The sequence below is a fragment of the Pagrus pagrus genome, assembly GCF_965226575.1.
Source record: "Pagrus pagrus genome assembly, chromosome: 13".
In the NCBI taxonomy this organism is placed as follows: Eukaryota; Metazoa; Chordata; class Actinopteri; order Spariformes; family Sparidae; genus Pagrus; species Pagrus pagrus.
Window position 1 is genome coordinate 388982 of NC_140197.1, and position 72089 is coordinate 461070.

General features: G+C 43.1%; 3 protein-coding genes across 7 annotated transcripts in view; 1 reads left to right on the forward strand and 2 right to left on the reverse strand.

Moving 5' to 3' along the window:
- Positions 1–5528: 5528 nt before the first annotated feature.
- LOC311267750 (uncharacterized protein) lies at positions 5529–14796 on the forward strand (the record flags this gene model as incomplete). Its single annotated transcript, XM_084370980.1, has 7 exons — positions 5529–5544; positions 5670–5815; positions 9085–9165; positions 13788–13832; positions 13936–13998; positions 14081–14165; positions 14643–14796. The coding sequence occupies 7 exons, from the start codon at positions 5529–5531 to the stop codon at positions 14672–14674; spliced, it is 468 nt and encodes a 155-aa protein (XP_084227106.1). The 3' UTR covers positions 14675–14796.
- Positions 14797–28553: 13757 nt separating this feature from the next.
- Positions 28554–42142, reverse strand: LOC311267751 (apoptosis-stimulating of p53 protein 2-like; the record flags this gene model as incomplete). Its single annotated transcript, XM_084370981.1, has 13 exons — positions 28554–29865; positions 30832–31031; positions 31687–31853; positions 32042–32175; positions 32425–32562; positions 32914–33668; positions 33804–34200; positions 34396–34502; positions 34690–34812; positions 34923–35142; positions 40391–40555; positions 41107–41257; positions 41943–42142. 13 exons carry the CDS (start codon positions 42140–42142, stop codon positions 29716–29718), a joined length of 2907 nt encoding a protein of 968 aa, XP_084227107.1. The 3' UTR covers positions 28554–29715.
- A 7962-nt stretch (positions 42143–50104) lies between these two features.
- The window catches only part of LOC311267485 (uncharacterized protein), a 33368-nt gene continuing 11383 nt past the window's right edge, over positions 50105–72089 (reverse strand). Inside the window, exons 5-11 of one of the 5 annotated variants that reach the window (XM_084370573.1) lie at positions 71526–71720; positions 71310–71388; positions 71115–71180; positions 70915–70965; positions 63827–63897; positions 63384–63559; positions 50105–50764 (exon numbers count right to left, since the gene is read on the reverse strand). In XM_084370573.1, the coding sequence (XP_084226699.1) occupies positions 63857–63897; positions 70915–70965; positions 71115–71180; positions 71310–71388; positions 71526–71720 (432 nt within the window). In that variant the 3' untranslated portion in view covers positions 50105–50764; positions 63384–63559; positions 63827–63856. Of the gene's footprint in view, positions 50765–63383; positions 63560–63826; positions 63898–65945; positions 66220–66813; positions 67470–70914; positions 70966–71114; positions 71181–71309; positions 71389–71525; positions 71721–72089 lie in introns of those variants that run through there. The other 4 variants (XM_084370574.1, XM_084370571.1, XM_084370572.1 and 1 more) reach the window with 4 other exon arrangements.

The window sequence follows — 72089 nt, forward strand, 5'->3', positions numbered from 1 at the left end:
TAACCAACAGTTTTCACCTGCCAAAAACTGACTGAGGGACAAATACAGTTACTGAAAGGTGATTTCTGCTTCAATATGACTTGATCTCATTCTTGAGCTTCATAATATAAAGATCTGAGCTCACAGGACAGCTTGGAATTCTTTTAGTTCTCATTTTGCCCTGATCATTTCCAAACTTACAACGTGCAAAAATGGGGTTTGCTTTTGGCGTCACATAGGCTTGAAACCTGTCGTAGTACGTCTTCAGCAGTTTCCTTTCAGCCGTTGTAAGAGTCCATGTGTTGAATACGTCGCGGCCCTTCTCACCGATCCAAAGTAGCAAATAGCTGCACTTCTCCTCCTCTTCTTTAGCGTGTAGGGGGCTGGAAACATCAGCTCCACGTGCTGGTGAAACTTTCTCCAGGTATCGGGAAGGTTAGACGAATCCCAATCCATTCGTGGCGTGGGGACACCTGTCCTCTCCATCTTCCATCGGCAGGTCGATGCATACAGTTATTATCTGACACCATGTAGCTATTGTTCCCGTGTTATTGACAGTTAATTGTCTAAATAACCAGAACAGTCAGCGTTGATGTCACTGGGGCGACGTGTGCCTCCCTCTTTATTGTCTGTCTTTTTTTTTTTTTTAGAAATGTATTGTCTGTCTTACTACTGCAACACCCTGGCGCATCTCGCTTACGTCATCACAATGCACGGTGGTTACATGCCCAGAATACTACAGGAAATATACATAGATAAACATATATATACACATGTAAATATATATATAGCCATTTGAGCTGTCAAAGTGTCCAGCTGCACCCCCACAACGTCACTGGCCTTCCTGATCAGCTTGTTGAGTCTGTTGGCGTCTGCTACTCTCAGTCTGCTGCCCCAGCACACAACAGCAAACAGAACAGCACCGGCCACCACAGACTCATGAAACATCCTCAGCACAGTCCGGCAGATGTTAAAGGAGCGGAGCCTCCTCAGAAAATAGAGGCGGCTCTGTCCCTTCTTGTAGAGGACTTCAGTGTTCTTAGTCCAGTCCAGTTTATTGTCGATGAACACCCCCAGATATTTGTAGTGTTCAATGATGTCCACGTTATGCCCCAGGATGGAAACTGGGGTCACTGGTGTCCTGGTTCTCCTCAGATCCACCACCAGCTCTTTGGTCTTTGTTGTGTTGAGCTGCAGGTGGTTCAGCTCACACCATGTGACGAAGTTATCCACCACAGTCCTGTATTCAGCCTCCTCACCCTTGCTGATACATCCAACAACAGCAGAGTCATCAGAAAACTTCTGAAGATGGCACGACTCTGTCTGGTAGCTGAAGTCCGTGGTGTAAAGGGTGAAGAGGAAAGGAGAGAGGACAGTCCCTTGTGGGGCCCCGGTGTTGGTGACCACAGCATCTGACACACAGTGCCGCAAGCGCACGTACTGTGGTCGGCCAGTGAGGTAGTCCACAATCCAGGACACAAGGGGGGGATCCACCAGCATCGCCGTCAGCTTGTCACCCAGTACAGCAGGCCTGATGGTATTGAAAGCACTGGAGAAGTCAAAGAACGTGACCCTCACAGTGCTCCCCGGCTTGTCCAGGTGGGCGTAGACACGGTTCAGCATGTAGATAATGGCATCCTCGACTCCAATCCGGGGCTGCTAGGCGAACTGGAGGGGATCCAGGTGCGGCCTGACCACAGGCATGAGCTGCTCCAGGACGAGTCTCTCAAGGGTCTTCATGATATGTGACGTCAGAGCCACCGGTCGGTAGTCCGAGAAACCACTGGGCTGCGGCGTCTTTGGCACTGGAACGAGGCAGGACGTCTTCCATAACACAGGGACCCTCTGGAGGCTGAAGACCCGATGAAGCACTCCACAGAGCTGTTCGGCGCAGGCTCTGAGAACCCGTGGGCTGACACCATCAGGGCCTGCAGCCTTACCGGCGGGGAGTTTGCTCAGCTGTCTCCTAACATGACGATGTAAACAGTGCAGGTTGAGGAGGGGGAGAGTTGAGGAGGGCAGGTAGCATGGGAGCCAGAGGAGGTGTGAGGAGTGGGGGATGGGTGTGAGGGGCTCATAAAGTTGGATGGGGTGCTATCAGGAGGAGGAGGGGGGGTCAGAAGCTGTGGTGGCTGGAGACAGTCAACAGGAGAGCCAGCAGGGGCCAGGGCTGCAGTATCAAACCTATTGAAGAACAGATTTAACTCATTGGCCCTAGCCACACTACCACCAGCTCCACTGCTAGTTGGTCTAGTTGGCTAGTTGTTCTGAAACAGGTAATGCTCCTCACACCACTCCAGACCTCCCTCATGTTGAATCATGCCTCAAAGAGGAATAACAGCGTTGCACTTTACATTAAGTTTGTTTGTTTAGTTGGTTCTTATTTAATACATGCATCATATTTGTATGAGCCTTAAAATTATTTTGAGATGACTAATACATGGAGAAGGAAATGCAAACAGTTTCTCAGTTGTTTATGCAAGAATCTTTTGTTCCTAACACTGTTTCACTGTTTCTGAAGTTTGTGTGTGTGTGTGTGTGTGTGTGTGTGTGTGTGTGTGAGACAGAGAGAGAGAATGTGAAAGTTCTTATATTTGAGTCAGTTTTTTCAAAGACCTGAGGTTTAATAGAAGCATCAAGCAAATCATATACAGATGAAAATAATAATAATTTTAAAAAAAGCTTATTTTATGAGAACACTTCCTCCAAACAACATTAAAAACTGATACAAACTCTCCTCAAAGCACTGTCTATAAGGTAAAGTATAATATAGTAGTCATAAAGCAGTGTTTGCTTCAGAAAGCATGCAGCCTTAACTTAATCTTCTCTGAATCAAAATGTTTTGATTTAATTTTATTAAAATTATTTGATCTATTTTTCATCACTGATTGAAAATTCAAATAATCCTCTTTCACATCATGGCTTACCTGCCTTTATCATGTGTGGGTTTTTGAAAAGTAACTACAAAGAGCTGTTCAGTCCAGATTATCACCAGGCCTGTTGTAGCGGGGGGACTTTAATTAACGGTACACGAAGACGCTGTAGTGACGTAGCTTATTCACCTTCCCGGCAAAACTCGGGAAGCTTTTGCGCAGGTAAGATGGGTTGTGATGCTGTCTGTCTGTTGGTTAAGTTAGCGTAAGTTATTTTGTACTAAACTGTATATAAACGTAACAATATCATTGCTAACACACTGCTGAATGTTTACGTTTGTTTTGGTCGGCGAAAACCGCCGTTTAGAGATTTTACCCTCATGTGCATATTTAACGAGCTGCTGCGGGAGACTGAGCTCTGACAGCCTTGTGCACTGACCGTGTCCCTCGCTGCCCCCATAGGTAATTAAATGTGCAGATCCTGATTCCTAGTCTGAGTGGTGTTCTTCACTTTATAAGCACCATAAAAACCTTGTTTTCAGCTTCTTTGAGTGTTCAATTCTGATCTCAAAGCAGTCGATAATTGCAGTCACTCTAGGGTACTGGAAGAGAACCTCTGCTGGTACTGTGCTTCTGATACACTCTCTATCATGCCATTTAATCAAAAACGAAATTTTGGCGTACATCAAATCCAACCATCGGGAGAATACATCAAGGAAAGTGCTATGTGCCAGGTCAAATATTCCACACATCAAACCGGTTGAGGGGTTCTGCCGCAGTTTCACCAGAGTAATAAAGAGCTGGTCTTGAGTTGACAGCTTGGATGTTTTCTGTGACTTTACAAACTGTACCAGGTACTGATGAAGAGTGTCAAATACTGTCCATGACAGGCCTGTCATGAGTTTACATTTAGTGTCATTTTCTCTCACAGTGTTTACCGAAAATGTCAACGTCTCCAATTCTCTGATGGCTTCATCTCGCTCCTTCATGGCCTCATCTCTTTCTCTTCTTAAATTATAAATTTCTTCATTTAGTTGTTTTCTCTCTAAATCCTGAAGAGGTATGGGAGCTGCTGATGTTGGGGCTTCTGGTGCTGGGGCCTCTGATGTTGGGGATTCTGGTTGGGCAGACTGAACACCCTCACACTTCCTCCTTCTCTCCAGCCTCTGAAGTACTGACCTGGGAGACTTTGTCTTTCTATGTGTGCCTAGGGCAAGACAGTTCACAAACGAAATGAGAAGGAGATAGAAGGGGAGATAATGAAATCAATTTTAACTGCAGAAAGCTCAGAAGCTACCACCAGTGTTGTTAGCATAGCTGTGTTTTTGTATACTTGCTGAAGACTTTGGTAAGGCTGACATTTAAAATGTGTTATTACCTCGCTTTGGTTATTTTCCACAAGAGAGACTTTACCTGCGTGTCATTTAGTAAACTTTAAACGGCTTTACAAAACTTTCTGGATGCATTTAAAGCCGATAATCTCTCACATGAGGTGTAGCTCCCCGTGTTGCTTAGCTCCACAGAGACACATTCAAGATTTAAACCTGGGTTATTAACATTCACGACCCGGTGTTTTGTGTAGGTGGGGACAGGTTAGCTAGTTTAGCCGCTGCTAGCCGTGCACAGTTAATGAACGGTCAGGCGAGGTGGCACGCGGCGCTCCACAGCAGGGACAATAGTCACTGCAGGATGACGTTTATCAGGTTGTGTTCAACCCTGCAGGTCACCGCATGACTCATGAAATATGAAAGACATAACTGCTACTACATTATCAGGAGAGGCCCTTCTTTCAGCTGAGGTGATCAATATTTACAGCCTCCAGGGCTTCAACTTTACAGTTGAGTAAGGTTGAATCCACTGAAATAAAGTCATATATATAATGTGTGATGCAATAATATATAGAGTGTGAAAAACGTAGCCAGGATCCAGTCAATGCAAAAAAATCTCCTTCCGAGCCAAACTAGCGACACGGGAAAACTCAGTGTCCATCACATGAAGATCAGGATGGAGAGAAGGATGACAGGCAGAAGAAAAACTGTAAGAAAATACCTCTAATAATAATGAAACATTATTCTGATAATTGACATTCCCAACATGCAAACAGAAAGACAGATACATAAATAATTCTACCAGGCAGAATGTAATGCACATCACTGTGAAGGCAACAGAAAAGTTTTAAGTCTGCTTTTAAAAGTAATGAGTGTCTGAGCACACCCCCGATCTTCTGTCCTGAACTTAACCTCACTTCACAGCAAGAATACAAGTCAGATGAACTGAGAGGTCGGAGTGGTTTATGTCCTTTAGGCTTATCTGACTTATGATCAAACCTTGCCGTGTTTTTCCATCTGTAGCTGGGTTCATTTGGTCCACACCAAGTGAAAAAGTTCAAACTGACGGGTAACTCGTCCTGCGTCATTAGTTTATGCAAAACTTTAATGCTTCTATTTATGTCCTTTTGTGTCACAAAGACCTGATGAAGAAATGTTAAGATTTTAAGCATTATTAGTGTTATTAGACTGCAGATCTACTGCATGGTATGAATAATGACCAATAGGTAGCGACAGGATGAAAAGGCGTCGTCTTGTACTTTAATGATTCGTGGCTCACTGATAGACTCAATGAAGTGACAAAGTACACAGAGTAGGATACAAACAAATGGTTTAAGATGGTTAAACCATGGTTTGGATTGATAGTCAGAGTTTTAGAGACAAAGTGCTGATAATTATAACACACATTATGTCTGTTAAAATGGTCCAGGCTTTACAGATCGTAGACAAGAGTAAAAAATAAAATCCTTCTCACTTCACTCTGTTACAGACCTTCCAAGTCTTCTGTGTGAGGAACTGGCCATAGAAACAGAGGGAGAAGAGGAGGAGGAGGAGCAGTTGAAGCTGGAGAGTAGGCAGGGAGCGGAGGAGGCACAGGAGGTGCAGATGGAAGAGAACAAGATGAAGAACAATGAGGTAACATTTGCTGATATGCAAGAGAACAAAGACACACAGACACAAAGTTTAGAAGATGTCAGTGAGTGGTTTGAGGAGGAAAAGAGGTGAAAGTGGAGAGCTCAGAGGACAGCTGGGCTCTGTCAGAGTCTGTCTATCTGGGCTGTGGAGGGACTGGGCTGTACTGCCCTCAGCAGGGCCCACAGCCTCTCGAGGTGAGAATAGAGTGTCACTGTGTACCAGCCGCACACTGTAATCATATTGACATGACATATTTCAGTGTTTCCCCTAGGTTGACGGGTTTGGGGGGGGGGGGATGTACATGGATGTACTCTGTTCTGTGCTTGAACTAGCAGCGGCAGAGATACTCTCGCAACTACCATGGATTAAAGCAAAAAAAAATTCTTTTGACTGAAATGTTTTTTCAAGCTGTAGCCAAGTCATTTTCCCAATTTGTAATTTGTGAAACATGTTACAGGGCATTTTACTTGACACGTGCTAAAAAAAAAAAAGATAAGATGTACAGCCTCACCCCACACCATGTTCTCTAATGCAGACATCAAGTTTAAATATTTGAGCGTTTTACAGGAGGATGATCTGAACAGCTGTTCTATTCACACTTAAAATGTTTTTTGTCTTTTCAATGTAATTTTCAATCTATGAAATCAAACTGTGTCTTTATTTTTGCCAAGCTTCTCTCAAGTTTTACTCTTTCAAATAATCAACCATCTACAGAACTTTTCAGTACGCTATTTTTAGGGCCCGAGCAGGGAACCTGCAAGGACCCTATCTTATTATTAGGGCCCGAGCAGGGAACCTGCAAGGACCCTATTGTTTTTGTAGTATTTCTTATTAGGGCCCGAGCAGGGAACCTGCAAGGACCCTATTGTAACTGTAATGATTATTATTAGGGCCCGAGCAGGGAACCTGCGAGGTCCCTATTGTAATTGTAATGATTATTAGGGCCCGAGCAGAGAACCTGCAAGGACCCTATTGTTTTTGTAATGATTATTATTAGGGCCCGAGCAGGGAACCTGCAAGGACCCTATTGTTTTTGTTGTGTTTCTTATTTATTAGGGCCCGAGCAGGGAACCTGCAAGGACCCTATTGTAATTGTAATGATTATTATTAGGGCCCGAGCAGGGAACCTGCAAGGTCCCTATTGTAATTGTAATGATTATTAGGGCCCGAGCAGGGAACCTGCAAGGACCCTATTGTTTTTGTAGTGTTTCTTATTAGGGCCCGAGCAGGGAACCTGCAAGGACCCTATTGTAATTGTAATGATTATTATTAGGGCCCGAGCAGGGAACCTGCAAGGACCCTATTGTAATTGTAATGATTATTATTAGGGCCCGAGCAGGGAACCTGCGAGGTCCCTATTGGAATTGTAATGATTATTAGGGCCCGAGCAGGGAACCTGCAAGGACCCTATTGTTTTTGTAATGATTATTATTATTAGGGCCCGAGCAGGGAACCTGCAAGGACCCTATTGTTTTTGTAATGATTATTATTATTAGGGCCCGAGCAGGGAACCTGCAAGGACCCTATTGTTTTTATAATGATTATTATTATTAGGGCCCGAGCAGGGAACCTGCAAGGACCCTGTTGTAATTGTAATGATTATTATTATTAGGGCCCGAGCAGGGAACCTGCAAGGACCCTGTTGTAATTGTAGTGATTATTATTAGGGCCCGAGCAGGGAACCTGCAAGGACCCTATTGTTTTTGTAGTGTTTCTTATTTATTAGGGCCCGAGCAGGGAACCTGCGAGGTCCCTATTGTTTTTGTAATGATTATTATTAGGGCCCGAGCAGGGAACCTGCAAGGACCCTATCTTATTATTAGGGCCCGAGCAGGGAACCTGCAAGGACCCTATTGTTTTTGTAGTGTTTCTTATTAGGGCCCGAGCAGGGAACCTGCAAGGACCCTATTGTAACTGTAATGATTATTATTAGGGCCCGAGCAGGGAACCTGCGAGGTCCCTATTGTAATTGTAATGATTATTAGGGCCCGAGCAGAGAACCTGCAAGGACCCTATTGTTTTTGTAATGATTATTATTAGGGCCCGAGCAGGGAACCTGCAAGGACCCTATTGTTTTTGTTGTGTTTCTTATTTATTAGGGCCCGAGCAGGGAACCTGCAAGGTCCCTATTGTAATTGTAATGATTATTAGGGCCCGAGCAGGGAACCTGCAAGGACCCTATTGTTTTTGTAGTGTTTCTTATTAGGGCCCGAGCAGGGAACCTGCAAGGACCCTATTGTAATTGTAATGATTATTATTAGGGCCCGAGCAGGGAACCTGCAAGGACCCTATTGTAATTGTAATGATTATTATTAGGGCCCGAGCAGGGAACCTGCGAGGTCCCTATTGGAATTGTAATGATTATTAGGGCCCGAGCAGGGAACCTGCAAGGACCCTATTGTTTTTGTAATGATTATTATTATTAGGGCCCGAGCAGGGAACCTGCAAGGACCCTATTGTTTTTGTAATGATTATTATTATTAGGGCCCGAGCAGGGAACCTGCAAGGACCCTATTGTTTTTATAATGATTATTATTATTAGGGCCCGAGCAGGGAACCTGCAAGGACCCTGTTGTAATTGTAATGATTATTATTATTAGGGCCCGAGCAGGGAACCTGCAAGGACCCTGTTGTAATTGTAGTGATTATTATTAGGGCCCGAGCAGGGAACCTGCAAGGACCCTATTGTTTTTGTAGTGTTTCTTATTTATTAGGGCCCGAGCAGGGAACCTGCGAGGTCCCTATTGTTTTTGTAATGATTATTATTAGGGCCCGAGCAGGGAACCTGCAAGGACCCTATTGTAATTGTAATGATTATTAGGGCCCGAGCAGGGAACCTGCAAGGACCCTATTGTTTTTGTAGTGTTTCTTATTAGGGCCCGAGCAGGGAACCTGCGAGGACCCTATTGTAATTGTAATGATTATTATTAGGGCCCGAGCAGGGAACCTGCAAGGACCCTATTGTAATTGTAATGATTATTATTAGGGCCCGAGCAGGGAACCTGCGAGGTCCCTATTTTAATTGTAATGATTATTAGGGCCCGAGCAGGGAACCTGCAAGGACCCTATTGTAATTGTAATGATTATTATTAGGGCCCGAGCAGGGAACCTGCAAGGACCCTATTGTTTTTATAATGATTATTATTATTAGGGCCCGAGCAGGGAACCTGCAAGGACCCTGTTGTAATTGTAATGATTATTATTATTAGGGCCCGAGCAGGGAACCTGCGAGGTCCCTATTGTAATTGTAATGATTATTATTATTACAGCAGTTGAAGCTGGAGAGTAGGCAGGGAGCAGAGGAGGCACAGGAGGTGCAGATGGAAGAGAACAAGATGAAGAACAATGAGGTAACATTTGCTGATATACAAAGACACACAGACACAAAGTTTAGAAGATGTCAGTGAGTGGTTTGAGGAGGAAAAGAGGTGAAAGTGGAGAGCTCAGAGGACAGCTGGGCTCTGTCAGAGTCTGTCTATCTGGGCTGTGGAGGGACTGGGCTGTACTGCCCTCAGCAGGGCCCACAGCCTCTCGAGGTGAGAATAGAGTGTCACTGTGTACCAGCCGCACACTGTAATCATATTGACATGACATATTTCAGTGTTTCCCCTAGGTTGACGGGTTTGGGGGGGGGGGATGTACATGGATGTACTCTGTTCTGTGCTTGAACTAGCAGCGGCAGAGATACTCTCGCAACTACCATGGATTAAAGCAAAAAAAAATCTTTTGACTGAAATGTTTTTTCAAGCTGTAGCCAAGTCATTTTCCCAATTTGTAATTTGTGAAACATGTTACAGGGCATTTTACTTGACACGTGCTAAAAAAAAAAAAGATAAGATGTACAGCCTCACCCCACACCATGTTCTCTAATGCAGACATCAAGTTTAAATATTTGAGCGTTTTACAGGAGGATGATCTGAACAGCTGTTCTATTCACACTTAAAATGTTTTTTGTCTTTTCAATGTAATTTTCAATCTATGAAATCAAACTGTGTCTTTATTTTTGCCAAGCTTCTCTCAAGTTTTACTCTTTCAAATAATCAACCATCTACAGAACTTTTCAGTACGCTATTTTTAGGGCCCGAGCAGGGAACCTGCAAGGACCCTATTGTTTTTGTAGTGTTTCTTATTAGGGCCCGAGCAGGGAACCTGCAAGGACCCTATTGTAACTGTAATGATTATTATTAGGGCCCGAGCAGGGAACCTTAGCCACTGTGCCCACACCATAACACTTATGGATATGAAACTCATAGGGGTGGTATAAACTGGCCCCTGTAACTCACACACCAAAAATGACCAGCAGGTGGCACTATTATCAACACAGAACCGTTTTTGCCTAATAACTCCCACATAACATGGTGTGCATTGTTAAACCTTATATCCACGTGTTCCCTGCATTCATCTGAATTGTGTGATGTAGGCCACGCCCACTTTCGCGGTAAATTTCCATTTGCAAATTCCGGAATGTCACAAACCTACTTTTTCGAACTCCTCCCACCAAATTTCTCCGATTTGCACAAAACTTTGCACACAGCATCTGTGGACCCTCCCGACAAAAACTTATTAAAAGAATTGTGATAGTCCAAAGCACGCCCAAAATATAAAACAACAATTTCCTGCACATTGTCGTCAAACAGACAGTCTTCCATATCTTGATGAAATACAATCCTATTAACACGAAAGTTTTTTTAATTGTGTTCCATGGCCCAATGACGGTTTGTGAAAAATTTGGTGCAAATCGGCCAATAGGGGGCGCTATTATTCCTAAATGACGGAACAACAGCTTAACTGCCTTGACTTTTGATTCCTCAATGGAAGCTGTTGCATGTACAAACCCCGACAGCAGCATGCCCCGACGCGCGTGGACTGCGAGGGCCCGTTCATCGCTGTTTGCAGCTTTAATTATTATTATTATTATTATTATTAATATTGTCTAAAGTGAGCATCTTATCATTTAACAAAAAAATACATCATACAAACAGCAACTTTTGCAGCCTTGTCAGTCTGATGGCAGTTATCACCTTTCTGTCATCACTAACATACTGTTAATAATCAAAGGAGCTCTGAGGCTTTACATTTGTTCTATATGTTATAATACAAGATTTCAGCAATGAGCTACAATCAGGCTACATTCATGATTCTGTACAGTCAAACTAACCAAAAACTTCTTATTGATCTTATCTCATTGATCATCATTATAAAGTTTCAGGGCGGTCCTGTAACCATGGTAACTCACGGTGCCAGAGGGGAGGGAGAGACGCTGAATGAAGCCGTTTATTTAGCCGTATATACTGCAGACAAAGTCCAGACTATAGTTGTTGTTTCACACATGTAAACAGGTAAAAACAAACAAAATCTAGCGAGTATAGGGCGTATACTGGCGTATCACACAGACTAAACCACTGGATCTACCCCCCACCGAGGCTGGCTCTACGCAGGGGCAAGAGGGGGCAGCGCCCCCTCAAATAAATTACTTGCCCCCTCAAATCAACATCTTAGAAGTTGAGAAAGCACATTTTAATATACTCACAAAATTAACATATTACAACTTGACAACATGATCTGCAGTAGCAGAAAAATCCGCCGAAAAAGGGACACACACGATACAGTATCAGCTTCATCTCTCTGTCCCTCCGCTGTGCGTGTATTCACAGGCTGCACAGTACACACACACACACACACACACACAAACACACGGACACACACACACACACCCCTCCCCTCCCCTCAGCCCTCAGTAAACATCCAATCACTGTTGCGGTAAGACTTTGAAGAAGCAGCAGCGTTACAAGCACAGAGATGAGTGCCCACGTCCACTGCATGTGACAAACTGAAGACAAATGACCTGTGTCTGACAGACCCCTACGTAAAGCCCACCCCAGGCTGAAGTCCTGCACTGTTTTGTTTCACACAATCACAGCGTTTTTTTTACAAAGCCAGCTCACTTATTTTCTGCTCCAGCTTCCAGCAGCTCACAAAGAGAAAGTTAATGCTGTGTAATGCATTGGTTTTTCAGAGCTTTTAAAAAGTGTAGTGCTGCTCCTGCATGTACTAAGAGTAGTAGCAATGATGCTGCTGCTAGTACATCAGAGACAGCAGCTAGCATAACTGCACCGTTAGCATCAGCAAGCACTGCTTCTCCTGCACCTCCCTCCGTCCCCCCAACAAGTGCTGCCCCAAAGCAGCCTGCTCAGCAACCCAGTGACTTAAATGGCAATGCATCATCAGGTGGGACACCCAAGTTGGACAGGTCTGAAGGTAGAGGCCTGACAAAGTGCAATCCACTTCTCCAAGTTGGGGTTGGAGACATAGCTAACAACCCAATTCAATGAAGAAACACTGTTACTATAAGCACAGAAAAAAAAGTGCTGGAGCATGATGTGTACACATGATGCCCCCTTCACATTTCTGACTGCCCCCTCATATATGCCTGCCTAGAACCGGCCCTGCCCCCCACCCCCACCCCCGCGCGCTGAGGACAGCGACTCTGTTGCCTAGTTGTGGCTCGACACAAGAGCCACAACTAGGCAACAGAGTCGCATTAATTCTCCGGCGGAGAATTAATGCTCATTTGCTCATTTATTTGCTCAAACTTGGAGCCATATGTGATCATAATGATGATGAGAAAAGAAAACACATTAACTAAAGGTACAACCTGTACTGAGATTCGAACCCATACTAGCGGATGATTCTGCTTACTGAGGGAGCTGCTCTACCAGGGGAGCTATACATCAGTCATGATGCTCTCATGTGTCTTATAGATCACCGACCCGCTGCCCCAGCTGACACACATCAGCGTCTGGACATACGTGCTGCTGTCGTGTCTTCAACCTAAAAACTGATCTTTATACATTTTTTCGTTAAGTAAAAATCCTCTCTGAATTATGGAACTGATAAGAATCATTTCTTAAATGCTTGTATGGATGTTGAAACTTCTGTAGGCTGTGCGTAATTGTTTCTGCCTCCGCTTAGCCGTGGCTGCAGCGAGCGAGGAAAATCACAACCTCAGATGTCTTTAGGGTATCAGATATTATTATAGGCTATTCTTATATTTAAGCAACATCCAGTCAGGACGTGATATAGGCTCACGGGGGCGGACTGGGACAATAATTCAGGTCGGCAATTTTACCAGTAAACAAATGTTCTTTAAAAAACAACTAATGTCCATATTTTAGCTCTACTGTAAAACAAAGAAAGCACAAGTGATTATCCAAGGTCACCCAGATAATTGAGGTGTCCCACCGCTGTGAAACAATCAGTCTGAATCAATCTGATACGGTTTAGCAGTCCCCCTCTCCATTCACTCTACCTGTGGCCTAAAACAGCGCCACTCTCCATTGCAGCTACATTGTGGTCAAATGTGGAATTGTCCCAAAATCGTTTGAGCTGCAATTCAGTACTATGCTTCCACCTAGTGGCTACAGTTGTCACTTACATTTCACGCGTTGCGTGAATCTCGCTCCCCGCGAGTGAAATGGCCACTTTGAAGTAGTACCTACTGTAGCTGTTGTTTTTTGTCCGTCTGCAGACAGATTTTTTCACTGCGATAGCGTCATAATCACAAAACATATAGTCACTAAAGCATAAAGTGTTCTAGTTGCAGTTGTGTAGTTGAGAACAAAATGAAGGCCAAGTTGAAAGACGGAGGATCTGAGCAAGGGGGCTGAAAGTCTGTCAGAATGTGGTGTCTTCACTACCCACAATACACAAGATGGTGAATAGTTCAGTCTGAGATTCAGGTGTGTTATACGAATGGCAGCTAATGTAGCCTCGTGCCACCGGCCTCAATCAGAGAGAGGAGGAGGCTTCAAAGAATTTGTAACTCCAAACCCTTGGACAATTTTTTCCTTTTCATACGCATTTTCTGACGCAATTTACCAGAGTTTGTGAAACTCCGTCTGGAGCCATGAAAGGCTTTCTATACAACCTTGAGTACAACTTTTCTGATACAAGTGTTTCTGTCGTCATTCAGGTTCTTCGGAAGACCAGTCACACCGAATCACCACATCCCCACATGGTCAGCACGGCGTCTCGAGTTCTTTGGTGTCTGTCTTGTGGACGTGCATTGCATTTTACTCAATACACAATGTGTGTAGTCATTCTAGAATTGCCCTCTTTAGGCAGATGTCAGCCCCCCTCCCCGAGAAGTAAACTCACCTGTTGTCGTTGTCCGAGAATTCTGTGTAAGTGTTAAAGTGTAGTATCCGTGACTTTGGCCAAAGAGCGTGAATACGAAGCACAATGACTGTTTCTTTTCTCCCTCAGTGCAAGGATCCTTTCAACGTTGTTTTCGCTCTGCTGGTGACTATTGTGATTCTCATACTCATCTACGTTTTCTTCGTCACGTGGCGTAAGTATGGAAATTTTCTTTTTGGTTTTGCTACTAACAAAGTGTCAGCGTCACTGTTTGCGTCATTATTCTCAGCCAATTTCTACACCGCCCATCGTGTCCATCGTCAGCGCTCGACATTCACATTGTAACGTGAAGATAGGCGAGACGGTGTAGTTATCACAAATGTCGAGGTCGCAGTTAGTTACCTATTAAATCATCACGCAAAGTTACATGAAATTTTAGGGTCCGTCAGAGGTCGAGGGGTGGGTCACAACATGAAAAGAAAAGAAAAAAAAAAGATGCTTATCTTTTGGAACACAAGTGGAACGTGAAAGATCTTATTGAAATTTACCGCTCTGCTACTCTAACTCTAACCCTAACCCTCTACACGATGATCCAGAAGATTTTTATATTGTCTTCACTCTTTTAAAGCTGAAATCACTTTGTGAATAGAAAAATTTAAAGATGAACAATTGCTGGCGTCTCACTTTGTAGATGTGGTTTCGGGATCCAAACGCCTGCCCTGACAGCTCGACATGAGGAGCGGGGCTCTGGCACCCGTTTGGGTTATGGTCCCCTCAGTTCAGACTCGGCCCTCCCTCGCCTCGGAGATGACCTTGTCCTCGGCGTCACCTGTTTGTTGTGCACGACCAGCGGACGGCGCCACCCTCAGCCGCTGGATGCATTTGCTGTTGTCATGTTGATCGTTTTGAATAAAAATTGTTCGTGAAAGGGTCTTGTGTTCTTTTTTTCCGCGTTCCCGATATGAACACACACGTCAAGTACATTTGTCGAGTAAAATACCAATACCAGGTAGCTCCAACTTTAACAAATTTCAAAGGTAGAAAAAAAAAAAAAAAAAAAGCAATTCACAGTCGGGCTTCCTGACCTCTAATTTCGACTCCAAATACGACATTTAAAAGTACTAATTTTTATTCCAAATTTGTCATACAAATCACTAATGATAACAACATAATAATTAAAACTGCAAGCAGTGATGAACGGGCCCTCGCAGTCCACGCGCGTCGGGGCGTGCTGCTGTTGGGGCCTGCTGCTGTCACTACATGCTGCTGTCGGGGCATGTTCATGCAACAACTTCCGTTGAGGAATCAAAAGTGAAGGCAGTCAAGCTGTTCTTTCGTCATTTAGCAATAAAAGCGCCACCTATTGGGTGATTTGCACCGAATTCTGCACAAACCTTCATTGGGCCATCCAACACAATTAAAAAACGTTTAGTGTTAATGGAACTGTATTTCATCAAGATATGCAAGAGTGTGTGTTTGACCACAATGTGCAGGAAATTGTTGTTTTATATTTTGGGCGTTGTTTGGACTATCAAAATTATTTTAATAAGTTTTTGTCATGAGTGTCCACAGATGCTGTGTGCAAAGTTTCATGCAAATTGGTGAAATTGCCTGGGAGGAGTTCAAAAAAGTAGGTTTGCGACATTTTGCGAATTTGCGAATGGAATTCTGGCATGAAAGTGGGCGTGGCCTACATCACACAATTCAGCTGTAAGCGGGAACACGTGGATATAAGGTTTAACAATGTGCGCCATATAATGTGGGAGTTATTAGGCAAAAACGGTTTTGTGTTGATAATAGCGCCACCTGCTGGTCATTTTTGGTGTGTGAGTTACAGGGGCCAGTCTATACCACCCCAATCAATTTCATATCCATAAGTGTTATGGTGTGGGCACAGTGCCAAATATAAAATGAAACTGCCACCAGAGCGCCACCTAGTGTCGGATCGGTTAGACCTTTGTCAGCTATGCTCAGGGGGGCAGTGGTAATGAACATACCAAATTTTGTGTTAATCTGACCAACCGATGTGGAATGGTCATTGGGAAAAATTTTGCACAGAGCCTTAGGGGATCATGGGGAAGTAGTATCCTGAGTTTCATGTCATTCGGACAAACCAATGTGGAGATATGCAACACTTCCTGTTTGGAACGAAATCTGCAGGAAGTTGTTATTTAATAACTTGAGTATTCTTTGGAATATCAAAATTCTTTTAATAACTTTTTGTCAGGAGTGTCCCCAGATGCCGTGTGCAAAGTTTGGAGCAAATCGGTGAAACTGCCTGGGAGGAGTTCGAAAAAGTAAGTTTGCGACATTTTGCGAGCTAGCGAAAAAAAACGGATACAATAGATCCTCGCACAAGATTCGTGCTCGGGCCCTAATAATAATAATAATAAATAATCCTTACAGATACAATAGGTCCTCGCACGAGATTCGTGCTCGGGCCCTAATAATCCTAGCAGATACAATAGGTCCTCGCACGAGATTCGTGCTCGGGCCCTAATAATAATAATAATAATTAAAACTGCGAGCAGTGATGTACGGGCCCTCGCAGTCCACGCGTGTCGGGGCATGCTGCCGTCGGGGCTTGTTCATGCAACAACTTCCGTTGAGTAATGAAAAGTGAAGGCAGTCAAGGGAAAAACGGTTTTGTCTTGATAACAGCGCCACCTAGTGGCAATTTTTGGTGTGTGAGTTACAGGGGCCAGTGTGTACCACCCCAATGAATTTCATATCCATAAGTATTATGGTGTGGGCACAGTGCCAAAAACAAAATGAAACTGCCGCCAGAGCGCCACCTAGTGTCGGAGCGGTAAGACCTTCGTCAGCCATCCTCAGGAGGGCATTTGCAATAAGTGTACCAAGTTTCATGTCAAGCAGACAAACGGATGTGGAGATATAAATTACTTCAATTTAAAGAGCGCCACCTAGTGGTGGTCGGCCACAATTTGGCACAGAGCCTTAGGGGCTCATGGGGAAGTATTATCCTGAGTTTCATGTCATTCGGACACACCAATGTGGAGATATGCAACACTTCCTGTTTTGACCGAAATCTGCAGGAAGTTGTTATTTAATCACTTGAGTATCCTTTGGAATATCAAAATTCTTTTAATAAGTTTGAGTCAGGAGGGTCCACAGATGCTGTGTGCAAAGTTTGGTGCAAATCGGTGAAACTGCCTGGGAGGAGTTTGAAAAAGTAGGTTTACGACATTTTGCGAGCTAGCGAAAAAAAACGGTAGGCGGATATGGGCGTGGCCTATATCAGGAGATTCAGCAGAATTCACTGAACGCGTGGATATGAGGTTTTTGAATGTGCGACAAAGTATGTGGGAGTTATTAGCCAAAACGCACTTTCCTTGATAATAGCGCCACCTAGTGGCGAAAATTCACAATGACAACAGATTATAAAATTTTTCGCGAGGCCTGATCTATTTACCAAATAAAATCGCGTTTTCATCCATGTTCAGGCAGCGAAAAATGCGATCATTTGGGACAAAGGAAAATAATAATAATAATAATAATCATTACAATTACAATAGGGTCCTTGCAGGTTCCCTGCTCGGGCCCTAATAAATAATCCGAGCAGATGCAATAGGTCCTCGCACGAGATTCGTGCTCGGGCCCTAATAATAATAATAATAATAAATAATCCGAGCAGATGCAATAGGTCCTCGCACGAGATTCGTGCTCGGGCCCTAATAAGAATCCTTTCAGTTTCAATAGGTCCTCGCACGAGATTCGTGCTCGGGCCCTAATAATAATCCGAGCGGATCCAATAGGGCCTCGCACGAGATTCGTGCTCGGGCCCTAATAATAATCCGAGCGAATCCAATAGGGCCTCGCACGAGATTCGTGCTCGGGCCCTAATAAATAATCCTAGCAGACACAATAGGTCCTCGCACGAGATTCGTGCTTGGGCCCTAATAATAATAATAATAATAAATAATCCGAGCAGATACAATAGGTCCTCGCACGAGATTCGTGCTCGGGCCCTAATAATCCTTACAGATACAATAGGTCCTCGCACGAGATTCGTGCTCGGGCCCTAATAATCCTTACAGATACAATAGGTCCTTGCACGAGATTCGTGCTCGGGCCCTAATAATAATAATAATAATAATAATAATAAATAATCCTAGCAGATGCAATAGGTCCTCGCACGAGATTCGTGCTCGGGCCCTAATAATCATTACAATTACAATAGGGTCCTCGCAGGTTCCCTGCTCGGGCCCTAATAAGAATCCTTTCAGTTTCAATAGGTCCTCGCACGAGATTCGTGCTCGGGCCCTAATAATCCGAGCAAATCCAATAGGTCCTCGCACGAGATTCGTGCTCGGGCCCTAATAATAATCCGAGCGGATCCAATAGGGCCTCGCACGAGATTCGTGCTCGGGCCCTAATAATAATCCGAGCGAATCCAATAGGGCCTCGCACGAGATTCGTGCTCGGGCCCTAATAAATAATCCTAGCAGACACAATAGGTCCTCGCACGAGATTCGTGCTTGGGCCCTAATAATTATAATAATAATAAATAATCCGAGCAGATACAATAGGTCCTCGCACGAGATTCGTGCTCGGGCCCTAATAATCCTTACAGATACAATAGGTCCTCGCAGGAGATTCGTGCTCGGGCCCTAATAATCATTACAATTACAATAGGGACCTCGCAGGTTCCCTGCTCGGGCCCTAATAATAATCATTACAATTACAATAGGTCCTCGCAGGAGATTCGTGCTCGGGCCCTAATAATCATTACAATTACAATAGGGTCCTTGCAGGTTCCCTGCTCGGGCCCTAATAAGAAACACTACAAAAACAATAGGGTCCTTGCAGGTTCCCTGCTCGGGCCCTAATAATAAGAAACACTACAAAAACAATAGGGTCCTTGCAGGTTCCCTGCTCGGGCCCTAATAAATAAGAAACACTACAAAAACAATAGGGTCCTTGCAGGTTCCCTGCTCGGGCCCTAATAAGAAACACTACAAAAACAATAGGGTCCTTGCAGGTTCCCTGCTCGGGCCCTAAAAATAGCGTACTGAAAAGTTCTGTAGATGGTTGATTATTTGAAAGAGTAAAACTTGAGAGAAGCTTGGCAAAAATAAAGACACAGTTTGATTTCATAGATTGAAAATTACATTGAAAAGACAAAAAACATTTTAAGTGTGAATAGAACAGCTGTTCAGATCATCCTCCTGTAAAACGCTCAAATATTTAAACTTGATGTCTGCATTAGAGAACATGGTGTGGGGTGAGGCTGTACATCTTATCTTTTTTTTTTTAGCACGTGTCAAGTAAAATGCCCTGTAACATGTTTCACAAATTACAAATTGGGAAAATGACTTGGCTACAGCTTGAAAAAACATTTCAGTCAAAAGATTTTTTTTTGCTTTAATCCATGGTAGTTGCGAGAGTATCTCTGCCGCTGCTAGTTCAAGCACAGAACAGAGTACATCCATGTACATCCCCCCCCCCCAAACCCGTCAACCTAGGGGAAACACTGAAATATGTCATGTCAATATGATTACAGTGTGCGGCTGGTACACAGTGACACTCTATTCTCACCTCGAGAGGCTGTGGGCCCTGCTGAGGGCAGTACAGCCCAGTCCCTCCACAGCCCAGATAGACAGACTCTGACAGAGCCCAGCTGTCCTCTGAGCTCTCCACTTTCACCTCTTTTCCTCCTCAAACCACTCACTGACATCTTCTAAACTTTGTGTCTGTGTGTCTTTGTTCTCTTGTATATCAGCAAATGTTACCTCATTGTTCTTCATCTTGTTCTCTTCCATCTGCACCTCCTGTGCCTCCTCTGCTCTCTGCCTACTCTCCAGCTTCAACTGCTGTAATAATAATAATCATTACAATTACAATAGGGTCCTTGCAGGTTCCCTGCTCGGGCCCTAATAAATAAGAAACACTACAAAAACAATAGGGTCCTTGCAGGTTCCCTGCTCGGGCCCTAATAATAATCATTACAATTACAATAGGGTCCTTGCAGGTTCCCTGCTCGGGCCCTAATAATCATTACAATTACAATAGGGACCTCGCAGGTTCCCTGCTCGGGCCCTAATAATAATCATTACAATTACAATAGGGTCCTTGCAGGTTCCCTGCTCGGGCCCTAATAAATAAGAAACACTACAAAAACAATAGGGTCCTTGCAGGTTCCCTGCTCGGGCCCTAATAATAATCATTACAATTACAATAGGGTCCTTGCAGGTTCCCTGCTCGGGCCCTAATAATCATTACAATTACAATAGGGACCTCGCAGGTTCCCTGCTCGGGCCCTAATAATAATCATTACAATTACAATAGGGTCCTTGCAGGTTCCCTGCTCGGGCCCTAATAAGAAACACTACAAAAACAATAGGGTCCTTACAGGTTCCCTGCTCGGGCCCTAATAATCATTACAATTACAATAGGGACCTCGCAGGTTCCCTGCTCGGGCCCTAATAATAATCATTACAATTACAATAGGGTCCTTGCAGGTTCCCTGCTCGGGCCCTAATAATCATTACAATTACAATAGGGACCTCGCAGGTTCCCTGCTCGGGCCCTAATAAGAAACACTACAAAAACAATAGGGTCCTTGCAGGTTCCCTGCTCGGGCCCTAATAAATAAGAAACACTACAAAAACAATAGGGTCCTTGCAGGTTCCCTGCTCGGGCCCTAAAAATAGCGTACTGAAAAGTTCTGTAGATGGTTGATTATTTGAAAGAGTAAAACTTGAGAGAAGCTTGGCAAAAATAAAGACACAGTTTGATTTCATAGATTGAAAATTACATTGAAAAGACAAAAAACATTTTAAGTGTGAATAGAACAGCTGTTCAGATCATCCTCCTGTAAAACGCTCAAATATTTAAACTTGATGTCTGCATTAGAGAACATGGTGTGGGGTGAGGCTGTACATCTTATCTTTTTTTTTTTTAGCACGTGTCAAGTAAAATGCCCTGTAACATGTTTCACAAATTACAAATTGGGAAAATGACTTGGCTACAGCTTGAAAAAACATTTCAGTCAAAAGAATTTTTTTTTGCTTTAATCCATGGTAGTTGCGAGAGTATCTCTGCCGCTGCTAGTTCAAGCACAGAACAGAGTACATCCATGTACATCCCCCCCCCCCCAAACCCGTCAACCTAGGGGAAACACTGAAATATGTCATGTCAATATGATTACAGTGTGCGGCTGGTACACAGTGACACTCTATTCTCACCTCGAGAGGCTGTGGGCCCTGCTGAGGGCAGTACAGCCCAGTCCCTCCACAGCCCAGATAGACAGACTCTGACAGAGCCCAGCTGTCCTCTGAGCTCTCCACTTTCACCTCTTTTCCTCCTCAAACCACTCACTGACATCTTCTAAACTTTGTGTCAGTGTGTCTTTGTTCTCTTGCATATCAGCAAATGTTACCTCATTGTTCTTCATCTTGTTCTCTTCCATCTGCACCTCCTGTGCCTCCTCTGCTCCCTGCCTACTCTCCAGCTTCAACTGCTCCTCCTCCTCCTCTTCTCCCTCTGTTTCTATGGCCAGTTCCTCACACAGAAGACTTGGAAGGTCTGTAACAGAGTGAAGTGAGAAGGATTTTATTTTTTACTCTTGTCTACGATCTGTAAAGCCTGGACCATTTTAACAGACATAATGTGTGTTATAATTATCAGCACTTTGTCTCTAAAACTCTGACTATCAATCCAAACCATGGTTTAACCATCTTAAACCATTTGTTTGTATCCTACTCTGTGTACTTTGTCACTTCATTGAGTCTATCAGTGAGCCACGAATCATTAAAGTACAAGACGACGCCTTTTCATCCTGTCGCTACCTATTGGTCATTATTCATACCATGCAGTAGATCTGCAGTCTAATAACACTAATAATGCTTAAAATCTTAACATTTCTTCATCAGGTCTTTGTGACACAAAAGGACATAAATAGAAGCATTAAAGTTTTGCATAAACTAATGACGCAGGACGAGTTACCCGTCAGTTTGAACTTTTTCACTTGGTGTGGACCAAATGAACCCAGCTACAGATGGAAAAACACGGCAAGGTTTGATCATAAGTCAGATAAGCCTAAAGGACATAAACCACTCCGACCTCTCAGTTCATCTGACTTGTATTCTTGCTGTGAAGTGAGGTTAAGTTCAGGACAGAAGATCGGGGGTGTGCTCAGACACTCATTACTTTTAAAAGCAGACTTAAAACTTTTCTGTTGCCTTCACAGTGATGTGCATTACATTCTGCCTGGTAGAATTATTTATGTATCTGTCTTTCTGTTTGCATGTTGGGAATGTCAATTATCAGAATAATGTTTCATTATTATTAGAGGTATTTTCTTACAGTTTTTCTTCTGCCTGTCATCCTTCTCTCCATCCTGATCTTCATGTGATGGACACTGAGTTTTCCCGTGTCGCTAGTTTGGCTCGGAAGGAGATTTTTTTGCATTGACTGGATCCTGGCTACGTTTTTCACACTCTATATATTATTGCATCACACATTATATATATGACTTTATTTCAGTGGATTCAACCTTACTCAACTGTAAAGTTGAAGCCCTGGAGGCTGTAAATATTGATCACCTCAGCTGAAAGAAGGGCCTCTCCTGATAATGTAGTAGCAGTTATGTCTTTCATATTTCATGAGTCATGCGGTGACCTGCAGGGTTGAACACAACCTGATAAACGTCATCCTGCAGTGACTATTGTCCCTGCTGTGGAGCGCCGCGTGCCACCTCGCCTGACCGTTCATTAACTGTGCACGGCTAGCAGCGGCTAAACTAGCTAACCTGTCCCCACCTACACAAAACACCGGGTCGTGAATGTTAATAACCCAGGTTTAAATCTTGAATGTGTCTCTGTGGAGCTAAGCAACACGGGGAGCTACACCTCATGTGAGAGATTATCGGCTTTAAATGCATCCAGAAAGTTTTGTAAAGCCGTTTAAAGTTTACTAAATGACACGCAGGTAAAGTCTCTCTTGTGGAAAATAACCAAAGCGAGGTAATAACACATTTTAAATGTCAGCCTTACCAAAGTCTTCAGCAAGTATACAAAAACACAGCTATGCTAACAACACTGGTGGTAGCTTCTGAGCTTTCTGCAGTTAAAATTGATTTCATTATCTCCCCTTCTATCTCCTTCTCATTTCGTTTGTGAACTGTCTTGCCCTAGGCACACATAGAAAGACAAAGTCTCCCAGGTCAGTACTTCAGAGGCTGGAGAGAAGGAGGAAGTGTGAGGGTGTTCAGTCTGCCCAACCAGAATCCCCAACATCAGAGGCCCCAGCACCAGAAGCCCCAACATCAGCAGCTCCCATACCTCTTCAGGATTTAGAGAGAAAACAACTAAATGAAGAAATTTATAATTTAAGAAGAGAAAGAGATGAGGCCATGAAGGAGCGAGATGAAGCCATCAGAGAATTGGAGACGTTGACATTTTCGGTAAACACTGTGAGAGAAAATGACACTAAATGTAAACTCATGACAGGCCTGTCATGGACAGTATTTGACACTCTTCATCAGTACCTGGTACAGTTTGTAAAGTCACAGAAAACATCCAAGCTGTCAACTCAAGACCAGCTCTTTATTACTCTGGTGAAACTGCGGCAGAACCCCTCAACCGGTTTGATGTGTGGAATATTTGACCTGGCACATAGCACTTTCCTTGATGTATTCTCCCGATGGTTGGATTTGATGTACGCCAAAATTTCGTTTTTGATTAAATGGCATGATAGAGAGTGTATCAGAAGCACAGTACCAGCAGAGGTTCTCTTCCAGTACCCTAGAGTGACTGCAATTATCGGCTGCTTTGAGATCAGAATTGAACACTCAAAGAAGCTGAAAACAAGGTTTTTATGGTGCTTATAAAGTGAAGAACACCACTCAGACTAGGAATCAGGATCTGCACATTTAATTACCTATGGGGGCAGCGAGGGACACGGTCAGTGCACAAGGCTGTCAGAGCTCAGTCTCCCGCAGCAGCTCGTTAAATATGCACATGAGGGTAAAATCTCTAAACGGCGGTTTTCGCCGACCAAAACAAACGTAAACATTCAGCAGTGTGTTAGCAATGATATTGTTACGTTTATATACAGTTTAGTACAAAATAACTTACGCTAACTTAACCAACAGACAGACAGCATCACAACCCATCTTACCTGCGCAAAAGCTTCCCGAGTTTTGCCGGGAAGGTGAATAAGCTACGTCACTACAGCGTCTTCGTGTACCGTTAATTAAAGTCCCCCCGCTACAACAGGCCTGGTGATAATCTGCACTGAACAGCTCTTTGTAGTTACTTTTCAAAAACCCACACATGATAAAGGCAGGTAAGCCATGATGTGAAAGAGGATTATTTGAATTTTCAATCAGTGATGAAAAATAGAATCAAATAATTTTAATAAAATTAAATAAAAACATTTTGATTCAGAGAAGATTAAGTTAAGGCTGCATGCTTTCTGAAGCAAACACTGCTTTATGACTACTATATTATACTTTACCTTATAGACAGTGCTTTGAGGAGAGTTTGTATCAGTTTTTAATGTTGTTTGGAGGAAGTGTTCTCATAAAATAAGCTTTTTTTAAAATTATTATTATTTTCATCTGTATATGATTTGCTTGATGCTTCTATTAAACCTCAGGTCTTTGAAAAAACTGACTCAAATATAAGAACTTTCACATTCTCTCTCTCTGTCTCACACACACACACACACACACACACACACACACACACACAAACTTCAGAAACAGTGAAACAGTGTTAGGAACAAAAGATTCTTGCATAAACAACTGAGAAACTGTTTGCATTTCCTTCTCCATGTATTAGTCATCTCAAAATAATTTTAAGGCTCATACAAATATGATGCATGTATTAAATAAGAACCAACTAAACAAACAAACTTAATGTAAAGTGCAACGCTGTTATTCCTCTTTGAGGCATGATTCAACATGAGGGAGGTCTGGAGTGGTGTGAGGAGCATTACCTGTTTCAGAACAACTAGCCAACTAGACCAACTAGCAGTGGAGCTGGTGGTAGTGTGGCTAGGGCCAATGAGTTAAATCTGTTCTTCAATAGGTTTGATACTGCAGCCCTGGCCCCTGCTGGCTCTCCTGTTGACTGTCTCCAGCCACCACAGCTTCTGACCCCCCCTCCTCCTCCTGATAGCACCCCATCCAACTTTATGAGCCCCTCACACCCATCCCCCACTCCTCACACCTCCTCTGGCTCCCATGCTACCTGCCCTCCTCAACTCTCCCCCTCCTCAACCTGCACTGTTTACATCGTCATGTTAGGAGACAGCTGAGCAAACTCCCCGCCGGTAAGGCTGCAGGCCCTGATGGTGTCAGCCCACGGGTTCTCAGAGCCTGCGCCGAACAGCTCTGTGGAGTGCTTCATCGGGTCTTCAGCCTCCAGAGGGTCCCTGTGTTATGGAAGACGTCCTGCCTCGTTCCAGTGCCAAAGACGCCGCAGCCCAGTGGTTTCTCGGACTACCGACCGGTGGCTCTGACGTCACATATCATGAAGACCCTTGAGAGACTCGTCCTGGAGCAGCTCATGCCTGTGGTCAGGCCGCACCTGGACCCCCTCCAGTTCGCCTACCAGCCCCGGATTGGAGTCGAGGATGCCATTATCTACATGCTGAACCGTGTCTACGCCCACCTGGACAAGCCGGGGAGCACTGTGAGGGTCACGTTCTTTGACTTCTCCAGTGCTTTCAATACCATCAGGCCTGCTGTACTGGGTGACAAGCTGACGGCGATGCTGGTGGATCCCCCCCTTGTGTCCTGGATTGTGGACTACAATGAATCAGAATATTTTAAGGCCATGTTCAGTCACAGTATGAATTATCCATCAATAATATTATTTGGATGTTTGGATGGATAAGTAATAATGTGACTAAACATGGCATTAAAATATTAGGTCAAATTATAGTAATCATGACTCAGTAGTACACTTAGACTTTTCATTTTAAAAATTCAACAGAGGATGAGACAGGAGAGAGAGATGAAGAAGCTGAAGGGACAGAGAGGAGGAGAGGAGAGAGAAAGAGCAGGAGAAGGAACCAGTGAGATGCATGTGGAGTCTGACGAATGTTGACCTCGGTATTTCAAAAATCCTGGCTACGGCCCTGGATGTAACATAATATAAACCAACAAGTTGTAGTTTAAAGAAAGATAAATTAATTAAATAAACAGCAAACAAACAAATTAACTGATGGGCCGGCCAAAATAAACAAAAGAAGGGTAGCCACCCAGACCAACCCACCAGAGCCGTCAAATCTGGGGGCTAACCCTCTACCCTACAAGAGGAACAACTAAACCTCCTTGAAATAAAACCGCGAAAACTAGACTGCCGTACCCATCAGATAAACAAACTGCTCCAAAACAAATGATTACAGCACACTCCAAATACTCGTCAGTGAATGAGCCAGCCAAGCTAGCTGGGCTGCTAACTGCTAGTGAAAAAACTGGCTTTTATGGCTCGCTAGCACGTTACCCAGCTTACTTAGCATGTTAGCTCGGCAGCTGCAGGGGAGCTCATAAAGATGTGATGAATTCTGCTGTGCACAAGAGTTTGGACTGATCTGATTGGACCGAGTTATATTGTTAACATTTTTAAATTGCAGTTTAAAATCACAGCGGCTCGGTTCTGTTTTACTCCGTTCTTTTGCACTTTATTCACTTTTAATCATTATGACGAATCCGTTCTGATCTGGATCATCTGCAGACTCACAACATCCACTTTTTCTTACGTTTTTTTTTCTTAATTCACTCATCATCTCCTCCCTCCATGCTGATGATGGAAATCAGGTGAAGTCTCGTAGTCCACAGAACATTTCTGGAGCTTCACAGTAAAACAGAGTTGCAGGACTCTGTTAAACACCTGAAGAAGCTGAAGACTTGATTTAAAGTCTCCAGCTTCTTCAGTTGTTTAGCACGAATCATCATGGAGGAAGGAGATGATGACTGAATCTACATTTTTGGCTGAACTGTTCCTTTAATTAGCAGTCAAGTCAGATATTGGTACGTTTTGTTTGTCGCTGCTCAGTTTTTGAGGTCGATGTATCGATGAAATATTAAAAGGACGCTTCAGTGAGTCTTTGGGGGACTAAAAGGATGTTTTTGTACAAAAATCTGTGTTTTTTTTTTAACTTTCCAGCCTTACATTCAGTCTGTTGAGATTCATGTCGTCTGTTCGGATCTTTTACTCGAGTTGCTTTTAAACTGTTGAAGCCTTGTACATTCAAAATATCTGCATTTTACAGACTGACATGAAGCAGTTGCATCTTCCAGTTTGTTCTGTCTATTCCTGTTCAGTGGTGATATAAAAAGCTTCCTGCAGCTCAACATAACCTGCATGCTCTTTGACTGGCAGAAAAATATGTATCCAGTGTTGAAGCAGTTTTTATTTTCATTTCTTTCGGAGGTTCTGTGCAATTGTAAACCTAAATATCGAATGTACTTTCCATGGATCCTGTGTAGCATTTGAAACTGCTTACTGTTCAAATGGAGTTACTGTTGACTTTGCACTGACTCCGCATGTGTGTTGATGCAGCGAGGAGGTCTGCCGAGACCTTTGCTGGCTGATTCTGCAGAACGCTGAAGACGTGGACGCCGAGCTGAGACGACCGTCTGACACAAACGCTTCAGCCGAACGTTCAGAGTTGATTTATCGGCTTGTTTTCTCCTGACCGTCCCTCTAGATAATAAATAAACTGTAACACCATGACTGAAATATTCCTGCTCTTACTTCTAGTTACAACTTCTGCAGAAAGTGGAACATTAAGAAAGGAAGGTGTTTTTATTTTTGTTATCCATCCTCCTCAGATATCATCTTCATATCAGCAGCAGAAGGCCGGAGGAGGTCTGTGTGATCGATCCATTAAAGAACAGATAAAAAACAATGGAGGGAACAAAAGGATCCCTTAAAAAATTCTTGCCATGACCCTTGAGGGCCTCAGAAGGTTTTAATTTTGGAAAATAAAATAATTTAGGGATTTATATGAAAAATACTGAGTTTCTATCGGAGCTGTCACAATATTAATATTCCAAAAGAAATCACAAAAATTAAATTATCGCAAAATCTAGAGAAAATTTGTAAAAAGGAAATTCCTCTTTAAGAGTAAAAAGAAAAACATAACAGAAAAAAGAATGAAAGATATGATATGTAAGTATTTTGTTTAGAAGTGTCTAAAAACAACTAGATGTTTAAACAATGTTCAAGCCTCAAACTTCAGGAGAAAGTCGGAGACGAAACATAAACTTTGAAACGTTACCTCGTCTGATTCACAGACAGATTTCCATCAGCAGTGGAGGCTGTTTGCTGTAGATGCTGTGTTGTTCCTCTTCCAGGTGCTTCGCTGGGTGGAGCCGAGCAAATGAGTTAACTGGGAACACCCGGCCGGTGGTTCTGAGTACTTCAGCCCACTGACGGTCAGTTCATTATTTTGTGTATCGCACCAGCAACATGCACCACACACCCACACACCTCTGTGCTTCCCACAAATACACTTTACTTTGGCGGGACACCAGGTTGTTGATAGACAGAAACAAACAAACAACTTTGCAGGACTCATGTTGAAAACTCTGAAAGCCATTCTGAAGAAATACAGTTGTGGGATTGTTGGCAGTAAGTCTGTGAATGTTGTACGTTGAGCCACACTGCATCTGTAAAGTCATGTACAATTCTACCTCCAGGTGGCGCTACAGAAACAGTACGGTGTGATATTTCTGCAAATCTTGCCGCCATATATCTCTCCACCAAATTCTGGTGGTACCATCAGACATGTGCCGCCAACGCTGCTGTGAAAGGTGACGTCATTCAGCTCAGGGTGGCGCAACAGTGCGAGTCAAATGTCGACCACTTTGGCAGCAATTTTTATGACGAATTTTCAATTTACAGGATGATTACAACACGCGTCGTTCGCCGCAAGTGACATCCAAAGCTAGCTAGACCTAGCTGCACTGCTAACTGCACCGCTAACTGAGCTAATTAGCAGCTACATTCAGCAGGAGTTAGTGGTTCTTCTGTTGATATGCTGACCCCTATTTGTTTCTTACATGCTGCACCTTTAAGGAGTGAATCTTGTAAATAAATTTTATTAACTTAAAAAAACAAACACTTTTGTACTCTCTCAAAACAAGTGCTTTTTCTTCACACAAAGATCCAAACTAACATTAACAAACGGCAGCTTGTTCACACACGAGTCTGTCTGAGCGACTACAAGTTATTAAGAAATAAATCAATGACGTAACTCCAACGAATGACCTGACGAAACTTAAATCTCTTTATGATTTTGTTCCCAGAAGTTTCCATCTCGTGTGCACCAAAAAAAAACATTTTTGGGACAAATCTCAAGAAAGTAAAAATCAGAGGCTGTCAGAACTTTAAGACAAACTCCAAATGTGGTAAAAACTCCCTAAAATGTATGTTTTAAATTCAATATTTGCTACATTTGTTGTTGGACCTTTAAATACCTTAATTACAACAATCAAATCAAAGATGGCGGCCTCATGTCTCCGTACCGTCGCTTCCTCTCGCCACATTTTTCTGTCCTCATGTCAGCCGTCACTACTCAATAAAATAACATAAAACCCTCAAAAGAAAACAAACAGAATTATAAAAAGGACCTTAAAGAACAGTCAAGTCTGCCTCATGAATGAGAAAATCACCGATACGACTTGTCGGCGGAGACAAATATCTGCCGATACGTGTCGGTGAAGTGATCATCTGTTCGTTGTGACATTCTTGGCGCTGAGGTCGAAAAGGTCCGATGGCAGTTCAGAAAACATCTGTCCCTACTTTCTTAACCCGGTACAGAGGTTTGACTTGACGGCTGCTCCTCCTTCTCCGAACATTTTGGTCTTCTGTAGGATTTGTCAGCCGACGGTTAAGCCAGGCTCCTCGTCGCGGCTTGATCCTCAGATACAGCTGGGAAATAAAAGAGAGGAGAGTTTCTCATTAAAACATCATTAAGATACTGACTCTTAAGACTGTTGAGTAACGAGATCCTCAGAGCCGCTTTAAACCTGATTAAAACAGATGAGATTTAGGGGGAAAAAAAGGAAAAGTGACACAGGTAGGGTCGACGGTTCAATTCCCCGTGGAGCCCAGAGAACAGAGCAGGACGACAGACTGTTGCTGCCTCAGAAATAAATAAACATTTTAACACTTTATTTCACATTCACACAAATTCAATATTCATATTTAAGTCATTTCTCCTTGAATGAGATAAACTGTAATATTTGTAATGTGTTCAGAGAAACCTTTGGTTCTGGAGCGTGGTGACACTCATCAGCTGTTCTTAACACACATGTTGAAGTATCAGAGAAGTTTTACATTTATGTTTTAATTTCAGTATTTGCTTCATTTGTTGTTTTACTGTTAAATACTTTAATTCAAAGATGGTGACCTCATGTCTCCAGTTTGTCTCCGTCTCTGTCCTTCCATCTTCTTCTTCTTCTTTGTCTTCATCTTCTTCGTCTTCTTCTTTGTCTTCTTCTTTGTCTTCATCTTCTTCTTTGTCTTCTTCTTCTTCCTCTTCTTCTCCTCATGCTTGGGTTTGTTTGTGACCTCTGCTTCTCTTACAGTCACACATAATGTGACCTACACCACAAACTCCTGATCAAACTACACTTTTCGTAGGCGACTTTATTCAACACCAGGTGATGAAACACGCCTTCATTTCTTTCTTTCTGTCTTTGGTAAAATTTCAAAAGTTCAATCAATTTTGACAATTAGATGGAATCGAGTAGCTGACGAGCTAACCGCTAACACACTGGTCTGTTAGCATCTGATCAATCACAGTCAATTACATTTACATCAGCTACCAGCCGCTTCAGTCTGACAACATCTGTACGGTCATTATGTCTGTGAGCAGATAAACAGTCAGCTCACCCCCAGCAGGTTGCGTGGGATGTAGCCCTCCTGGTCACCACATCTGGCCCACCACCACTCCGTCTCCACCTCGTCCTCCCGTCTCAGCACCGTCATGCAGTCGCCCTCGCTGAAGCCGAGCTCGTCGCCGCCCTGAGGCTCGTAGTCCCACAAAGCGTACACCATGCCACGGTTCATCACGCCCATCTTCTCCTGAACGCCTGCCGGGACACAAACAGAGAGGAACCGTCTAGAAACTGGATCCAGTCAACAACAACACAGACAGAGTCGACTGCAAAGTTCGGCCCATGAAACCTCTGAAGGGAACGTCTGCATGTTCCCACATCACTTCACTGGGACTCCTCAATGTCCCCTGAAACCTTTTCAATGGCTTTTAAATGTGCAACGTGTAAGAAATTTAGTTTAGAACATTACAAATGTATTAAAATTCTCAACAGAATGTGAAGAAATATGAGTTTTGACATTTTTTCAAAGAGGTACATTGTTGTTGTTGCAGAGATATCTACTAAAGTTAGCATGCTAACCAGTCTGTGGGGGCTTTGAGGAGGTTCCAGCAGATCATTTCAGAAGAATTCAAACGTTCTCAGGGTTTGTTTCACTGGCTCCATGATTCCATCGGAAGATTTTGGAGAGACTTCAAGGGCCACATGATGATTCCAGTTTAAAGCACCCACCCTGGGTTTTTGGTTCACCCCCTTCACCTCCAAAACCCACAGAATCACAGAACTTTCTGAAAAACACCTAGAACTCCTTTAAACTCTTTCAAATGTCTCCTTATGGACTCACTGACTCCTAAAACTCACAGAAGGATCCCCAGTCATCCTCCACAGCGCGCCGCTGTATGTTTTGTCTCACCGTAGAGGAACTGAGAGCACTGGGCGTAGCCTTCCTCCATCTCCTCACATTTGTCGGCGGCTGTCTGCATGTCGCTGTACGTGGTGGCAAACACCGCCGCCCCCGACTCCACCAGTAACTTACAGACCTGAACGTTGTTACAGGAGGCAGCACAGTGGAGCGGCGTCCTGGAGGTGAGGAGAGAGGAGAGGTTTGAAAGACTTGGTCGATCTAAAGAGCCTGCACCAATCAGATCTTCATAGGAGGGATTAACGACCCGGATGTCATCATGCTACATAGCTAGCCACAAAAATGGTGACTTCAACATGACGTCATGTTGGTGAAACTGGGCCACGATGTTCTGACTCGAACTCACCAGCCGTCGCTGTCTGCAGCGTTGGCGTTGACACCGTACCGAACCAGAAACTTGACGATCTCGGTGTGACCGGCGCAGGCGGCGTTGTGCAGCGCAGTGATGCCCTCATCGTTCGGCATGCTGGGGTCGTCCACCTGCAGGACGGACATGTGATCACGTGTTCTTCATACAATCTGATTTCAAGCATTTTATGTCTTCACTGTTGATCTCAATTGTAATGTAACACTAAAAAACTTAATTAACCGATTATAGCATATTTGAAATGTCACATTTGAAAGCAGCTCTAATATAACATGATATAACATCACTTATTCCTTAAATACGGTCAAACTTCATGCGTTTGTAAAAGTGGTTTTGAGTTGTGTCAAACTGGTGCGACTCACATCGTAGATGACTCTCTGAACCAGGTCGTACTCGCCTTCCAGAGACGAGTCCAGCAGCAGAGCCAGAGGGTTGAACTTGACCCGCATGTTGTGGTCCATCCGCTCCGAGCCGACTTTACGGAGGATCGACTTCTTACCCTGCGACAAAAAAAACAACAGAGAGAGAGAAAGGAAGTCTTTTATAAATCATCTCGGTGAAGTGAACATACTTCCTGTATGTGGTGTTACTGAACCAGAGTTTTCGAAGGTAACAGGACGCTGATCCTCTTTCTTAGAGCGACTGGTATCGTTCATGAAGATCTACGTCAGAGACTTTATAGAGTGGATATGACTTCACTAACTTATGATACGTCTTAACTTATTCATTTATTTATTCAGGGTTGTTTCATTGAGAGAAATGCTCCTCCTCCCGCTGAGCACAGGAAGTATCACCCATTATCATTTCCTCAGTGACCTTGACAGGAAGCTGGTGGATGCCGTTACACTCACCGGCGGCACTGTGACCTGTCCTGTGACCTCCGGCGGCTGCAGGTTGACGACATCATCTCCCTGCTCCACCTCACCACAGGTGAGTCCTGCAAAAGCAAAGTAGTCCTGAGGGCCGGAGGTGGAGCGACACACCTCCTCCTCCTCCTCCTCTTCCTCGTCCTTGTCCTCCAGAGGGGGGGGCAGGGAGCGGCAGGAGGCGGGGTTAGGGATGGCTGAGCGGGGGGGCAGAGGGGGCGGGGTCAAGCTGTCCTCTGGACTCTCAGCGAGCGGCTGGTTGTAGCCAGCTCCGGTGCTGTCGTCCACCCTGAATGTCATGTCCGCAGCGCCGCCTCCGTCCTCGTGAACCCCAGGACGAGTCCCTGCTGTCTCCATGGGGATGGTTTCCATGGCAGCCAGAGTGGTTTTCTGATAGAGCAGCTTCTGGATGTTGGGTCCGGCCGGGCCCTCGGGCTCCGTGATGGAGCTGCGTTTCTTCAGAGGCCGGGGGGCGTGGTGCAGCCGGCGGCGCAGGGCCTCCAGGTCGGCATCGCTCGGGTTCCTGTGAGGGTTGGACAGGAAGGGGAGGAGCTTGGTGGGGCTGAGCGGTCGTGGGGTGCCGCGTTCTGCCGTCTCTGCTCCAACACCTTCGCCGTTACCAAGGCAACTGTTGTCAGCCTCGCTCCCGTCAGACACACAACAGCCAGAATACATGACGCCGCTGTCTGAGCCGGCAGACTGATGCCCCCCGCTGGCCGGGAGGACTGGCTTCCCGTACACTGTGAGGGGACAGAGACGCTGACGTCAAAACCAAAGCCAACGTGTGTTATCCAACTGAAACAATTAATCAATTCATTAATCAGTCACTTATCAGCAACTATTGTGATAATCGATAGAGACCGCAGCTGTATTACCTCTGGGCTGGCTGCGGGGCAGTGTGCGCTGGCCGCCTGATTGGTAGCCCTTCCCTGGCGTGGCCTGCTGGGTGTACATGGAGTAAATGGACGAAGCCGCCAGAGTCTGAGGCTTCTGCAGCACGGTGGGGGCAGCCTCCGAGAGGCCGGGGGTGTACGGTCGTATGGTGGCGGCCGGCGGACTCTCCTGTTTGTTGGGCAGAGGGAGGGTGTGGCTGTGGCTGGAGAGGACACCCGGAGCCCTCAGGTGGCCACCAACCGGATGAACCTTAACAGGAAAGGTCCCGGTGCTGTAGGGGGGTTTGGAGAAGGTTGGCGGGCCAGACGAGGAGAACGGTTTGGGCTTACTGGGAACTGGAGGTGGTACCGCCATCTTGGACAGACCTTTACCCGAGGCCTGAAGGTGAACACAGAAATAAAGAGCATGAGACCGACACAGCAGAGCCTTTCATTTATAGGCCCGGGACATCCATCAGTTTTAGCTTCTCAAACAAAAGTGACCGAGGGGATTCTGCTGACATGAGGATCTGATTTTAAGTTAATTATTTCACAGTATCAAAGATAAATGAACGTGAAGTGTGTCCACTGATACCTGATTATCCCTGAGCAGGCTCTCAGTGGTGTGATTGGTCCGTGACGGGACAGGGGGTGGAACGTCAGACCCGGAGAGGACCTTCTGGTCTGTGGGGGTTTTACCACCTACAACAGGGACAGTCATCATCACAACACTGACGGTTTTTTAAAGTAGAATAGTTTTCCAGCAGCCGTATCTGACACTTTTCAAAATAGTCGCATCAGGAAAAGTAACAAGAAAGGCAAAGAAATGTTCATCTCTCAACAAAGACGTGTGAAGCCTCCCTGTAACCAAAATGGAGCCGTGACTGACCTGAGCTGTGGCAGCTGAGGCTGGACATGCGAGGCAGGGTGGAGGCGTGGCTGTAACCTCCACCGGATTCAGAAAACGAGCCGCTCCAGTCGGAGAGTTTGGTTGTTTTTGAAGCCATGAAACCTGTAAAGAGCAAAGAAACGTACAGTATATCCAGAACACTGTGGGACGCTTCATCTTGGACGGAGGACACAGCGTCAAAGACAGTAAATAAATGAGTTCATCCTCAGTACCTGAGGCTGGTTTAGCTGGTCTGGGAGGCGGCTTCAGGGACGAGTCGGGCATGGGCAGGGTGACGGTGCCGTCCGGGTACGCCGGCTTCACCAGAACCTCCTGGCGGGCCGGCACTGGAGGCCCCTGAGAGCTTGTTGTGGAGGACGACTGGATGTACGGCCCCACCGCCGCCACTGTGGAGACCACGCCGTGCTGAGGGGCCGCTCCGTCTGACGCCACCTGGAGGGAACATTCATTCAGAGTTATGAACAGCTGCAGCAGTTTTGTTCTGGAGCGTAACGTCTGCAGACACACGACAGTATGAACAGGAGAAAAGTTTTAGAAAGTTATCTTCACTGTTGATACACTGGTTCCTTTAAGTTAGCTAGTTTAGAAAATGAGGCCTGATTTGAATGAAGCCTTTATTGTCACTGTACTCTTTCAAGTGCAGCGAAATTACAGCAATCACCCCGTCAGTACATATGCAACATATGATAAGACAGAGGAAAAGGGAAGAAACAAGAGGAAGGAGGAGGAGGATAAAAAAAAACCTCGGGAGGAGAAAAAAAAGAAACCCTCAGCAACATAAGCACATATGAGCACATTTTACAACATAAGAACCCAGAGACAACTTGCACCGGGGTAGGGGGGAAAGGGAGGAGGAGGTGTTCCAGCTCAGACAGACAGCCATTCGTAGCAGCCGCAGCCATCGTCGGCGCAGCCAGCGAACCCCGCCTGTCACACTGGGGGGTGAAAGCGGCGAAGGCGTGGGATTGGGGGGTTGGGGGGTGTTGCATATGTGCATGTGAGTAAGTGTCCATGGATGCGTGTGTGTACATAAGCCTGGAGAGTCGCCCCGTCTAGTCCCACAATCAGTGCCTCAGTTCGCAGGGTGTTATCGCGATAACACAGCAGGGTGCCATGGAAACGTCCTTGATCGGGTCCCGGACAGAGTCAACAATCAACAGGTGTCCGTGAAGAAGGGAGGGAGGAATAGGGGACAGAGCGTCTCACTGCAGCGATCTCTGGGGGAGTTGTTCCAGCGGCTGCCTTGGCCAAGGCCGGTGTTGCGGAGGCCCGGAATGCATATTAGATATGATTGTTTGGGTTTGGGCGAGTAGTCGCGTTTCAATAGACACGACTTACTCTGTTTGTCCATTCTGGTCCTCAAATCGATCCATTTGCCTTTGCAAAGCCGAAAACTTCTCCAAGGTGTTATCCACATTGCGGTTCATAGTCACAGTCTGAGTGCTAACAGCTCTGCTCACTCCTTCTAAATCTCTGGAGTGGAGCAGACGGTACCGGTTTTGTCTCTCGCTCTGGCTCCCTCATTTTTCACTCTACAGAAATAAAAAACACATCACATGGTTCAGCAATGTCTCCTGTTACTCACTGTATACATATTTTGGCCATAACCATTACACTTTTTTCTAAACCTGCAGGTGTTTGGGAGGTGTTTTCCCATTCATTCTTATGGGGACATTTTCAACAATCATGTCGGTCAGCTTCGTGGGGCTTTGGACTGCATCAGGGCAGACAGGTTCCCCCGAACCCGAGCTTCTCGTCAAGAAAATTCTGTCAATTGCGTTGAGAGACCAGTTGATCAATTCCATGATTTCAGATTTAGAGAGCAATGCGGAGAGAGGCTCCCAAGTTGAGACAAGACAGCACGAGACGTGAGAAGCAAAGCAGGGAAGATAAGGAGAGGGGAGAGAGGGAGAGATGCGACCGCCTTGTTGAGAGCAGGAAGAAGAAGGCTGCTAATATCCCGTTTAGCCCTCCGCTAACGTGAATAAGGATAAAATGATTGAAAAGAGTGATTGAAAAAATTAATCTGTCCACTGTTTTACAGCCGCTTCTTTCACAGTGTAAACTTAGGCCTGTGTCCACATAAGAGTTATTTTAGAGCGTCACCACCTTTTTCTTTCTGTTCCCAATGAGGAGCAATGGATGATGTCATCACTCTCATCCTCCTCGCTCTGATGTCCCCATGTCAAATAAAACACAAAGGTAGTAAACCACAGAGGATCAGTGTGGATCGAGATACTGACGCATGTCAGCGTTTTTTCTCTCAGCACACAAATGCATGTGGACACGAACCCTTATGGGAAAAGTCTTTTTTGGCCTCAGTGCATCACATGACAAAGTAATTACACAGTTTGGCCACTTTTAGACCGGGTCAGTTTTCACAAAATCAGAACCCCGAAGGCATTTTGTGAATATTTATAATATACAACATTTCTAGGGGTATTAAGGGGTGCTGAATCCAAATCTGCTGTATATGAAGCTCAAAAATGCCCCAAAATGCCTCAAAATTTGAGAAATCCAACATGGCCGCTGCCGCCAGGCTGAAATCTATTTGTCAGTGCATCTTTTTGACTAAACAAGTAATGTGAAGAAACTGCTTAGATATTGCAAACATAGTTGTTTAGTGAATAACTACTCAGCTATTATTTTATTATTAATAATATTTTTTATTATCAGGCTTATTTTACTTTGTATTTTAATTTGAGGTCACATGTGCTGTAATGGGACCCTGGTCATCCCCAATACAGTATCACCCTCAATCACCCACAAACCCCTTATACCCCTGCACAAGCACGCTCTTCTCCTTTTGCAATTCTCACAGAATGGCTGATCTGCAACATAAAAGATAACAGGTAAATGTCCAGTGTGTGTGTGTGTGTATATATATATATATATTTTTATTAACACAGATACATACACATACGTCCTTATACCCACACAAACATATTCCAATTAATAATAATAGTACAATAAATAGGGGGAAAAATAAACAAAAAACAAAACAATCAAAAACAAAACAAAACAAAAAAACAACAAAAAGAAACGGAAAGCAAACACACAAGTAGACAAACAAATAGCAAAACAAATAGCACACTTCCAGTCCCTTTCAAACCCCTACCCCCCCAGCCCCTTAAATGGTCTCGGGCACCATAACTACAAACATAAGCAACCTCAAAAGAAATATCGAGAGGACAAAAACACACAACGACATCAAATAATTTTCCATTGGAGCCCAAATTTCAACATAACTCACGTCATTATTTTCCAGACTAAAGGCTACTTTCTCTAAATTCACTGCCTCCATCGCCTCGGTGACCCACTCCCTCTCCGATGGGGTTTTGGAACAGATCCAGTTGTTGATGATCACCTTTTTTGTGATCATGCATAAAGAGAGGAACACTTTATTGTCCTTTGGTGGAACTTTATTAAAATGATGTAGATCTCCTAATATACATGACTCTGGTGTTAGTGGAATAGTTATGTTAATGTGGTTCATAGCGTGTTTTGTTATACCAAACCAAATTTTTTTTATTTTACGGCAATCCCAGAGTAAATGAAACAAAGTTCCATCAGTATTGCCACATTGTGGACATTTACTGTCTTCTTGTAAGCCCATTGTAAATAGTTTTGATGGCGTGTAGTATAACCTGTTGAGTATTTTGAATTGTCTTAGTTTATTTTTTATGCATCGAAAAGGTTGCCTTGCATTTTTCCATATACCGTTCCAGGACAGCTCTTCCTCTCGTTTATGCAGATCTCTGGCCCATTTTTTTGCACAAACATCAAACTGATCGCCAATGCTATCATTCAGAGCTGAATACCATAATTGAACTGCATTTTTATTTGGCAGGTTATGGCTGTAAAGAACATTTTCAAATGTGTGTACACAAATTCTCAGCTTATCTATCGACACACATTTTTCAAAAGAGTGCTGTAAGGTAATATAGTTCAAGTACACACTCTTTGGAATATTATAATCAGGGATTAACTTATCAAACTTTTTAAAACAATTGCAATTATTATTATTAGAGAATGTGTGACAAAGCCTAGTCACTCCATTGTCCTTACACTTTTTCCAATTAATAACCTTTTTGTTCACTGTTATATTATGGGTTCTGCCATATTGGTAGAATATTGGTCCAGTGTATGTTTTGATAATGTGACATGTTTTATGTAGTTTGAATAATTGCAGTCTATGTATTTTAGCATTTTTGATCACTAAAAGAAGCCTAACTAGCTAATGTAAGCCAGCTAGTTGCTGGCTAATTGTTACAGGCTCAAATGAGCTAGCTAACTGAATACATATCGATGTCTTAGACTTTGCATTTGTATTCTAAGAAAACTCACACTGTCTTGTAGGTCTGAATTAGTCAATTGACAACTGAAGCCATGGCTGAAGCAATAGACTATACCCAAGAGAGCTTAATCTCATCAAAGCCACAGTTGTGCATCATATGCCAGGAAGACAATAAGCAAATACTTATTAACAGATTGTTGAACCCATAACCTGATAATTGTGAACCTCTAACTGAGGAAACAAGTAACACAGAAACAAAATAAGAGTAAGGATAACTAAAATGTATTCCAATGTACCTGTAGTGTTTCTATTCTATTCTATTCTATTCAGAAAGAGTCACATGGAATGTATGGAAGCATGCAACTGCAGGAAACATGACAACACTTGCCAGAACACGGAAGAAGTCTGTGAATAAACTGTTTATTGTTTTATTTGGACACCCATTAGCTGCATCAAAACTGCAGCTATTCTTCCTGGGGTCCGACATATAATGTACAGCACATCAAAACAAAAGATTAAAAGTAAACTTAAAGAATAAAGTCACTGTAATGGATAAAACCACGACCTATGGATCATCCTGCATTTTGTTCTTATTTGATTGACAACTTATTTATCACTAATGACCACCTTTTTCCCTATTGTATGACTTTTAAGTCATCCTGTCCTGATCTAAATCAGGACAGGATGTTAAATTCCCCATGTTTGAAAACCTGTGAAAACACATTTAATTCAAGTTTGTACCTTGCATAGTCAAGAAGATATGTACTTTGTGGGTGGGTGGGGATGGGGTGAGGGTGATATTGGGGATGACCAGGGTTCCATTACAGCACATTTGACCTCAAAACAAAATACAAAGTAAAATAAGCCTGATAATAAAAAATATTATTAATAATAAAATAATAGGCGAGTAGTTATTCACTAAACAACTATAATATCTAAGCAGTTTCTTCACATTACATCTGAAATCTGAATATGCCATCGGATTGCTCATGTAGGAAAACCTACAAAAGCACATTTAATTCATGTTTTTACCTTGTTTAGTCAAAAAGATGCACTGAAAAATAGATTTCAGCCTGGCGGTGGCGGCCATGTTGGATTTCTCAAATTTTGAGGCATTTTTGAGCTTCATATACAGCAGATTTGGATTCAGCACCCCTTAATACCCCTAGAAATGTTGTATATTATAAATATTCACAAAATGCCTCCACCACTCTAAATAAGCACATTTTCAGAAATTCTGCCTAGACTATTTGGCTTCAGAGGCTGGTGCTCCTCCAGAGGAGGATCCATGTAGAAAATAACTAAAATACTGACTTAAACTAACTCCAACTTAAATGAAATCATATTTTCCTGATGTATTTCTGTCTGGTTGTGTTCACTCACCGGCAGGTTCTCCTTCTGCTGCAGGGCAGCTTTCTTCTTCCAGAGCCGCTGCCGGAGCTCGGCTAGCCGTCGGTCCATGGCTGCCACCTCCAGGTTCCTCTTGTTCAGGCTGTCTCTCTGCTGCTGCAGCCTGCCGCTCTGATCCTGGTTCAGCTTGTTCCTCAACTGGAAGTCGGGCAGGAAGCTCAGTGAAAAACAGGTAAGAAGGGAGGAAGCTAATACTGCAAAGTCTATATTAGCTAGTTAGCTTTGCTGTCCCGCTTAGTTCAAGCTAGCCACACTAGCTTATCGCTGTACAGTAAGCTACAGTAGTTACCCAGTGTGCATCTTTTGTTGTCAGTCTTTCTTGGTGAGTTCTGATGAAGAGGGTAAGGCCTCGTGTTGAGGCAGAACTTTTACAACTGGACAGTCTGATCATGAACTTTGTTTCACATGTAAACTCAGTGACACCTTGTGAGGCAGCTGGACTTGCAAGATCAGGTGGTCATCTGATGTCCAGGCTTCAAGCTCTGCATTGATTGAACCAATCAGCATCCTCTGAAGAACTACCGGCAGCTACAGGTGTGGTTAAGGAATGCTATTACCTTTACATTTTATCAGCTCTTCTGGTTGTGACTGCCTGTCTGTGTCTAATTGCAATGGAGGAAAAATGAAGGTGTCTTTAACTTTTTCTCATTACCTAATTAATACCATGTTGGAGGTCTGATCGATCTCACCTGCAGCTCTTGATAGAGGCGCTCCAGCTCAGCCGTGGAGGGGGTGTTGTGGTGATGAGGAGGAGGAGGAAGAGGATGCTCCAGCCTGTTGCTCCTCAGTGCCTCCAGCTGGTCGCTCAGCTCAGCCCGGTCATCTGCTCGATCTCCTCCACTGACACACAACACACACACATGAAGACGAGGACTCGATACTGTCGTGTATCGACTTTATCTTTGTTCATCCAAAAAGGTTCTTCAGAGTTTCAAAAAAGTCACTAATAAAAAGGAAATAACACTAATTCGGGGGCTGGGCCCCATAGTTTGTCCAATCCTGGCTCGTTCTTTTGTTTATGTCCAAATGTTGCTGACTTGGGTACTTTCCTTCTCGTGGCAAAAACACGTGCCCCCTCCCCTTTCTGCTTGTGCCCGTCTTGTGACCTCTTCTACGATGTTCTCTACACGTGCCCCCCTCCCAGATCGACTCTTGCCCGTCTTATGACCTCTCTTCACCTCTCTGCACCTCTTACCATGGCAGTGACATCAAATCTTGGAGGCCGGGCACGGCGGAGCTGTAAAGGCGGGGCTGGCAGCCTCACTGACTCCTTATCTACATGTTTGGCCTTGGCTTCTCTGTGCTTGTGACTGTGAGACTTGTTCTACTACCCTACTAACTGCATGTCTTTTAACAATAATAAAAATGTGGTATATTCGATGACATGATTTCACTCTTTCATCTGTGGTTATATTTCACTCCAAAGCAACACAATTCAGTAGTTTAATCATCACTTCAATCAATCAATAGGTGCCAGTTGTCATTATCCACTAACTACTTATTTATGATTATATGTTTATATTACACTACAATACGAGCCCTGACTTTCAGTACTGATACCTTCAGCTCTATTGCCCTGAAAAGGAAGTTCTGGGGCGACTCATTGCTGTCCTGAGTGATGTTTATAAGGCGATGGTACAGGTCAGTGGAACTATCTTCTTTGTAATGGCCCTTTAAAATGGTGCGCAGTTGGGAAAGGGTGAGGTCAGATTTGATTTCCAGCATATCGCCTATGTTCAGGCCTGGGCTTATGGCTCTTACGACTGCTTCAGTGATCTCTGTCTCACTGTGATTTTTCCTTAATCCCATGTCAATCTGGTGGATCAAGTTAGAATAAGACAATTTATCCTTCTGGCTTCTTTCTCCAATTTGACCATTAATCTTAAATTCCCTTCTAATAGTCACTTCCGGTGGCTGGGTGGCTATTGAGGTGGCTGGTTGTGGCAACAACACATTGCTAGGTTGCCTTGTGGTCACTTTGCTGGTCAGCCTTGCCATTTCCTCCTCAAGTTTCTTCGTAGAGGCTTGGAAACTCAGTTGTAGTGCTTCATACTGTTCCTGGAGGCTGGCTAATGCAGCAGCATCAGGACTAGCACCAGTGGTTAAATGGGCTTTTGTAAGGAGGGGGAGCCCTTCTTCACTCAGTGGTCATTATCTCTCAAAATATTGTTTTTTACCTTGCACCATCGGCTTAATACATCTTTTATCAACTTATGGCCTACTTGATTAAGCATCTTAAACCAGTTAAAGCACAAAAGCATCCATCCGCACTGCTATATACACCTGAAGTAGGCTACCTCTCTACCTGTCCATGGGAGTAGTTAACAGACATCCCAACCTACAGAAACTTATTTCACGTTTGCAAAAATATTGTGGCGAGCTCTCGTGGAAACATGCAGAGAGACAGATTTTTAATTTCACAACCCAGGTAGCGCCGTCATTCGCAAATTTCAATTATTCTAAACTGTCTTATCCCTTTCATTACGCTACTCACCACAGCAAAGGATCCCTGCACTGTCCCTGTGTAACGCTGCTAAGTGGGGATATGCGCCCTCTGCTGTCTGTTGTGTGTCACTGTATGTGTTGGTATGGAAGAAGGGATTGTGGGTAACCCTCAGTGAAAATGAGGATTCAAACAAGAGGTGGAGCTAGCAGAGTTAGCCTAACATGCTGCTATTTTCTTTGAATAGAAAGCTGAGCCCATGAGTCTGTACTTACCATTGCCCTTTTTTCATAAATTCAGGTATGTGTGAGAATGTTAGAGACAGCAGAGGTGTGTTGTTATATTGTTGTCTAAAATTATTTCATGTTTATGTCATGCCAGTTACGGTATGTTTTTTTGAATGTAAAAAAGGTAATAGCTGATAAAAATGTATAGCCTGCACTTCATTTTAAAATTCATTTTTTAATTTTATTTACATGTACATTTCATACATTGCACATTAACATTGCAGCTAAAATCCACTATACGATCACACTGAAAGTATTGTATTTTATTTGTATTATAGCTGTTTGTGATTGAGTGAAAATGAGGATTCAAACAAGAGAAAGCTGAGCCCATGAGACAGAGAGAAGAGTCTGTACTTACCATTGCCCTTTTTTCATAAATTCAGGCAATAAACCTGCTGTTACCAACCCAGCCGCAGTGATTTTTGACAACGGTGAGAAGACACACCATAACAGGGGCTACATTGGTGCCGTGACCCGTCCATGACCACGCCGGACCGGGTGGATGTCTTCTCGTCGCTACACCGCCTTGGAGCTGTATCATTTTCTTCAGTGTGTTTGGCTGTTAGATAATAGATAGCAGTTTTTTTTCTCTGTGGGCTGTTATTTTCTTTGAATGTTGTTTTACCTGTGCCAAGTATGAGTTTCAGTAGGTCTGATACCTTTGATGTGTTTCCCCTTGGTTTTGGTAGAGGTAGAGGGTTACACAGTACACCAGCTCCATTTTCTCTGAGTCACCATGGGGCGGGAGATAAGTCTGGTTATGATGATGATTCTGTGCATAGTCCTTTCAAATGTGGTAGTGTAGTGACACACACACACACACACACAAACACACGGACACACACACACACACCCCTCCCCTCCCCTCAGCCCTCAGTAAACATCCAATCACTGTTGCGGTAAGACTTTGAAGAAGCAGCAGCGTTACAAGCACAGAGATGAGTGCCCACGTCCACTGCATGTGACAAACTGAAGACAAATGACCTGTGTCTGACAGACCCCTACGTAAAGCCCACCCCAGGCTGAAGTCCTGCACTGTTTTGTTTCACACAATCACAGCGTTTTTTTTACAAAGCCAGCTCACTTATTTTCTGCTCCAGCTTCCAGCAGCTCACAAAGAGAAAGTTAATGCTGTGTAATGCATTGGTTTTTCAGAGCTTTTAAAAAGTGTAGTGCTGCTCCTGCATGTACTAAGAGTAGTAGCAATGATGCTGCTGCTAGTACATCAGAGACAGCAGCTAGCATAACTGCACCGTTAGCATCAGCAAGCACTGCTTCTCCTGCACCTCCCTCCGTCCCCCCAACAAGTGCTGCCCCAAAGCAGCCTGCTCAGCAACCCAGTGACTTAAATGGCAATGCATCATCAGGTGGGACACCCAAGTTGGACAGGTCTGAAGGTAGAAGCCTGACAAAGTGCAATCCACTTCTCCAAGTTGGGGTTGGAGACATAGCTAACAACCCAATTCAATGAAGAAACACTGTTACTATAAGCACAGAAAAAAAAGTGCTGGAGCATGATGTGTACACATGATGCCCCCTTCACATTTCTGACTGCCCCCTCATATATGCCTGCCTAGAACCGGCCCTGCCCCCCACCCCCACCCCCACCCCCGCGCGCTGAGGACAGCGACTCTGTTGCCTAGTTGTGGCTCGACACAAGAGCCACAACTAGGCAACAGAGTCGCATTAATTCTCCGGCGGAGAATTAATGCTCATTTGCTCATTTATTTGCTCAAACTTGGAGCCATATGTGATCATAATGATGATGAGAAAAGAAAACACATTAACTAAAGGTACAACCTGTACTGAGACTCAAACCCATACTAGCGGATGATTCTGCTTATTGAGGGAGCTGCTCTACCAGGGGAGCTATACATCAGTCATGATGCTCTCATGTGTCTTATAGATCACCGACCCGCTGCCCCAGCTGACACACATCAGCGTCTGGACATACGTGCTGCTGTCGTGTCTTCAACCTAAAAACTGATCTTTATACATTTTTTCGTTAAGTAAAAATCCTCTCTGAATTATGGAACTGATAAGAATCATTTCTTAAATGCTTGTATGGATGTTGAAACTTCTGTAGGCTGTGCGTAATTGTTTCTGCCTCCGCTTAGCCGTGGCTGCAGCGAGCGAGGAAAATCACAACCTCAGATGTCTTTAGGGTATCAGATATTATTATAGGCTATTCTTATATTTAAGCAACATCCAGTCAGGACGTGATATAGGCTCACGGGGGCGGACTGGGACAATAATTCAGGTCGGCAATTTTACCAGTAAACAAATGTTCCTTAAAAAACAACTAATGTCCATATTTTAGCTCTACTGTAAAACAAAGAAAGCACAAGTGATTATCCAAGGTCACCCAGATAATTGAGGTGTCCCACCGCTGTGAAACAATCAGTCTGAATCAATCTGATACGGTTTAGCAGTCCCCCTCTCCATTCACTCTACCTGTAGCCTAAAACAGCGCCACTCTCCATTGCAGCTACATTGTGGTCAAATGTGGAATTGTCCCAAAATCGTTTGAGCTGCAATTCAGTACTATGCTTCCACCTAGTGGCTACAGTTGTCACTTACATTTCACGCGTTGCGTGAATCTCGCTCCCCGCGAGTGAAATGGCCACTTTGAAGTAGTACCTACTGTAGCTGTTGTTTTTTGTCCGTCTGCAGACAGATTTTTTCACTGCGATAGCGTCATAATCACAAAACATATAGTCACTAAAGCATAAAGTGTTCTAGTTGCAGTTGTGTAGTTGAGAACAAAATGAAGGCCAAGTTGAAAGACGGAGGATCTGAGCAAGGGGGCTGAAAGTCTGTCAGAATGTGGTGTCTTCACTACCCACAATACACAAGATGGTGAATAGTTCAGTCTGAGATTCAGGTGTGTTATACGAATGGCAGCTAATGTAGCCTCGTGCCACCGGCCTCAATCAGAGAGAGGAGGAGGCTTCAAAGAATTTGTAACTCCAAACCCTTGGACAATTTTTTCCTTTTCATACGCATTTTCTGACGCAATTTACCAGAGTTTGTGAAACTCCGTCTGGAGTCATGAAAGGCTTTCTATACAACCTTGAGTATAACTTTTCTGATACAAGTGTTTCTGTCGTCATTCAGGTTCTTCGGAAGACCAGTCACACCGAATCACCACATCCCCACATGGTCAGCACGGCGTCTCGAGTTCTTTGGTGTCTGTCTTGTGGACGTGCATTGCATTTTACTCAATACACAATGTGTGTAGTCATTCTAGAATTGCCCTCTTTAGGCAGATGTCAGCCCCCCTCCCCGAGAAGTAAACTCACCTGTTGTCGTTGTCCGAGAATTCTGTGTAAGTGTTAAAGTGTAGTATCCGTGACTTTGGCCAAAGAGCGTGAATACGAAGCACAATGACTGTTTCTTTTCTCCCTCAGTGCAAGGATCCTTTCAACGTTGTTTTCGCTCTGCTGGTGACTATTGTGATTCTCATACTCATCTACGTTTTCTTCGTCACGTGGCGTAAGTATGGAAATTTTCTTTTTGGATTTGCTACTAACTAACTAACTAACTAACTAAGTGTCAGCGTCACCGTTTGCGTTATTATTCTCAGCCAATTTCTGGTGTTAATCACCAGAAATTGAATCACTTTGTGAATAGAAAAATTTAAAGATGAACAATTGCCGGCGTCTCACTTTGCAGATGTGTTTTCAGGATCCAAAAAACAGCCCTGACAGCTCGACATGAGGAGCAGGGCTCTGGCACCCGTTTGGGTTATGGTCCCCTCAGTTCAGACTCCGCCCTCCCTCGCCTCGGAGATGACCTCGTCCTCGGCGTCACCTGTTTGTTGTGCACGACCGGCGGACGGCGCCACCACCCTCAGCCGCTGGATGCATTTGCTGTTGTCATGTTGATCGTTTTGAATAAAAATTGTTCTTTTTTTCCACGTTCACACACACACACACACACACAGGTCAAGTACATTTAAAAGTACTAATTTTTATTCCAAATTTGTCATACAAATCAGTAATGATAACAACATATAAATTAAATTGACTACACCGTCCAAATTTGTCATTCCAAAACTACAGTATAAATTGCTAAATATAACCCAAGCTGTAATATAAATTACTAAACAGATTCCAAAGTTAAAATTTTATTCCCTAAAACTTCCAAATATACAATATAAGTGACTAAAGACATTCCAAAACTAATATCTAAAGTCCTGAACAGATTCCAAGGTTGTGATTTCAAAACTCACATTCAGATGAGTTTAACCAAGTTACTAGGTGTTGTGTATTTTAAGAGAAAAGAGAAATGTTATTGTTATAGTCCAAATGCTGATCCTCTTCTTGTTTTTGATGTTTTTACTTTCAGCCTGTGTTATTTAGGTGAAAAACAATTTATGTCTTTATTAAAGGGGCACTGTGTGGAGTTTTGACATTTGCAGTGTTAATGAGGTCATACCAACTCAGAAATACTTATTCTCTCCGTAACTGTATGTACAGGCAGTTTAAGAAAGAAGGGTCCCCAGAACACTGTTTGAAGCTAGAAAGGTGGCAGGGTCCGCCCAATATATACAAAGTCAAGTTGTATGAGATTGTGCTGTCGTTTCAAGGTCAGTTTGTTTGTTCAGTTTATTCAAACATGAAAGTTCGTTTAGGTGTAAAACAATAAGACAGTCAAGGTCTTTGTCTTCTGATGAGTTTGCACCTTTAAATAATTAATGAGAAGGAAGAAAGGATAATTACAGAAACCTGTCTTTAAATTTGATGGGAAGAGATTTGTTGTGCCGCCAGTCATTGTACTCTAGATGGACTGTATTTGACTCTATCGGACAACAGGGCGTTTCAAGCAGTGCAGTGTTTGCAGTCTGCCAAGGACTTTATGTTTTCCTGGACTTTGCCAGAGTTTAACATGTTTGACATTTAGTGAGATGGTGATAAAATGCCATTCTCTGATACAGGCCCATACACACAGAAAACACACAGTAATAACAGCCTTGAGAGATGGATTGTTTATGTTAAAACTAACGGTCTCTCCCACCCAAACATCCAGAAGTCTATATCAAGTCAAGAAGTGTTTGATTAATCAATACTATAATATGTGTATGGAAGGAATGAGAAGGTTCAAAGCTCTGCATTTGGGATGTTCCCTATTGAACAGTGTTACTGGATTCATACAAAGAATAAGAAATAATAATAAGAAAGATGGAAATGTTACTTTCGAACAAATATTGTTTTCATACCATATTTGTCAATGTGTAGTTTGTATATACTAAAAAGTGATCAATGTGTTGTTGTAGTTGTAGTTGTTTAGCGTCATTGTTTTAAATAAATCTTTTTGCTACCAAGGACAACGCCTTGAAGTCTTTACACAACATTACACTGACACAGAAAGGGTTACAAAAAAAAGCACAAAGGCACTGTCTTCTCTCAGACTCATTTATTTGAGAAACAAACGGTTTAAACATTTACAAAAACATTGCTACTGCAGGAAAAGGGCATACATAAAATGTGCACTGCGTGTGAAACATTCCGTAATGACACATTGGATAATTGTAATCACCAGACACGAGGATGAATAAATGTATTGCCATATGAGCAGCTACAACAAAACAAACAAATCAATCAATTAACGAGTAAATGAATAAACAAGTAAATGCTTTAGACAGAGAGAGAGGGGGGCAGGTGCCACAGGATACATCATTCATTCTACCAGGGACGTGTCAAAAACGATTCCACAAAGGGCCCTGTGGCTGCAGGTTTTTCCTCCAACCAACCCAGACCACACAGTCTGATGAATCTGCTGTTTGAAGACTGAGATCAGCTGATGAAACAAGTCAAGTCTGTTCTGCTGCTGCTTGGTTGGAAAGAAAACCTTCAGCCACTCTGCCCTTTGTGGAATAGTTTGGACATGCCTACAGGACAAAAAACAAAGGCAATGTGCAAGATGAATCACTAAAACACTTTACTTCTGCTAACAACAGTCTTTGGGTTCCATTGATTGCATTTCCATTTGATTAGAGGTCAAAATCATTGCTTTTTAATGGTGTGTTGGTGTAGGACTGATGGTTGTTGATACTTCCTTGTTTTGTCCACTAGATGGAGACAAGCAACCACAGATCACAACAGTTTATCTGTGTTAAAGACTAGGAACCACTCCTGAAGAAAAATGAGATACTCCTTGAACACCTAGAGCTTTGACCTTTGACCCTGTCTGTCTGTCTGTCTCTATGCATGTCTGTCAGTCCACATTTTAGCCTGTGCAGCACATGTGATGCGAGACCTGAGGAGACGGCCCTCAGCACATATGCTGCCTCTTCTGTCTGTCTTTGCCCCCTCCTGTGGCCGCCCAGGAGAACTGCACAGAGAGCCAGACTTAGGTTCTGTCTGTGGAGGACCGCGATGGCCTGCACCACAGGTGGTGCCTCAGCACTAGTGATGCTGCAAGTGGGCCAAAAGGGTCTTTTTGCCCTCAATGAGGCCCTAAACATGACCAACCCTCCTTTAATAATGCCTAAACAAACAAAAAAACATGAATAAATAAACACAGCTGCAGTTATAAATTTCAGATTAAAACAGAAGCTAAATTTAGCATTAAACATTAGTGAAGTGAATATAAATGACTTCAACAAATAATATATATATAATATAACATAAAAAATATATATATATGTATATATATATATATATATATATATATATATATGTTTCTAGACTTCAGATAAACTGTTGTGATATATATATATATATATATATATATATATACATATATATATATATATATAAAAAACCTGTGACTCTGTAAATTGTTAATAAGACAGAATACACTGGAGGGCATAAATAAAATATTTAATCAAGGGAACGATTGACATAAAACAACATTTATACAATTATAAAATTCATAAAACAGGAAAAGGAGGAATAAATAATATATTATAAATATATTACAATTTATATTCAACACATCCTGCCTGCCAGCCTGCCTGTCTGTCTCTCTGTCTGCCTGCAAGTCAGTCTGTCTGTCTGTCTTACTGCCAGCCTGCCTGTCAGACTACCGAAGGCAGAGGTGGCATCATGTCCATAAGCAGGCGTGAAGGTTTGGATTTCCTTTTTGTTACTTCACAAGAAATGAAACTGAAAAAGGTAATATGTACATGACATTTGAATATCAAACCAAAATGTATCTTTTTAGTTATTTAAACAAAATATTGTCAAATGTATATGTTCTTCCCCAAACACAAAAGGCTAAGTGTTGCTTCATAATGTTTATAGCTATGAGTTACACAGTACTGAAGTCCAACAGAGCTGCGATATTCCCAGAGTCGGCAGCCGAGCCTCACGCAACAGGTTTCTGTCATTTGTAATTGAAAAATGTGGAAATTGTAGTAGCAGCTCTTTCTTGGCAAAAGTGGTCATGGGGAACAAAAACAACTGTAAAAACACAATAAGCTGGTGCAAGAATACAATCACAATCAGTTGTGCTCTACGGCCTGCAGCACATGTGATGCCAGACCTGAGGAGACGGCCCTCAGCACATACGCTGCCTCTTCTGTCTGTCTTTGCCCCCTCCTGTGTATCCACATTTGGGGGGGTAGCCGGAGTCTCAAGTCCCTCACTTGCTCACATCTGCTTCATTTTCCTATAAAAGAAAAAAAAATTAAAACACTCCAAATGGTCTGAAACGTGCTCCTAACCACTTTCTGGAATAGAGACACGGCACCTGTCATGTCAGTGCATTGATGCTACAAATGGCATCTTTGCAGTCGACAAATCATTCTTTAAACCATGCTCACCAATACATGTACAGAAAAAAACCTGGGGTACAAGCCAAAGACAAATTTGTGAATTGAATGATTGCAATACAAATGTGGAATTCTGCCATACGAATGCATCCATATAAAATCATTGACCTTTTCCCCCCAGATCATTTTTTATTTTATATTTTATATTTTTTATTTTATCTTCTCTGTTCAATTTTGCTGTTTGGTTTAGTTTACCGATCTATGCGTCATCAATAACATGTAAAATAAAATCATCAACATTGATGTATATCTTAAACTGTCAGTCATTCATTCATCTTCAATATCACTTATCGTCACTAGGGTTATGGGGGAGCTGGAGTATGTCTCAGCAGACTTAGGGGGAGAGGCAGGGTACACCTTGGGCTAGTCACCATTCAATAACAGAGCAGAGAATATACAAACAGAGAAACATTCACACTCCCTTTCACACCTACAGGCCATTCAGCAATTATCCTAACCTGTATGTCTGTCTAAACATCCTCATAATCCATACAGCTATTCAATGCCAGGAGATACAAGATTACAAAATAACTTGTCATTTCTCATTCACAAAGTAATACTGTTACCAGAACAAGACTGGTACCCCGAGATATTTAATCAATAATGCATACTAAGAAAATAATAAATATAGTTATTATTATTAGTTCAATAATAATATTGATTTCCTGAAACTGTTTCAGCAGTCTACTGTATTTTGAGCCGAGGTTATGTTTTTACCAGACAACAGAAGGGGAAACAGGCCATGGGACGGGTGATTAAGGTCTTTTATGACGTTAGCGGCCCTGCGAGAATAGAGATAGCCTACTTTTTTGATCCCAAGCTGAGAAATTACAGTGCAGCAGCAGCAGCATTACACAGTGAGAACATAGAGAATACAAAATATAAAGAATAAACTATTCAATGTAATATATAAAAGTATATACAACAAATGGTCTATGTTGATAATAGCGCAAAGTAGAAATGTGTAATGTGTAAAGTGCGGAGTGACTGTAATGACCAGAGTTCTTATTGTAAAGTGTGATGGCATGTGGCAGGAAAGATCATAACCTGCAACCTGCGAGGACATCGTTGTCCTCGCTGGTCGCCCGCTCCGTTGACTCGCAGACGTACCTACTATGCTATCATATCTATTCTGGATTATGGTTGTCTAATGAAATCCACAAAACTCGAGGGGAGGGTAACGAAAACTAATTATCTGCTTCATATATCAACATCTTTACCAAACTGTTTAATATTGTGAACAGTTACATTTACTAGTGTAAACTAAGCCCCCCGGCATAGAATATGTGAAATGCATATTGATTTGTAAGCTTGTTTTGAATGTGAAACTAAGTTCTAAAAAAAGAAAAAAAAACAAGGGTTGTTTGTGTTTAACCCTTCATTCATTCCCTTCATTCGTTTGCAATAAAGTTTAAAAAAAGAAAAAAAAAGAGAGAAAAGAGTTATTTTTAACTCACCAGATGTGCACTGAGATAAAATCATCTGGGAGTTTCTGTCCTGCAGCCCTGGGTTCATTCCTCTTCAATGTGTTTGTTTTATCCTCACATTGATTGGATACACACACATGCACACACACACACACACACACACACACACACACACACACACACACACACACACACACACACACACACACACACACACACACACACACACACACACACACACAAAGCATGCTGCCTGCAGCACAAATGCTCCATAAGCTCAGGTCTGCTGCCCTTAAAAATGAATGAACTGAAGCACATATGGAGCTCGTATGACTTCAAGCGCACAGTTTTGAGTTTTATTTATTCATGGACTGCATGTGTTAATGTGTGTCCCACCCATTTAAACCCTTTAACCATCAGATCAATAACCATTGGATCAATACTGAAGCTTTCTCTGAGCAGAAACATGAATCAGGATCGTCTGTCAGGATGTGACGGCCTCTGAGGGGTGGTGACGTGACCTGAGAGGACATAGGCCACGTTCAGACTGCAGGTGAATCTGATTCAAATCAGATTTCTTCTCAAATCAGATTTTTAGGGCTGACTGTCCACACTGTTTTTAGCAAGTGTCCAAATCGGATTTGGCTCTGTTCAGACTGGGCCACATTTATTGTGTTATTCATCTGTAGGCTCCTTCACTATTTTCCTCATTCTCTTAGCTTATTACAATTCTCACCTTTCCTCCTCTTTGCCTGATCATCCTCTGCCTTTCTTGCTGCAACAAATGATAACTTGGGTTGATGCAGCCTCTTCTTACCACCACTACGTTGTTTAAAACGTCTGAATAAGTCGTTAAATAAGTTGTTGTTGTGGTTTGAGATTTGAACAAGAGCTCATTGCGACCCGGGGAAAAGGGGTCAAGAGAACTGGCGGTCGTATAATCACCGTGCCCTCTCTGGGGTGATTTAGACGCGGGAAGTTCTGAAATGGCAGGGAAGCCAGGTCATCGTGCCCTCTCCGGGATGACTAAAATAAGATAAACGGATCCAGAGACAGCGCCTAAGTAAGAGGGCTGTGGTAGAATAGTGAAACAGCTGTAGAGTAGAAAAAAGAAGAAAATAGCATAAGGCCTTTGTAAATATACAGTAGTAGCGGTTTAAATGGACGAGCCTCCTCTGAGGTTCTATATTGGTTCCCCAGCCCTCACTTCATTATTTCCGCCAGGTCCAAGCCAGGAGGGGATCGTGTGTCAAGTTGTGTGTGTATCCATCGGGAAGTGACAGAGTTTACACGTGCACAGAGTACCTCAGGACACCAATCTAACACTCCTACTACCTGCTAAACCTACACCGATCCAGACTACCGGACGCTGAACCACCGCAGCAGGCCCAGTTCATGGGCCTGTGTCGGTAAGTTGTGATTCTGCAAACCTATCTGCTGAGTGATCTGAGGCTTTTCTACATAGTGGGCTCCCGATGTGGAGCCCTGGCGTGTAAGTTTCGCTTTGCGCTACTATCGTTAGCTACCCACAACAAGGGCAACAGCTATAACAACAACAATAACAACAACAGCAGCAGCAATTCATTCTATTCCTCAAGACACCTTTACTGGCCACAGCTGTTTCTCTCCCCAGCATTCTTCACCGTACAGATATGGCTCCACTTACCTCTCCGTCCCTGCCTGGTTGTCTCAGCTGTGTCCGCCTGTCCGACAAGATCTCCGAGCTGGAGAGGAGGATATCCACACTGTACCAGATCCAGGCGGCAGAAAACCTCATGGATACCATCATCTTCGGCCCCGCACAACGTGTCTCCGAGATGCCCGAGTCCACCATCCACCCACTCGCCGTAGGTGAGGTCGGCGCCGCGTCACCCGACGAGCCCGGAGACATCGCTCGCCATTCGGCCGCTGACGCTCCCCTGCCACCGGCCATGACTCCCAATGACACCTGGGCCCGGCTTGGAGCAAAGCCTAAAGCCGCTGCCAGCTCCACACCTGTTCATCAGGAGCACTGGACCCGAGTAGGCGCCAGCAAAGGGAAATACAGTTCACCCACCAACGCACCTGCACCTCCACACTTTAATATCCAGTTGAACAATAAATACGACATTCTTAGTATCAAGGATTTCCCTCCCCTGGACGAAGGGTCACGGGTCTCCCCACCACTTGCTCTTGAGTGTAGCAACTTTCGCAGGCAATCTCGGCCCCGGTTCACTCCTGCTCCTCAGAGATCCATGGCTCCTCGCTGCGGACGTCCGTCCTTAACCTCCCGGCCACCACATCAGTTGACTTCGCCAACGGAGCATTCTCGTCAGAGCCCCCCGCGAAGATCAGTAGCACACTCCCAGGTGCAGCGCCCCCCCTCCCTGCTCGTGATTGGCACATCGCTAGTCAGGTATGTAGCGGTGCCTGGAGGGAGGACATTCTGTCACCCAGGTGCCTCTGTTAATGACATTAAATCAGCTGCTCTGCTCCTAAGCGACCAGTACAGGTCTGTCCCCACCTTAGTCCTTGAGGCAGGCATAAATGACATAAAAAATCAGCGGTCGGAGGAGCTCAAACAGGATTTCACCCGCCTCGTTGACGCTCTGCTGGACACTGGCAAGAAGCTCATCGTTTCCGGTCCGCTGCCCGCTCCGCGATTCGGCGATCTTAAATTCAGCCGCCTCCGTCAGCTCCACACTTGGCTGAAGGGCTATTGTATGCACAAAGGTATCCCCTTTGTGGATAACTTCGCAGCCTTTCTGAGAAGACCACAGTTCTTTAAAAGAGATGGCTTACATCCAAACCGTGAAGGCTCAGGCCTCCTAGCCTCCAACATTGAATTGACCCTCCACTCATGTTCTGCCTGACTCACCGTAACCCCATATAGCTCCCCCTACCTGTGCAGCAGCCTCACTACAACCAAGAGCATTCCTGTAAGAGTGACAAACAGACCATACAGATCATTCATTCTGCCTACCACTAATTCTAGAAATCTACTCAACCTGGTTCCAGTTAGATATTCCTCTCGCCTTATAACCTGCCCGTCAGCCATCACTCCTCTGGCCTCCAGTTCTGCTGAGTCATTAGTCCCACCCCAGCTCAGTGAACTCAGGTCAATACATGAATTTCGACTCTGTAATGGTCTTAAATTCCTGCACTTAAATACAAGGAGTTTGCTATCAAAACTTGACTTCATTAATGTGCTGACTACTGAATCAAACCTTGACATTTTAGTCATCACAGAGTCGTGGCTCTCCGGAAAAGTGTCAGACTCAGAAGTAGCCATTAAGGGTTTCAATCTGTTTAGGGCAGACAGGAAATCAAGAGGGGGCGGGGTCATAATCTACATCAAAGAGCATCTGGCAGTACGTGTAATTTCCTCTGCCTCTGTGCCCAATTGTAATGAATTTGTTATTCTGGATGTCAGTGTTGGGGGCAATAGCAATAGTCATAGTCATATCACAATCTGTGGGATTTATCGCCCACCCTCTGCCCCTACCTCAGCCTTAGAAGAACTAGGAAAACTACTCTCTCCCTACATTTCTTCTGAGCTAATTATTCTGGGTGATCTGAATTTAGACTGGTTGTCTCCCTGTTCATCTAAGCTTAAAGAGTTATGCCTTGAATTAAATCTGTCTCAGCTGATCTCCTACCCCACTAGGCCTAATAATAAGGACAACTCTAAATCCACACTGATTGACCTTATTCTGACCAACAGGCCACAGAAATATCCATACAGTGGCGTTCTCGCTCAGGATATCAGTGACCACTGTCCTATAGCCTGTGTCAGAGTGACCAAAGGTCAGATTCCCAGGGGACGCACCATCAGAAAGCGCAACTTTAAAAACTTCAATGAGCAGGCATTTATAAATGACTTGTCTCATGCAGACCTAGAAAGGACTAACTTAATTCCCGACTCTGAGCTGGCTTTTGAATATTTTTTGAGTGTTTTTAGCTCCCTCATAGATAAACATGCCCCGTACAAGAAATTCCGCATAAAAAATCGTTCCAATCCCTGGTTCTCTGCTGACCTTTCTGAAGCTATCCATGCCAGAGATCTTGCCTGGTCAAAGGCCAGACTCTCTAACAGCCCATCTGATTGGTTGCTTTTCAGAAAGCTGCGCAACAAATGCATCAGCTCAATCAGAAGGGCTAAATCCACTTTTTATTTATCCTCTCTTGCTACTAGCCAAGGTGATGCTGCCAAATTTTGGAAAACCATAAAATCTCTAAATTCCACACCCAACTCTTCGCTCCCCACACAAATAATTTGTGGTAACACCTGTATTTCGAACAAATCAGATATGTGTGATGCTTTTAATCACCATTTCATAGCCTCTAGTCACTTGTTTGATAACAACATTGTCCCAGCTGCTCCTGACCTAGCATTTATAACTGCATCCAATCCACCAGCAGTCTTTACAATGAGACCGATAAACCAAGCTGAGGTAATGAAAGCACTCCTTCACCTTGACCTCAAGAAATCCAAAGGTGAAGATGACCTGGACCCATATCTCCTGCACCTGAGTGCCCGCTTAATTGCTGCACCGCTCACACACATCTTTAATATGACATTTTCATCTGGTAAAATCCCTGCTGTGTGGAAGGCTGCACAGGTTGTACCATTATTCAAGGGTGGTATTGCTAAAGCCTTAGATAATTATCGACCAATCTCAAAGCTCTGCTGCTTAGCCAAAATTTTAGAATCCCTTGTAAACTCTCAACTGCGGTCCTTTTTGGATTCAAACAGCATCCTTCAACCAGAACAGTCAGGTTTCAGACCGGGTCACAGCACTACCACAGCTACAACACTAGTCATTAACAACATCATTAACGGGTTAGACTCTCACCAGCACTGTGCAGCTCTCTTCATTGACTTGTCAAAAGCCTTTGACACTGTAGACCATAACACCCTATTACACAAACTCTCATCCATCGGCCTTGATAGCCTCTCTCTCAACTGGTTCTCCAACTATCTCACTGGGAGAACGCAAGCAGTTACTGCAGATGGATTTAGATCCAATTCACTTTCATTACACAAGGGTGTTCCGCAAGGCTCCATTCTTGGTCCCCTTCTATTTTCTCTTTATGTTAATAATATTGTTACCCCCTCCCCAGCCTGCAATGTCCATTTTTACGCAGACGATGCTATTTTATATAGCATTGCTCCTACTCTCAACTCAGCTGTTGATAATCTACAATCTGCCTTCAACCATTTCCAGTCGTCTCTTGTAGCTCATAAACTTGTACTAAATTCTAGCAAAACTAAATGTATGTTGTTCACAAGGTCCCACGGAAACATCCCCCCCCTCAGTATTCACACATTAGATGGTCAACTTATTGAAACCGTCAACACCTACAAATACTTGGGCACCTGGCTGGACTTCAAGCTTTCCTTTCGTACCCATGTAGATCACCTCATCAACAAACTTAGGCCTAGAATTGGTTTCCTATATCGAAACAAGTCCTGCTTCTCATCACAGAGTAAGAAGATTCTTGTTCATGCCTCTGTAATGTCTGTTCTTGATTTCAATGATGTAATATATATGCATGCCTCAGCCACAACATTGAAACCCCTGGACGCTATCTTCCATAGTGCCCTACGCTTCATCACCAGGGACCCATATTCAACACACCACTGCATTTTATATAGCAAGGTGGGCTGGCCATCTCTCACCACTCGCAGAGAACAGCACTGTTTATTATTCATCTATAAAGCACTACTCGGAACGCTTCCCCCATATTTAACTTCACTTTTACATTCTCGCTCTACAGGTCTCCCTACCCGCTCCCAGTCCCAAATCCGTCTACACCTCCCTTATACAAACTCAGAATTAGGAAAAACTGCCTTCTCCTTCTATGGCCCACACCGATGGAACAAATTACAAAACTCACTGAAACTCGATAGACTCATCTCATTTGAGGCTTTCAAAAATCTACTTCTCACCACAGTACTGGGGGCTCAGACTCAGACGTGTACTTGCTTCATTTAATGTTTTTTACTACTCCTGTTTTTATTACTGTACTTTTGCTTTTTAACTTTTTTTACTTTGTACTTTTACTGTGTTGTATTGATGTTTTGTGATTTCTGTGTGCTACAGGGCATCCTTGAAAAAGAGAGCTCGCTCTCAATGGATCTACCCTGTCAAAATAAAGGTTAAATAAATAAAAAAATAAATAAAAAGTTCCCCTTCAGGCTGAAAGCCAGCCGAATGGCCTATATCTTCCAGCCAACTTCCCTCCAAATCCCCTTCAAATCCCAGCCGCTGGAGTGGCCCCCCTCTTTCTCATGTCAATGTTTTACTGTAACTCCTCCCATTCATTGAAATACAGGGTATGACCAGGAGATGGCGCTTCTCTCACAAAATTCTCATCGCCCACAGTCATTCTGATGTTATCTGAATTTCCACTGACCGCCAGAGGCGGCACTTAAAACACCTCTGGTGGTCAGTCAAAATTCATAAAACCGCAATTACATACATAATCATCATTTGATTTGAGCCATGAAATTATAACAGGCCTGTGCGATGGCCACTGTTTTATTCGGAAATGAATGCTAGTAATACCTCCTGTCAAATAGCCTATTTGATCACAATGTAATCGCTGTGAATCTCCATTTAAAGAGGAATAATTTCAGGTGATGAAAAGAATTTTGGAAGATGTTTGCAGCTGTGCAGGTATTCAGTGCATGCCTTATGACTTAGGCCAGGGAATTAGCATTATCAGTTAGGGATGTTGCTGATGCTCATGTGTTTATCTACTAAACAGGATTTTATGTGTATTAGGATGTGTGATGTGTGGTGTGCTGTACTACAAGTTGAAAGTAACTAGTAAGCAAGCTGAGTTAGCATTATAATTGCTCAACCTTTTGTTTGCACTGAGTGGGCATTTGGTCTCCCATTGTCACACAAATCAGAGAGCCAAATAGCTGGCTATGAGGGGGAGGTTATTGCAAGGCTGTGGGCCTGAACTTCTACTGAGCTAGGCTATCTCCTGTTACCATTTCATCAGCAGCCACAGTGTTGGGAAAATGACTCTGGAAAAGTGATTATAACCCTGTTAGACCCCCTGTTGCAAACAGTGTTCATTTCGTCAGACGAGACGAGACGAAAAATATTCGTCAACGATGTTTTTTTCATGACGAAAACAAGACGAAGACGAGACGAAATCATTGCCCTTAAACACTGACTGTGACGAAATTAACACGCATTTTTTGTTGACGAAAAAAGACGAGAGAAAATCTACTTAATCAAATAAAAACTTAATAAAATGTCTCTTTTTTTCGTCACAGACTTTTAAATTACAATCCAAAAAGTGCCTTCACTGGATGTGCGTCAGTTTTTTTCTCCTCGTGCGCTGCTGCCAGGTGTGTGTGTGTGTGTGTGTGTGTGTGTGTGTGTGTGTGTGTGTGCCTGAGTGAGGAGCACACACAACACCGGTGCTCTGTGCTAAGTGCGGCGAGTACAAACAGAGCTTGTACTCGAGAGGTCGATTTACCTGCTTAAAAAAATACAATTTGGTGGGATCTTTGGCAACCTATTACCTTACCTTACTTCAGACATCACGTCAGCAGTGCTTTTGGTTCACATCAGGCCCGTGCAGAGACCTTTGGAGGGGCAGGTGCTCAAGAAGAAAAAAAGGCATAAAAACTATATAGTTTAGCCGGTCGCTACTGGAGCTTAATTAAAAAAAAAAAAAAATTAAAAAGCGCTCGTCGCAGTGGAGCTGAGAACAGCGGAGTTTCCTCTGCTGCAGCGGAACAGCTGACATGTGGTCAAGACGTAGGTAGCCTACAGACCTGTCACTGTCTCACGGTGCATAAGACTTCAACCTCAGAGCTCTCTGTCTTCAGACTGTCCTGACCTGTCCCTGAACATCACACAGGGAAAACATAGAGCTGCCTGTGTTTTATTAATGTTTACATCAGGCTGAGTTCAACAAATCAGTTTATGCCATGTCTTTTCCCCAAGACTTTTATGGAGCTGAAGGCAGAATTACAAAAGGCAAGTTAAATAGACCAAATAATTATTTTAAAAAAAACTTTACATTTGATAAATTAAAAATTGAATACATGTCAGACCAAGAGGCACATCCCAAGCACTGAACATAACACTGAAACATAAATGGCAATGGAAAAAGGGTTAGCCTACCAGCTGACATGACTCCTTGTGTGACGGGTGAATGGCGCTGTCGGTCAGTGATCGAAGATAATTGCTTAAGGGCATGTGTAAAAATCTTGATTCACATTTTGCTAGGTAATTTTATTTGTATAGCCCGTTTTAACAAACAGTTTGTCTCAAAGGGCTTTACATGGCATCATAACATCCTCTGCCCTTAGACCCAGTTCAGATGTACTGAGAGGAGAGGAGAGGGCTCCATGTAACCAGATGTGTCCCCCAGCAGTCTAAGCCTATAGCAGCACAGTTATAAAATGGTTCAGAGCTACCTGAACCAGCCCTAACTAAAAGTTCTGTCATAGAGGAAGGTCTTAAGCCTAGACTTAAATGTAGTTAGAGTGTCTGCCTCTCTGACCCATGGAGAGAGCTGGGGCCCGTTTCAGAAAGCAGGTTTAGTGAAAACCCTGAGTTAGTTAAGCCTGAGATGAGGAAAGTTTCACAAAGCCAGTTCAGCGTAACTCTGAGTCAGTTGCCCGGGCAACATACTCCGTGAAACTAACCTGCTTGCTGGCAGGTTTGCTTCAACTAACCCTGAGTTTCCCCTTTGTTAAGTTGAAGCCTGCAGACTGAAGGCAGTGGCAGACATGGCGTGTCCATTTCTCGAGGAGCCAGTTTATATCGAAGCGCAAATACTCCGCAGAAATCTCCGTCGGGAGAGGATTATCAGACCCCGATTGGATGTTTTATCATTCCCTGATGAGTACCTGTTTGAGCGTTTCCGTTTCTCTGCACTGTCAATAATTTATCTGAACAATATTCTGTGTCTATGACACATCGTGGAAATGCTCTCAGTTCCGAGACAATTCTTTGTATTGCACTTCGTTTTTTTGCCAACAGCAGTTTTTTGTACAACATTGGTGATGCAGAGCATGTGTCCAAGGCAACCGTCTGTCGGCTGTCAGAAATGTGACAGTGGCACTGAAACGACTACTACACGCGTTTGTAGTGTTCCCAAGTCACAGACCCACCAGACTCTCAAGGAAGCGTTCCACAGAATTGCAGGTATCAGTGTAAGCAATAACTAATGTAATGTTATAAAGCTTTGAGACTCGAAGCACTAATCAGTCAATTTGATATATTGTAGGGTTTCCAGGTGTGATTGGCTGCATTGATGGCACTCATATTCCCATCATAGCTCCTTCAATAAATGAAGGCGATTATGTGAATAGGAGATCTGTCCCCAGCATTAATGTACAGGTAAGCCTAAATAGTAGCTTTTAACATTCCAAATGAAATATACTTCAATACAGCTACTGCAGCTAATTACTGTTCTCCACTGTGAAGATCATATGTGATGCAGCCTACATGATCAACAATGTGGAAGCAAAGTGGCCTGGGTCTGTGCATGACTCTCGAATGTTTCGTGAGTCTACACTGAGTGATAGATTTGCCCGTGGTGAGTTTATTTACAGTAAAGCTATATCTTATGATCAATATTTTGTTTCCTCCTATTGCAACTGAAACATTAAACTGTATCTTGTATTATCGTAGGAGAGTTCGATGGTTACCTACTCGGAGACAGAGGGTACCCTTGCCAGCCCCATGTGCTGACCCCTTACCCTGACCCTGAGCCCGGCCCACAGCAACGCTACAACGTAGCTCACTGCAGGACACGAGCCAGGGTGGAGATGACCATTGGGATGCTCAAGGCCCAATTCCAGTGCCTTCGTAGGCTCAGGGTCACCCCGGAAAGGGCGTGTGACATCATAGTGGCATGTGTAATCCTACACAACATTGCCATAATCAGAGGGGAGCAATGTCCTACTCTTTCCCCTGATGATCCAGACAATCCTAACCCCCCTGCTGATGCACGAGATGGAAGAGCTGTTAGAGACATGATATGCTTCAATCATTTCTGACTGACCCATCACCTCCCCAGTGTCAAAGAAAGACAGTATACCTCTTATGTTATGAGGTCTTCTTTATTTCCTGGAAGTACAAATGTTGTACAGTTAATCTTTTGTTGTTGAAACAATTAAAAATCATTCACCTGTGGGCACATCACCCAGCCTTAACTGATGATCGAGCAGTTGTATTTCCATTTGTGTCTTTGTTATCTGTAGCCTTATGTGCTCCATTTCCAGATTAGACTTCTCGATTTGTGACTTCAAGTACACCTTATACAGTTGTTTTACAGGGAGCTATAGGAACACAAACGACGTTGAATTTCAAAAAAAAAAGAAAAAGAAATGTACATTAGGTGGGGCACTTTTCTGGGTAATCATTAACTGACTAATCTTGTTCTACCAGTTACCGATGGTGTAATCTGTCTTGTGGAGCCTTCTGAGATAACAGACCTCCATGCTGTTGTAAGTACTCTTATTATTTCACAGAGTTATCATGATGGGTAGAACATAACACAATAATTCTGTTTTATTACAGGAGGATGATGAAGACACCCTATCTGCCGCCACAGAGAGGGAAGATGCAGAAAGGCCCGTTGAGGTTTACACCTTTTTAAAATAACTTTGGTTTCAGTTAATGATAGTGTTGTTCCACAATGCAACTTGCAGCTTCTTTCTCTCTAGCAGAGCAATGCTGGAAATGATAATGATAACGAGGAAGAGGGTCCATCAACCTCCACAGCACAGCTTACCTCAGTAAGATGTTGTTCAGCATTGACCCACAACTTACTATGACACTAAGTAGACAGTAGTGTGCAGGTCCATCACAATTGTTCAGACTCTGAGTCACCTTGAAATAGATTGATATCTGAGAGCAACAGCAGCCAATTACAGAGAACTGTAGCCAACTGCTACAAGAAAAATCTGTGTGCCAAGTTGTGTCTATGATGAATGGATGGCCATTACTGAGCTAACACTAGAAAAAGGATGAATGTACATATGCCATTCATTTTAATAACTTACCTCTTACGTAGGCCCTTGTGTCCTGGGGCGTGGCTGGCTCTGATGAGCTCCCCCCAGAGATGCCCTCAGCGATAGGTCGCCCACTGTTCTGACTGAGGGCATCTCTTCTGCCTCTGTGAGCGGTGGTGGTGGTGGACCACCACCCGTTTTGCGGGCCTCAGCCTTTTTTCTGTTGGCTATACAGGAGGTCAAATTTGAACATATCCAGAAAACACAAATTTGGAGACATGCATGTACAACAGGCATTTAGGTGTGGCTTTCATATAGACAATATTAAATAGTGGCAGTGATGGGATGGCTGAAGATTTGGCTTTTTCTTTGTTTAGGGGATTTCCCTAATTACTTAAATATCGCTATCACATGTTGAATGTAGCCACTGAATGCTGTTTAATGAGGGCAGACTAAACAACACCACAATCGCTTGTAATTAAATTAAACCTTACCTGTTTGGACTATGTTTTTATGTTTCATCTTCAGTTGCTGCCAGGTCCGTCTTGTGCCTGTTGGGTTGCACCTGTGCGCTCAAACACACATATAGAATATAAATGTTGAATGAGTGGAACACTCAAGACAAAACATTTCTTTTTTTTCTCCAATTAATACTCACGCATTGACTCGGTCAGCAATGTTCTGCCACGCAAGCTCTCGATCTTTCGCTGCTGCAGCAGTATTGCTTTTTCGTCTGAGAATATGCTCATTTTCTGCATATGCAGTCATTAATAATTCTAACTCCACTGGGGAGAAGTAGGACGATCTAGGCTTTTTGTCACCCGTTGCCATGGTGGATCATGTTATCTGCGTTCCATTGACGAGGGCTTTTTATATCCTCATGCACGAGCTACACTCAGGGTAACCTTGACTCAGAATTGATTGAACTAATTGTTAACACCTTTTCTGAAACTGAAAACTCTGAGTTTGACAGCTCAGAGTTGGTCAACCTAGAGTTCAGGTTTTGACTCAGAGTTTGTTAAACCTGCTTCCTGAAACAGGCCCCTGGTTCCACAGTAAAGGAGCCCGGTAACTGAAGGCTCTACCTCCCAGTCTGTTTTTAGAGATACTGGGAGTCACTAACAGACCTGCATTCTGGGAGCGAAGTGCTCTGGTAGGACAATAAGGAATAATGAGTTCTTTCAGATAGGATGGAGCTTTATCATTAAGAGCCTTATAAGTCAGCAAATAGGATTTTGAAGTCTATTCTAAATCCTACAGGGAGCCAGTGTACAGAAGCTAAAGTGGGAGAGATGTGCTCTCTCTTCCTAACTCCTGTCAAAACCCTCGCTGCAGCGTTCTGGACCAGCTGGAGAGTCTTTAGAGAGTTTTTCGGACATCCTGACAGGAGAGTTACAGCAGTCCAGCCTAGAAGTGATAAATGCATGCACCAGTTTCTCAGCATCACTCTGGGAAAGGATATTCCTAATCTTAGCTATACTGCGCAGGTGGAAGAAGGCGGTCCTAGTCACATGTTTTTTGTGGGAGCAGAAGGAAAGGTCCTGGTCAAAAATGACTCCAAGGTTCCTCGCAGTTGTACCTGAGGTCAGGGTGATGCCATCTAGAGTTGCGATCTGATCAGAGAAAGTGTCCCTGAGGTGTTTAGGTCCAAACACGATGACCTCTGTTTTATCTGAATTCAGTAGCAAGAAGTTAGAGGACATCCAGGATTTAATGTCTTTCAGGCAGTCTTGCAGATTGATGAGGCCGCTTCTGTATCTTTGTATGTTGAAACTTGATGAAAAGTTACTTTACGTCTATGCAGGAGTGCACTGACATAATACAGTTCTGTCCATACAATGCAGTCGATGTGCTGTCCCTCTCCTGCGATACCTCTTGACAAAGATGTTTCTCACACTGGTTTTAGTTTTTGGTCACATGGAAAAACAGAATTTATGGAAATAAAAGGATTGTCTTCCATTGCAAGGAGCCAACAGAATATGGAAATGTTGTGTTACTCCCACGCCGTCTCCCTCTCTTTTGCTGCTGCAGCGGTGTTACACTTCCTTCTAAAAACGTGCTCAAACTCACCATATGAGCGCATTAATATTTCCAATTCCAGTGGGGTGAAGAACGTAGCCCTCCTCTTCCCCGTTGCCATGCTGACTCGTCGAATCGGGGCTCCATTGATGCTGTCTTTTTATACTTGTAAAGTTTACTTTAGCGTCTGCGTTTGAGTTGAGTTTCAGGTGATGCTAAAGTTGGGATTTTTTTACATTTTTACGTCACCCCTAGCAAATTGTTCATAGATAAGACAGTTCACAAAAGACATCAAAAGTTCGGAGCTAGTGATTTATGTAGTTATGTATTTATTTGATTTATTTTAAAAAAATTTTCACAGGTTCAAACCACAGTTTCATTGTGATTGAGCACATTTTCATTACGAAACTAGTTTGTCCGACATCTCATTATCACAGTTATTGTCATTTGAGCAAAACTAAAGTTGTAACTATACACTCCTGAGCTTCATGCATTTTCTGTAATGAGTGTTACAGAATGTGTGTTATTAAGTGTTCTTGCAGCTACATTTGGTTCACAGTTTTATCATTATAGCAGTGATCACCAGCAGGTAATAATTAGTTTGTCAGTGTTAAATCGATGCATCTTCTCTGGAACATGTAAAGACACCTCAATTAAGACACTGCATCAATTGTGGTCCATGTTAAGGTCCATACCATTGTCTGTTAAAACAAGTTCATCATCAAGTCACTTAATTTTAACATTATTAAAAAACGCTGTTCTCCACTCTGTTCTGAGGTCTCTCTTCTTTCATGTATGTCCTGAGGTAGTTCTGACTTTCTCCTCCCACAGATTAACCCTCTCTTGGCAGGTTTTACTATCAGTGCTTCTATGTGATATACAAACAGAATACATAATACATAAGCAGCCATACACACCATAACCACACATCACTTACTAATAATAATTTAAAAAATTCTAGTGTTTATTGTTTTAATTGTCATGACAATACAATATTTATTTGTACTACTGTGCAGGACATACCAAACTGTGCATTGTAGGTGTCATTTTATGCCTCATCAAATGTAATGGTAAATTCCAATCCTATGCACAAGTCAGTGTCAACCATGGAGTGTAAAAAGAGATGACATCACTGAGAGCCTAATTACATCTGGCAGGGGGACTGCCAATGTAAATCAGCCCCGGCTGCAATTGGGTACAGCTACATCCCTTCCTCTTCAGAAGGGAATGTTGAATACTGTACACTGTCCTACAGAAAATAAAATAAATTGAAATTGAGACTTCTCCTGACTATAATAGAATTATCTCATGGGTCTTTTGTGGTGGCAAAAGGTTTTCTATCTATTCAGTAAAGAATTAAAAATTAAGTCTTCACACGCTGTCTTTCTTGAGTTTTAATAAATCATTCATGAATGGAGTCACACAGCCAGTCATTGAGTGAGTGAGTAAAATGTTCTTCAATCTGCTATCCTTATAGTTGGCAAAACTCGTGTCACTAGTCAAAATACATGGCATCCAAGATGGTTCTGCCAAACCTCCCTACCAAGACATAACAGTCCCTGGGAGTTCCCAGGACACTTTGTTGTGGGAGCTCCCTGGCTCAAAACCGAGCAACACATATCACAAGGTGAGGAGAAGTTCTGTTTCAAACATGATTATACAACACATGCAAAACATAGTATGGGTTGAATACCAGAATTTGTATGGTATGAAATGACGGCAAATACTGTAGATTTTGATATCATTACATCCCTAGGGCAGAGTATAAACTCACATTTCACTTAGTCTAACAGTCAATGCCCGTCTGCTGGTGACAGCTAACAGCAGCATGGATCTCACACTCCTCTTCCTGTCTGCTCGCTGCAGGTGTAACTGCAACTCTTGTTGTAAAACATGTTACGAGAGATGAGTGTGTTGTGGAGGTTTATTGTAAGGACTGTATGGTAAACTGGATTGAATCACTCATGGCCGCTGGGTGGCATCGGTTAGAATACGCAAGTCCAGATGTTCCTTTTAGTTTCTTTATTGCTGATTAAGAATGGTAGATGGTGTGAGTGTGACAGATGAGTATGTGTGTGTGGGTGAAATGTGTGAAAGGTATATGAAAGGTGTGTGGTTCTGTAACAGAGAATAAAAAACAGTTATCAGAACAGCAGGTACACGGTTAACTATACAGTACCAGGAATGGTAAACAACCAATACAAATAGGAATGAATCATTCAGCTTAATTCACAACAGCTAATATAGCCTACTACAATAATACAAGCACATGTGGGAGACTTCTTACTATTAGCAACTAATAAGCATTAACGGGCTAACTGATTAGCAGCACCATCAATATAAATTTTCCACCTGCTGCATCAACCCACTCTGTGGAGGCTCTTTTTCGACAGCAGGGGGCGCAGTTCTGATGCTTAATACCTTATTATCTTGTCTAAGGCACAGAATGAGTTTTATGAACCCAGTTAAAAGGTTGAGTCCGGAGTTTTTTGCCCAAAATAAACACTAGACTTATAAAAATGAAATCCGTCTTAATCATCACCTATGGGCTTCTAGTCCTGTGTGGTGGTGACTGTGTCTGTAGCCCTCCCGTTAGCCGCACTAGCTGGCTAACGGGCGCTGGAGCCGTGGGCTGATACCCGGGCGTCACTAGTTGCGTTTCCATCCACCTTTTCTTATTCGCATTTTCAAAAATCGCGAATAAATACTTGGATGGAAACGCCAGAAATTTGAAAAAAAGGCAGTAAATTCGAAAAAAAAACGTTTTTACGCTTGGATGTCTCTACCCTCGACACATGGTCTACCACCCTGTCTATTCTTTCAGTTTATCTACTACAATATAAGACCCATATGTATTATTCACATACTTTATTTTATTATTTTTACTTTTTCCATTTCAGAACGCCACCAGCGCAGAAAGGTCCAAAAAAAGTCCAAAATGGAGAGAGCGACTTTGAAATGGACTCAGATGACACTGATGCAAGTGACTCAGAGAATGAAGATGCAGGTGAAATGGACAAAGAAAACCACCAACCCATTGACTGCCCAGCCAATGATGATGCACACCGTACCCCGTGACAGGTTTTGCTGGCTGAAAAAGGAGTTTATCAGTCCCAATACTGATTTTGTAGATTTTGTTATACATTTTTTTCCCAATATTTTTATGAATAAATGCTTATTCATAAAACTATGATTGTTGTGTGATTATTAATTAATTTATGATATGGGGCTAAGTAAGCAATCAACCCTGCAAATGAATACTTAAATGTTCTCTATATCTGTTCAGACAAAGTGAGTACAAACACAGAAATTCTGCTCCCAACTATGCCCAACGTTGCAAATTCACAACATTTCCCTAAAAACTTACTAAAATGTGAAAAATTTGAAACTCTTTAATTTCTACATCAGAGGCCTCCTAAAACAATATCTGAGAGGTCAAAAAATGTTTTGCTCATTTTTTTCTATATCTGGGTCTTACAGGGTTAACTTTCCTCTTTTGCTCTGTTTTCTAAATTTGGATCGCCCAGTCCTCTCTGAATTTAAACCTTAGAATAGAATTTAAAAAAATCTTGACTCAAGTTTTATTTGTGCGCTTTTAATCCCATGATTAACACTGAATGAAATGTGCCAAGTTGTCATAGTGTGACCTGATTCACTTTTGCAATCTGAATAGCGCCATGATTAAGTTAGCAAAAATACGTAATATACGTCAAATGAAAGTACTTGGTTAGGGTTAGTCTCCAAAACTACTTGGTTAGGTTTAGGAAATGATCATACTTTTGGATAAAATACCCACATTTGCTCACATAACAAAAGTTGCGTAAGGAACATATGTTAGGTTCCCTAACTAACATTGTATAAATTTAAAACAAATCACTCTTAACTGTTGGTCACCCAACCTTCCGAGGGAAAGAAAAATGTTCAATTTTAACAACAACAACACTGACAAAAGCAGCTGTATTGATAACTGAGCAACTTTTGTGTAGACCTTCACCTGTCAACTCAGATTTGTCTCATTCATATTCTTGCTGGGACAGTGGCTTTTTAATATTGTTAGTTAATTAACTAATTAATTAATTAATTAATTAATTAATGTCCCTTCTCATGTCAGCCACATCCTTCCCAAGAGAAGAAACACCGCCATCGATAAGTTAGTCTGACACTGGCTATAAATCGGTCTTGACAATGGCAGCTGGAGGAATTGTTCCAGTTACTTGCACACGCACACACATGCACGCACGCACGCACACATACCCGTTTTTACTACACCATGGGGTCCAATGACTGGGAGCAGCCAGGTGGGATCCACCCTTTCTAAAGGGTCTGACTTGAAACATCAAAAACTCCCTCAAAAATTTTAAACCTGAATTTTGCCCCCACTGGGGACCAGTCATGTTGTGTGTATTGGCAAACAATCATCTCCACTGTTAGGCGCGGCACAATTCATGACAAGCATTTAAATAACTAATGTTGGATTGAAACCTTAACATTAGATTAAATAAACACTGGATCTAATGATCCAGACTGTCAGATGACAGATTCTTCTTCAAATATAGACCAGATTCCACATTTAAGATTCTTTCAGTAGCCAAAAGTTGAGCAAGATGATTTCACTTACATATATTTGTTGCTCTTTTACTTAGTATGATTGAACCTGTTGCAAATAAAATAATTGAATACTGGTTTGTCAAATGATCTCCAACAGGTATGAAAAACAGCAGACCTGCCTTACAAAAGAGGAGACAAAACATTATGACTTTCTACTGAATCTGATGATCAGATACAATGTTTGCTTCCAAAATGCATCTGGTGGGAAAATTGCGATCGATTTCGATTTAAAATCGAAATCGTGACACCCTTACCGGATAATGAAATCCTCCTTTTCTCAGTCATGGATCACGGTGATCCTGCTGACTTTATCTGAGTGTTTCAAAACACTGGCAGGGTGGATCACCGTGATCCCGACCTGGCCGGATACGGATTTCCAAATCTCAAGTCTCCGCCTCCGGGATCTGAAACATGGCGGACTACTTCACGAAAGGAGTAGCTGAGAGCGCGACTTTCACGTCAAAAGTGTAAGTTTACCGTCGTCTAATGTGCAGCGGTTTTAAGACCATACGAGCGCCAACCAACATATCATGCAAGCCAACTATTTGAATTGTCACCTTATTAAAACCAGGCCGTAGCGATCTCTAATTGAGCCACGGCCGTGCTAACGGGAGCTAACCCGGCTCCATTGACTTGTGTGTTAAGCAGCTAGCGGGCTATCATTAGCGTGACGTCATTGGCAACACAGCAGACTGATAAATAGGCTACATGTGTACAGACCTGCTGCAGTAGAGTTCAGCCAGCTGAGGTAGAGCCCAGGTGACTGGCTCCACCCACAGATTTCTGGTTGAGGGCCTAATTTCAGTACAGTATTGTATTTATTCAATTCAAAAGCAGTTGGTGTACATTTGGTAAAATATTAGAACTACCTAGCACATTATTATTTTAATCCCATCGTTTTTGTACAAGCAGGTAACTAGCGAATAGCAAGGAGTGCATTTAGTGTGTGAATTACCTGTTTCAGGGTCATCAATGTCAGACTTTCTTCTCTTAGGTGTTGAGGATCCTGTAAAATAATGAAGAAAGAGCATTAATCAGTAAATGTATTTAAATTAAAGCTTTTCTAAAGTTAAGACAGGTAACTAACAAATAGCAAGGAGTGCATTTAGTGTGTAAAAATGATTGTTTCTGGGCCATCACTGGTCTGTGGGATACCTATGGGTGCAATGTCATCAACAGAATCATCAGGGGTTGACTGTCTTCTTTTAGATCTTGAGGATCCTTTGACCAAAAAAAAGACAATTAATAAGTTAATAAATTGGCATATGGTTGATCTCAATGCTCACTCAGCCTCCACGATAAGCAATGCCTATTGTGTTGGAAGTTAAAACAGTTAAACATGTAACCCACCTGATGACGAAGAGCAGAACGATGAGTCTGCCTCTGTGAGTCTGTGAGAGGTCACTGTCCACAGCTTCCAGCAATTCCTCTGAAAAGCAGGGATAACAAATCCAAATATGAATATGACATGAAGAAAGACATTTACTCTGAAATATATGTGGATGCATATATATATGTATATATATATATATATATATATATATAACCCTAACCCTTTTCACTTACTGCTCCCTTATTGTCTTTAGATGAAGAAGTACCAATGGAACATGGGCTTGGGAGATCGTAAGAGTCCTCTGAACTGCTTCCACATGTTGAGTCTTTTGGCGGAGTATATGCATCATCACTGATTTCAATGCTGCTCATAGAGGATTCTGATCCATCAGACACCTTGGAGATCGATTCCAGGTATTCTTTGGTAAGCTGGAAATGGAGGGCCGGATTGTGTGTATTAAAACGTGTGCAAACTCCTTGCACACGCAAAAAAATGTACAAACTGATTTAATAACAGTGCGCAAAAAGGGTTGCGTCTGTCAAAGGTGCAAAATAGCGCGTCTGCATTCAGTTAGTACGTCTGCAGCAATGAATATGCAACATGGGGCGTTTACACGCAATTGTGCGTGTTGTAGGTGGAGAAAATGTAAATATATTAATTTAGCACACGCAAAGTGATTTATCAAACCGGAAAGCATTTTGCCAATAGAAACTTCGTCTATATTTAACACATCTCAAAGGGAGGTGCAAACGGTTTGTATGCGTAATTGCGCACACATAGCTGCTGTTATTGTTGCG